Below are 72,089 nucleotides of genomic sequence, written 5' to 3' on the forward strand. Positions count from 1 at the left end.
AAAAAAGAGTCTGGAGGGTGAAAAAACTTATGAACACCATATGTGATGATGAGATGAGGAAAATATGAATGAGAGAGGCTTGTTGGCGAAAACCTTTAAGGCTTCACTAGGCGAATAAGGTCTGTAAGTGCAATTGGACTATGGAAGCAACTCAATTTTTAGGGTCACTAACTTAACAACAATTGGTGAGAGTCTATATGGAAAGATCAGGAAGTTCAATCCAAATTTATGTCATAATTATTACATTTTACTATTGTTTTTAGATAAATTTTTATTCATTTCTCTATTTTTAAAAATGGCATACCTTATCTTTTCTTTTTTCTCTATTTTTCTATTTTGTGCTTTGAGTCTGTTATTCAAATAGAAAATCATTGTCATTTTTCTCGTGTCTTTAGTCAAGTCCATATCAAAACAAGTGAGAAAAGATTTTAAAACTTGCTAACAACTTTTTCAATTGCACAAATCAAGACAAAAGGTCATCACATGAAAGAAACGTGATTATAAGCTGGCACAAGGCATGCAAAAAGTTTTGTCAATAAACAAGTTTTGGAATTTATGAAAATATCAAGGTTCAAGGGGTTTATATAAGAAACACGAAAAAATAGAGATATTGTGTTTATTTCAGAGTCACTCTTAATAATATGAGTTTGGATCAATAGAGAAACAAGACAGTGATATGCCATTAGTTGGAAGCAAAATTAAATGTGACAAGTGCAAGAGCAATCACCTCAAAAGCTAAAGCTAAAAGCCAACCACTATGTTTTTAAACTCACAAGTTTTCTTTGATGATACATGAACACATGCTACTTTCCCAGCAAGGATTTCAAAGCCTAAATATCAAAGGCCACAATTTTTCACTTCTGCAAATGCAAGAGGCAATCTTGCTACACAGGTTTGATAATTATGATCATGGTAAGACTCATCATCATAGAACCCTTGGGAGACACACTTCCTTGTCTGGGTAATTCAAGTTTAGCTTGTTAGGTGGTGTAATTCCTAAATTAAGCCTTGACTCCTAGAAGATGCACTTTCTAGTTGAATCATTTCACTTAACCCTTAGGAGATACACTACCTTGTCTAGGTAATTCAAGTTTTGCTTATTAGGTGGTGCACTTCTTAACTTAAGACTTGACTCCTAGAAGATGCACTTTCTAGTCGAATCATTCTATTTGACCCTTAGGAGACACACTTCCTTGTCTGGGTAATTCAAGTTTTGCTTGTTAGGTGGTTCACTTCCTAACTTAAGCCTTGATCCTAGAAGATGCACTTTCTAGTTGAGTCATTCCACTTGACCCCTTAGGAAACACACTTCCTTGTTTGGGTAATTCAAGTTTCGCTTGTTAGGTGGTTCACTTCCTAACTTAAGCCTTGACTTCTAAAAGATGATCTTTATAGTCAAGTCATTTCACTTGACCCTTAGGAGACACACTTCCTTGTCTAGGTAATTCAAGTTTTGCTTGTTAGGTGGTTTACTTCATAACTTAATCCTTCACTCCTAAAAGATACAATTTCTAGTCGAGTCATTCCACTTGACTCTTAGGAGACACACTTCCTTGTCTGGGTAATTCAAGTTTTGCTTGTTAGGTGGTTCACTTTCTAACTTAAGGCTTGAATCCTAAAAGATGCACTTTCTAGTTGAGTCACTCCATTTGATCCTTAGGAGACACAGTTCCTTGTATGGATAATTCAAGTTTTTCTTATTAGGTGGTTCACTTTCTAACTTAAGCCTTGACTCCTAGAAGATGCACTTTCTAGTCGAGTCATTCCACTTAACCCTTAAAAGATGTACTTTTTTGTTAGGTTATTTCAAGTTTTATTTTTTAGGTGACACACTTTCCAACTTAAACCATTATCTTTAGAAGATTTACTTTCGAGCTAGAATTCCTAGTTTTTGCTCTTAAAAGATGCACTTGTTGGTCTTGGTCATATAATTTTATTCTCAAGTTATGTATTTATTGATCAAAGTTTTGATTCACCTTTGTATTACGCATTTTGCAAGTAGTTGTGATTGGGTTTGAAACCCACAAAAGTTTTTTGATGATAAACAGAGGCAAAATTTAATTCATGTTACTTGGAACTTTACATTAGAACCCTCCTAGAAAATGAGACTTTATTGTTCTGGAAAATGAAATATTTCTATATCATAATCTTTGTTTAATATATTTTTTGTTCTAATTTTGATGTTGATTTCAGAAGCCCACCCAGAGAACAGGGTGAGGAAATTACAGGTCGGGATCCCGCCCGGAGAACAGGGTACAGAAATTGTAAGTCAGGAGCCTTCTTGAAGAATAGGGTAAAAAAAATTAAAAGTCAACAAGGTAAAGAAATTATAAGTCGGGAGACCACTTGAAGAATAAGGAGAATAAGTCGAAAGCCAATAAGGTGAACAAATTATAAGTCAGGAACCAACCTGGAGAATAGGATAAAGAAATTGAAAGTTAGGAGCCCACCTGGAGAGTAGGGTGATGAAATTGAATGTCAGGAGCCCTCCTGTAGAATTGGGTGATGAAATTGAAAGTCAAGAGCTCACCTGGAGAACAGGGTAAGGAAATTGAAAGTCATGAGCTCGCCTGGAGAATAGGGTGATGAAATTGAAAGTCAAAAGCCCTCCCAAAGAACAGGATAATGAAATTGAAAGTCAACAAATTAAGGAAATAGCAATTCAGGAGCCTGCCAAGAGAATAGGATAAAGAAATTAAAAGTCAAGCAATAAGGTGAAAAAATTGAAAGTCAACAGATTGAAGAAATAGCAAGTCAGAAGCCCACCTAGAGAATAGGGTGAAAATTTTCAAATTGAAGTTCAAAGTTCAGAAGTCCCACATGAAGAACATGGTCAATGTTCAAGTTCATCCCCAACATAAAATTTTGATGCAAAAAGTATCTGTTCTCAAAGTTCAACCCAAAGAAGATCATACCATTTATCACTTTTGAAAACATTAAAGACTCAAGTCAAGAGTCAAGAGAAACTGGATAGATTGGAATATTGTAATCTTAGTTATCTTTTTAACGTGTAATTTATATTTTTGATGTAACGACAGATCCATGGATCGGAATCTCGATGGAACCTCACACAAATCTCCAACTCGGTACGGTCTCTTTCTTTTTCAACCCTAAAAATACATATGAATTGATTCCCATCTAACCTGGGATAGGTAGGATACCCAAAATCAAGACTCGATTGCGCCCCGTCCTTCTGTTTCTTTCTTTTGAACAATGCTTGGGTCAAAATTTTGTTTCATTGTCTTCTTCTTTATTTGCAAACACTTTGTATTCATAAACAAAGAAAGGCATGATGTAGACACGTAATTTTGCCACTCTAAAAGTCAATTTTATCCATTTTCACCTAATCTTACTATACATCCCACTCTAGGTTATAATTTTTTGACAAAAAGAAAAAAATTAACCAATTAATAACAAAAATACCTACCCTAATATTCTTGAAAGTACCTCACCTTATAAAAACTTGACACATCACCCTACCCTAACCACCCCTATCCCACGTGTCCCTATAACCCCCTTAATTACATTTTTCTTCCCTATTTCTCCCTATAATAAAAATGGCACAACTCAAATACACAGATACCATACAGTACATACACCCTATAAAAGATTTCACTCATAGACCATTGCACACAAAGAATACTCACACACATTCACTAGATTGCTTCATTTTTCCATAAATAATAGATATACACTACCCACATAACTCACACCAGAACACACGGTAATTCACACACACACATCATACACTCACTGTTACACACATATAGAAACACAGAGAGGGAAAAATTAGAGAAATGAAAGAGAGGGCGTGAAGAAAGGCGAGAAAAATTGAGAAAATCGATAAGTGATAGTCTGTCCGGAAAAATACTTACTGGAGTCACTATTGGAAAGCACCTCCAATTACTACTTTGTTACACCGTCTCTGGAAAACTCTAAACCATCGATAGCTAAACCCCCAAACAACCAAATTCACCAAAACTGAACCGTTCTTATCGAAGAGCTACTGAAAAATGACGCTCATGCAAAATCCAATCTCCAACCAAGTATTGATATTTTTTTCTTTTAAAAATCACTTCGATAAACATAAACGACAAACCAGTTCCCAGAGAAGGAGAGGTTGAGGTCGGGATTTTTGGATCTAGATTCGAGTATTGGTCAGGGTCTCCTATCGGTGGCTTCGTTTGATATTAAAATTCAGGTTGAACAATTTAGTTTTATTAAAATCCAATTGAATCTTACATATTTTGTCTCGGGTGATTCGTTCAAATCATAAAATCTTTTAAGGTTCAATTCTTCTACTTTATTTCTTTCTATTTTTGTCTTAATATGATATGTTAGTGTTATGATCTATGTGGCTTGTATGTGGCAAGTGATGTGATTTTTTGATAATTGTGGTTGAATAACTCTAATCATCGTTGTTTGTTGGTTGATTCCATGTTGAAATCAATTAATTAATCAATAACTCTAATCATCGTTGTTTGTTGGTTGATTTCATGTTGAAATCAATTAATTAATCATTAAGTGAGAATGAAATTTGGGGTGAGATTGACATTGATAAAAGTGAATGTGAATTTGTTTTGATTCATTGTTAATGGTTTAATTTAGAATAAACATTGATGTTGTTGAATGCAATAGTACCATGATAGGTCAAAATTGATAGACAAATGGCAGGTTAGGTAGGCAAATTTAGGAATTGTGGATTGTTGAATATTTGTATGTTTGTCGAATGAATTTATTTTATCGTACAGAATTAAAATTGTATTCATTTGCCAGAAAATGCCCTGAGAAAAATTGTATTTATTCACCAAAAAATACCCCGACGTATTATTTCTTCAAAGGAGGATCGTGATCAAGGACCGAGGCATCGGGTAAAGCATAATTAGGATTGATGTAGGCTAGTTTAGGTTTTCATTTCAGCATTTTTATCTTTGGTCTGTATTAATTAGACTGGACACTATTTTTTGAGAATTTTAATGGTTTTGTTATTTGTTTTGTTGGTTTATACAATTCATAGTGTCATACTAGCCGATATACTCAATGAAGTGATCGTGGTCGAACCACAGGACCGAGGGATGCCTAATACCTTATTCTCCATCAACAAAATTTCTTAATCGGAATTCCTGTTTGTGGACTTATTTTAAAAGAGTCAACAATCATTTTGAAAATGGATTTTCAAAGGTGACTTGGCACACCAGATTTAGGCCAAGTGGTGACTCTAAATTTAATCACCAAAATCCTTTTTGAAACAAAATTTTCATTTTTAGTTACTTTAATAATAAAACCCTTTTTGACCTATAAATCATCTTTTTCGAGTGAAAAAGGGGTGTGACATCCAACATCTCCCTACCAGCTATATTTGTATAAGTGGGATATTAAGATTAAGCACAACACAAAAGCACAGAATCACAAGGAGAAGAAAGTTCACCGTCAGCTTACTTGAAGGAGATAACAGATTCCACTTGACAATATCCCTCAAGGAATCACAAGACGAATAACAAAATCCCATCCATTGGAGAACACAGCTGACAAAACAAATAAAAAATACCTAAGAGCATGAACAAAAAGCAATCAAAAGAGAATGGAAAGATCTTACTTCTGTAAGCTGAATGAAGTTCCATCTAGGTAAGCCATGGCACAGTGTATACCACCCATATCAAGAGAAGAGTGAACTAGAGATTGACAAAAGAAAACGTCTTTCATGTGGAGGCATAGGGAATAAGCTGAAAATGAGATTATCAATTTGGAAACCCTACTCAATTTTATATGTAATAGAGGGTCTTTGTTTTTGGGTTGGGTGGGTGATCTATTTAGAACTAGGCGTTTATTTTATTTTGTGTGTTTGCAGATGGATTGACCCATTGATGTTGGGCGTATTTATACGTCTAAGCACCATAACTTACCTATGTTTTAGCTAAGTTTTGAGAATAAAATACATAAGTCTTGCACTTTTAGTCTATTTTTAGTTAAGTGAGCTGACTTATGTGATTAGCATGCTTTTCAGGTACTAATGCGGAAGATTTCAGCACTTTGGGGACCTGTGGACAGCAAAGGAAAACTTCACATAAAAAGGAAAGCAGCTTTTGGACTGAATGTGCTGTATGGGAAATTTTTCCCCGGGGAAACTGAATATTTTTAAATAGTTAAGGATGCAGTAGCAATTTATTAGAAAAGGATGTTATTAAAAGCCTTATGGCTAAATTTTTAGGGATTATTCAAGAATTCAGATTCTGTATTAGTTTTGAAAACAAGAACGGACGACTTAGCTTGAGCACGAAGAGAGAGAAACATGTTTCTCTCTTAATTTCGCTAGTCATCTTCATCACCAAGATCATTCTAAGTTTTGGTATGATGAATATTTCTATGTTGATTTCTGTTTTATTCATGAGTAGCTAAGCTTGTTTGTTAGGGTTATGGAAACCTTGTAGTATACTCTCTATTGCTATGGGTTTTTGAATTTATGATATGTCACGCCACTTATATCATTACTCTCTTCATTTTGATTGAATTCTCGTGGTTGCAAACATAGGGAATGCGCCATTATAGCAATAACTTGTTCGATAGAAAAGTTACTATTTGGAAAAGAGAGTGTGATGAGAAATTAGGGTTTCCAACCTCTAATTTACACGTTAATGCCCTAGCAAGATTAACTTCTTGGAGAGTTCGTACAATTTGTTGTACACTTTAGATTCGAAAGAACTAAGGTGAATAAATCCTTGATGGTTGAAAGACACTTGGATTTAGAATTAGAATATGTCTCTCTATAAGTGCATGCATGCATAAAATCTGTATTACTCATAGTTAATAGAGCAGTAGAAGCTACAAGGTGGACATAACCCAAACTTATCATTCTCTGTGATCAAATATTATTACACATATCATCTCACTCGTTACACTAATAATATTATTGTGCACTTAAACTCAAACCCCCCTTATCTTGGAACCTTCGATCAACAGTCTAATAATAATCGCAATACTTAGTGACCATAGTATTCCCTATGGGATTCGACACCCAACCCAGTTGGGTTCTATATTTGACGGCGACCGCTTACACTTTCTAACGACAGTTGTAATTTGGGTGTATCACCCATTCATGTTCAGGCTATTTTGTTTTTTGAATTTTTGATTAATAAAACTCCCAAAATTAAACTAAAAAAATATATGGGACCATGGGTGATCCAAGAGGCACCAAGACCCAATAGTTTGTATTCGAAACTTATAAATATATTAAAATATTTGTATCGGAATCTAATAATTATCGTATATGACTTATCTTCACAAGAATAGATAAACTTTGTTATCGATTCTTCAGTCTTGAGGCAAAGCTGTGAGACACAGAGGCTTCTTCGGTGTCTGAATTCTCCTTAGATCACTTATCAAGCTCGTCTCAAGTTTCCTCCATCGTTTTGGTTCACTTCCAGCTTTATTTTTGTCTAAAACAGGTTACTCACATATTTTAGTTTAACTATACCACCATATCACGAAACATATAAAAAAAAAATTCAAAATTTAGCTAAAATATGGATAAAATGCAATATTTGGGTGTATAAATATGCCTAATATCAATCAACAATAATTGAGATTGAATATTTTTGTTGTCAATATCATGTAACCTCTCTTACTGCTATCTTAGTTTTAGAATTTACTAAAAATAAAAAAGATTTTGTTACACAATTCAAGTTGTAAATTCTTAGTACCTTATGGCATTTCTCAGATTCATCAACAATAATTGAGATTGAATATTTTCTTGGTACTCAATATCATGTAAACCTTTCTTACTGATATTTATCTTAATTTTAGGATTTAGTGAAAAGAAAAAGGAATTATTTACTCAATTCACATAAGTATGCCACAGAACTAAGTGTAGATGTTCTAGTCTTTTAAAATCAACAACACATTCTATACAAATGATCAACAAGAACAAATTTAATACCAAATGATTCAAGAATTGTTGTCTTCATGGACTTTATTTTCAACCTCATCGGGTATCAAAATACAAAACCATCTAAGGAAGAACATCATGTCTTCAGTTGCAAAATTAGAGAAAAAATCAATTAGTGGACAGAAAGTTAAGAAAATCTCATACGATGAACATCTCTCGTTGTTGTGGTCAGTCCCTATAGTATAACACCTAACTAAAAATGTATTGTGTTATTATTGTGAGTGTTGATATTAGTAGTAATTTAAATAATTGATGATAAATGATAAAATATCAGGATATTGCAGACAATAACAACAATTGTAAGCGGGATAAGCACACCATAACCTGCAGGGCATGCACTAAAATTTCAGTTATAAGTGTCTGTCAGTCTTGTTACACCAAAAGTTCGTAAGAATGTTTTAAGTATCAAAAATTCCATATTTAGCAAGGTAGGTCAAAAGTCATGTAACAACCACAAATCATTGCAAAGCGCATACAAACACATGCACTAAAAAGTCATTCTACAAAATAGCTAACATAAACGTATAACACAAACTGGATTAAACTACAATACCATCATATACCACGAATCAAGCTTGCACAACTTCTCTATGCTGGATATTTGCCCCTCCGTGTAATTTTCACTTGCTTGGGGTCTAGAACATGCACATAAATGTATAATTAAAGAAATGACATAACATTTTGAGACTTATAATACAAACCCAACTTCTAATGTCAAATTCATCGTCATTCTCTTTCCGTTCTAGGGCTTTTCCACTGTAATTCACCTAAGACTATAAGCTTCATGATTAAATTAGTGAACTAATGAAACACAAGGGTAATTAAAAGTTAATAATCAAAATCCATTAACTTATTCCTACCCCCCCCCCCCCTCCCCAGCACAAGCAATTAACAAAAATTTACCCTAAAACCCTCTTAAAATTTTGTAAAATAATAATTCTAAGATTTAATAATTAAATACGAGTTAACAGGGATGAATTTCACACCTTAAAGAAGCCAAACGAAGAATTTATGGTATATTTGGACCTAAATCTCCATTCATTTGGCCTAAAATAAGTTTTTGAAAGATAAATTATTTTGGAGAATTATATCATTAAAATTGTGTTTTAAGACTTGAATAGACTTAGTTATTATGGATATATTGGAATTCAATGTAATTCTGGGTATGACCTAGTTATCTTCTTATCACATTGTTTTAAACTATAATACTAAAAAACTGACTCTATCAATGTATGGGATAAAGGAATTAGAGTGGGAGGAGTGTATAAGGCCAAACCAGTGAAGGTTATATCATATGTTTGGGCTAAGAGGCTAGTGGGAAAGGGGTTTTCAGCATTTTTAGCTTATCTTCGTAATGTAGACACGGGGCCCCTTCTATAGAGTCAATCTTGATAGTCTTCAAATTTCATAATGTGTTTTCTTCAGACCTACTGAGTATGCCTACGGATAGCGATATCAATTTCTGCATTGACTTAGAGCTAAGTACTCGCCCTATTTCTATTCCACCTTATAGATTGGATCTAGTAGAGTTGAGAGAGCTCAAAACTCAACTGTGGGATCTACTTGACAAAGGTTTTATTCATCTAAGTTCTTCACCTTGGGGTTTTCCAGTCCATTTTTTAAGAAGAAGGATGGTAGTATAAAGATATTTATTAATTATAGAGAGTTGATTAAGGTTACCATCAAAAATAAATATCCTTTACCCCGAATAGATGACTTTTTTTTATCAATTATAAGGTGTGTCAATGTTTTCAAAAATTTATTTGAGATCGGGTTATCATTAGTTGAAAATTAGATCGGAGGACATACCAAAGGCAGCATTTAGAACTCGGTATGACCATTATGAGTTTATCGATGATATCCTTAGATTCATTTATTATTGTATTTATCGATGATATCCTTGTGTACTCCAAGAGTAAGGGAGAGCATACAGGTCATCTTCATATAGTCTTGGAGATTTTAAGGGAGAAGAGTTATTTACTATATTCTTAAAGTGTGAATTCTTGTTGTCTTCAGTTTTCTTTTTGGGGCATGTGGTTTCTGAAAAAGGGGTGATAGTGGATCCCCAAGAGATTGAGGCAGTAAAGAATTAAAATCGACCTAGTTCAGTGATTGAGGTAAGAAGTTTTAAGGACTTTGCTAGTTATTACCACAGATTTTTCAAGAATTCTTCCATCCATTGCAATGCACTTAACCAGGTTGGCTAAAAAAGAACTGCCATTTTTTTACTAGAACAATGTAAAGAGAGCTTTCAAAAGCTCAAGACTCTTTTGACTTCAACACCTATTATTTTATTATCGGTTGAAGGAAAGGAATTTATTGTCTTTTGTGATGCCTCACTACTAGTTTTGGGTTTTTTGTTGATCAAGGATAAGGATTTCATTACCTATGCTTCGAGATAGTTGAATCCTCATAAAAAAATAACCTAATCCAAGACTTAGAGTTGGCAACGGTGGTGTTTGCATTAATGCTTTGGAGATACTATCTTAATGGTGTCAACTATGAGATCTTCACAAATTATCATAGCCTGTAGCACGTATTTACTCAAAAGGATTTGAACCTAAAGAAGCGGAGATAAATGTAATTATTAAAGGATTATAATGTGAGTATTTAGTATCAATCGGGTAAGGCTAATATGGTGGTAGATGTATTTAGACAAAAAGCTGTAAGTATGAGTAGTTTATCATATTTTAGGGTATCCAAGTGACCATTAGCAAGAGAGTTTCAAACTCTAGCATCTCTAAGAATAAAGTTTGGGGTCTCGAACAGGGGTGGTGTGCTAGCTAGTGTAGAGGTAAATTCAATATTTGTGGCATAGATTAAGGTTGTAACGCCCCAAGACTACCCCCTGGATGTCACATGATGCTTATAACCACAAGTAATCCTAAGCTAACCCATGGTACTGACATAATTCGTGAGCAACTGAATAAGTACATAAACTGGAAATAATAAGCGGAAGAAGTGTCTTTAGATGAACTTGTTCAATATAATAATGTTCAAAAACTTACAACAATGGTTATACAAAGGAAACTAAAACTGAATACATCAACTCTGACTGACTATCTATGAAGCCTCTACTAATACTGACTATAGGTGGTCGGGACATGAAACCCAGCAATCCCTAATCAATATGACTTAATAAAATTATAATACTAGAACTACAGTTGACTCGAGTCCTCGAATCAAAAGAACTGATCACCTACTAGCTAGAAACTCTGAGCTGTTTGGCCCTGATATATGGGTTACAACTGTACCTACATTATGAAATAATGTAGCCACATAGACGTATATGTGGTTAGTACTTCTAGAATATACTGAGTATATTGGGGTAAATGCAATAAGTAAAACTAAAACTGAATATATTTTCAAATTATGATGCTAAGTGTAAAAGGACTCACCTTGACCGTGAATAAAACTAAAAGCTGAAATATCATAAAAACATGAATAATTAAGCATAATCTGATAAGCTTAGTGAGTTATTACACTTCATTTCTAAAATATTTACTTTTGTTTTCTTTGTGGTAGATTTTTATAACCAAAATAAACCATGTGAACTATCACGTAATCCAACATCTTACCCACGTTGAGGGGAGTTGTTCAACCCTTGCCATTGAAATAGTACCTTAACTTAAGTGATCACTAAACTTCATCCATATTGGAAAACTAAAGGGACACTCTCTTGAGAGGCCCTTAAATCTATGGGGGTATGTAGTTTCCGGAGAATAGGATGCGCTAACCCACATTCTCCTTTCGGTGATAAATACTACTTCCAAAAAATATACTTATATGCTCATACTTAGGAAATCCACTTTAAAATATCATAAGGTTTTTGATAAGTAGTTAATTTACCACTCAATTACACTAAACAGATACACACTACTATGATTTAAAGATATAAGTGAGACAAATTGGTTACTAAATGCACTAATTTCCATATTTTGCAGGCATACAAGTTAGGAGGATGAAAGATATGAATTGAGTTGAAATGGACTAAAAAGAGGAAAAAAAATACAGCTGGAGGACCTGGAGTAGGAACAAGTATCAGTTATCGTGATCGTGGTCTATGGGCTGCAATCGCGGTTAGTCAAGAAGGTAAAAAGATTGTGATCACAGTGTCCTTACCGCAATCACAGTAGCTGCGATTGCGGACAACCTTCTGCGATCACAGATAAATGAGAATCTTGCCCATGGGTAATTTTATCATTTTACCTAGCCGAACCCAATTTCTCTTGTAGGCATAAACACTTTCTGTTTTGGTTGTTGCACACTATTGAGACATTTTTTAATTTGAGGTATAAACCCTAAATTAGGCAAGTTTTGTAATTGGATTTGGATACTTTGATATTAGTATTTGTGAAGAATGGATGCTTTGAACAATCCTTATGGTATATGTTTCTTTATTTTCTTCATGAGTAGCTAAATATTTTAGTCTTGGGATTATATTGAACTAAGGTACAATTGTGTTTGGTTGATGATGTCTTTGTATTATGTTTATTTGTTGATTATAGATTCCACTATTGCTTGGTTTAAATAGTTGGAATTTGTAGGTGAAAACCCCAAATACCCAAAATGGGTTTGTTGGGTGAAAACCCCAAACTCTTGAAAGCTCTTACCATCCTTGAAAGAGGGATGCGGGTGAACTGTTGGGAACCCATAGTTTCCTTGAGGGCTATAGGGGGGCAAAGCAATAGTGGACAATTATGAGTATAGCCTACTTTCTTTTGCCATCTTACAAATAAAGGTAGATAGAGAGTAGGTTATGTCATGGGGATCTTCCTAGAAATAGGGATGCCCAATTGAGGTTTTGGGTGGCTTTTATTGATACACTTATTAGGTACCCGAAAGAGTCAAGGAGTGACATCCCTGATGCCTTGTTGACAAACTAGCCTCAAGGACTATTAACCAATCCTACCATGTCATCAACAATTAGAACTTATACCAAACCATCATGATCCCCTACACAACTTGCCCTTAGGTAGACTAATCCCAAGATCTCTCCAAAATTAAATCTTAAAATAAATAGTGTTATCATAGTGTGTTGCTTGACTTGATATTGATAAGATTCTATTCTAAACCAACCAACCAACCCCCCCACACACACACACTTTACATTATGTGTTTTACATTGTGTACACTTCGGGTATCTTTTAAGTAATTTTGACACCCATAGGACTTGAATCTAAATCTCGCTCCTCGTGGATTCGACCTTAATGAAAGTTGAGCTACTGACAATGACCGTCCTCTACCACATTAGATGGTATAAGTGAGTTTTATTAAAATGGCGTCGTTATCAAGGAGTGAAATCTAGATTTTATTTGTGCGGTATTGATTTTTACATAGGATATACCTGTAGTGGTTTTTATTTATATTGGTTGTTGTTTTTTATTATTGTATAGGTGATCATAGTGTACACGGAACAATGAGTGACAATGCTAGTCACGTTAGGCCTTTCGATGGACCTCTTGATAATAAGGGTCAACTCAATGATGTTGGTCGTTCAAGTGTCATTTATATCCCACCTACTAATAGGAACGGTGTCTTTTATGTCACAAGCGTCATGTTGCACATGTTACAAATGAAGGGACGTTGGGGGGCAAGCTTATGAGGACCCCAACCTTTATTTGAAGAATTTTGTAGAGGTGTGTGCACTATTTGATATTGCACACATAACCCAAGAGTCTATCCATCTACACCTTTTCCTATTCTCTTTAACGGTTGAGGTGGTATTATGGCTTCGTTCTCTTTCGGACGGTTCAATTACTTCATGGGACGAAATTACCGTGGCTTTCATTGAACGGCATTTCCCACCTTCAAAAATACTCCAATTGAGGGATGAGATAATTAATCTTAGGCAACTGAATGGAGAACCCTTGTATAAAGTATAGAAAATATTTAATGGAAAACTAACGCAATTTCCAAACCATGAGGTCCCATAGAAGATGCTTCTCTGAATCTTCTACTGGGCACTTGATCCACTCAATAAAACCATAGTGTACAATGCAGTGGGTGGCTTCCTTGTAAAGTTGCATTATTATATGGTGATGAATTTGCTTGAGGAGGTTACCAAGGAAAATAGGGGGTGTCATACCCGAGATGCCGAGGTGCCTAAGAGTCATCACACTACATCCTTGGATGACAAGGAATAAAAAAAATAAAATGAGGAAAGAGAGGAAAATATGGAGAAGATGATGACTCAATTAGAGCTTTTAAAAAAACGTGTGATGGGTGCCCTCTCAAAAGTGGAGAATATCGTGGCATCGAAAGCTTATGAGGATGAGGAGGAGGCTAAAAATCTCAATAAGGATATTCGATACTTTACAAACTATTTGGGGGGTTCCCACCTCACCTATTAAAGGCAAGGTGGGAATCAAGGTTAGACGGATCATGATTGCGATAGGGATTAGAGAGATAAAGAGTGTGACTATCAGTGCTATGTGCCCCCCATGATCAAGTAGTGAACAAAGATCCAAGCTCCATCGACCCTGACAAATTCAAAACTAAAGATGTCTTAGCGAGAATTTTGATGAGGGTAGAAGATATGGACAAGATGGTTCATAAGCTAAAAGGAGATTTTTCACAACTTAAACAAATTGTGGTGTCCCATTTTGCCTTCATTAAGTAATTGGAGACCCAAATCGAGCAAATTTCCACCCAAATAAATGCTAGGCCAAAGAGTGGTCTTCTTAGTGACACTATTGTAAACCCGAAAAATGATACTCAAGGTTTAGCAATAGTCACTAGGAATGGGAAGAACCATGGTGATCACTTGAAAGAAGATTTGGGTAAAAAGGTGTCTAAGGTTAAGTCAAAAAATGTGTCACCAAAATCTCAAGAAGAAGAAAAAGATAATGAAAAGGAACCGGTGGAAGTTGATAAAGAGGTGGTTGAAAATGAGAAACTACAAAATGATGTGGTGCCTATAATCTAACTCCCTCCCCTATTTCCTCAAAGGCTTCATAGAAAAGAGGAGGGTGACAAACTTAAGAAATTTATGGCCAAGCTTAACAACTTCTCAGTCAATATTCCATTGCTTGAAGCAATCCAAGAGATACTGGGATATGCTAAGCTTATTAAGAAGTTGATGTCAAAGAAAAAGCTCATCTAAGGTGACACAATCGAAGTCACCCATATTTGTAGTGCTATCATGAGTAGCAAAATTGCAAAAAAGAAGGAAGACCCCAAAGCTTTTATCATCCCTTGCACCATCGGAATGCATATGTTTTTGAAAGCTCTATGCGACCTCGGCGCGAGTATAAACCTCAACCCTTTTGTCATTTATAAAAATCTTGGATTGGACACCCCAACTCCAACATCTATGAGACTTTTAATGGTGTATCAGTCTATCAAGAGGTCGGTCGAGATTTTGTTTGATGTTCTAGTCGAAGTGGACAAATTTATACTTTCGGTGGACCTCATGGTTTTAGATTGTGAAATGGACCAAGAGATTCCCATTATTCTTGGTCGAACTTTCTTAGCCATCAAAAGAGCCATTGTTGACTTGGTGTTTGGTGATATGAGGTTTAGAGTTCACGATGATGAGGTCTCCTTTCAAGTATGAAAAACAAAGAAACAACTCATGGAACTTTAAGTGATATCGGTGATTGATGTTTAAATCAAATAAATGAATGAGGGGCCTTGAGGACCCAACTTAAGAAAGAAGAAAGACATCGTTCTACGATGTAAACTAAGGTGCTATGTGGGAGGCAATCCATAAATGCCACAAAAGTGGCTCATATCTTTTATTTTTCTTTTTGTAGTGTAGATTTTGGTTTTATCAATTGAATAACCCATTAATTTATGGCGCTATATAGTGTGGGATGAGATTGACAAGGGGAAAATGTGAAATTTTTCCATATTGAACTGAATAGAGGAAAATCTATCCAAATGTGAATTAAGCTGAACACAGTAAAACAAGGGTGTAGAAATGACCCCAGTTACCTTGGCCGCAATCGCAGTCACCCGCATGTCCACGATCGCGGCCCTCTGATCATTATCATGATCACACCATTTATATGACCATCTGAATCCTCATTTCCCCCACACTTTCCTCTCAATTTTTCTCTCTAATTGGGCCTATTTCTGACCAAATTTTGAGCATTCCAACATTATACTTTCATCCCTCTTACATCATTAATTCAGTAGGTGCCTTGAATCCATGCTTTGGTTATTGAGAATGGGTCATAGAATACATGTTATAAACAAGGCCTAAAATTATGATTTTCATGCTTAAATACTTAGTCAATTGTACTTGTTTGGTGTTTAGCTGCTAGAATATGGTGTGCACATAAGTGGGGAAGTCTTGAGTACCCAAATTGTACGTGAAATTGAGAAAAATAAAAAGTTCACACCAAGTGCTTGATAAATTTCCCAAATGAGTACTCGTAAATGGTTCTTACATTCAAGGGCATGATCGAGTACCTAGTAGTCTTTTCCAATGGTTTTAGTGTAGATTCCTGTTATAGAACATGCTTTGCGCTTAAAATTTGAATTTTTGGACATTGAAAAATTGGTTTGAAATAGGCCTCAGATACCACAATCGTGGTAATGCTATCGCGACTCTATGGCTTGCGATCGCACTAACAAGGCTGATTTTTTATCTGGGCCAAAAATTCTGCACTTCAAATTTTTGTTCAAACACCACCAAGTACCCACCCATGAGTTTTATTGGACAACAGAGCATACTTTGTGCATTTAAAGATTGATTATTAATGTTGTTGTGTTGTATTTCATTTTTCAGGATCATATCATGGAGGACAATGACCGAATCCGATTTATGGCACCTGAGTGCCACACACTCTACTACGGAGATCTTCTAAGGATAAAGTTGCTCCAGGAGAGAGGAATTTTCTTGGATAAAGTTCCAAAAAAGTTTTCATCATTTTATGACAGGCGGCAATGTTTTGCCTCAGATCCTTGCAAGCCTAATGAGAAATAGGTCTGTGAGTTTTGCGCTAACCTTAGCATAGTATATTTTCTGGACTCATCTAACATGATTATTAGGATTCAAGGGAAGGAGGTATAATGGGTTGAAGAAAATCAATAATATCTATGGGCTCCCAAATGCAAATATGGGTGAGTTCGATGAAAAAGGGTGTGACCTGAGAAATTGGTTGGTAGAAAGACTTCGCCATAAAAAGGAAGTCGCTTGGGCAGAAACTAAGAGAAATATCTCTATGAATGACTTCACTATCAAAGCTTAAATTTGGTTGAACATGATATGTAGCCGAGTCTCCCCTTGCACCTACATAACAATAGTCCCAAATTTGTAGGCTTGGATGGTTTCTTGCATTCTAGATGGCATTCCTCTGAATGTTGGTAAGCTCATGGTTTCTAACATAAAATTCATCAATAACCAGGGTGGTATGCATCTTTTCTTTCCCTCTTTGATTTCTGAGCTTTGTAAGAGAGTTGGGGTTGAGGAGTACCCTAGAGATACTTAGGTATGCCCTGGCACCCCCATCTATCCTTTGAAAATTCAAGGTAAGAGTGCACCAGGTAAAAGTAAGAAGAGGAAGAACGACTTAGGAAAGTCAACATGTAAGGATCCTGAGTCTTGTAGGCCATCCACCACTAGGCCTCTTAAGGATATTGGGGTTGATATTGTTGCCATCAAGGATCTTATGTCAGGTTTGCCCCAGGGTTCAGGAGAGCCATCTACCACTCACCACTCATATGTGTCCTGATCTGACTATGAGAAGTATAGAGAGGACTAGAAAAAGCGGGGAGCTACCATTGCTAGGCTTGAGAGAGCCTACTCATCCTTGGCATCATCACATCGTGATCTACAGGCCTCGTATGTGAAGATAGTAAAAAGGATAAGAAGAAAAATATGTTCTTTAGAAAGATGTTGGAGGGGGTGAAGGGACTGTGGAAGGTCTTAAAACCCTGTGATAGACTACCTTCCTCCTGAGTGAAAAGTGATGATGAGACCCCAGTTAAATTATTCAACCTTGGGATGCTGATAATGATGAGAGACTGGGAGTGATAGCTGCTCCTGATGCGGTTTTAGGGAGAACCCTTATCTCTCTTATTTCTTGATTATTTATGCAGTGAGGACACTGCTACCTTTCTAGTTGGGGATGCCTGTCTCTATATTCATTTGAATTGGGCTTGTATTATTGATATTTCTAGATGCCTTTTTGTTCTTTTAGATGATTGTTATTTTTATTTGGGTTGTAATATTTGGGCACTCTGACGGTGCCTAAAATTTGCATGGATTAGTTATTTTGTTCTTAGATTTCTAATTTATCTTTATTTTACTTATGGCAATATCGAACGAGATTTTCCCTATGATAGATTGAGTGACAACATTCTTAAGTGAAAAGCATTGGGATTAGGTTTTGAGCCATAGATGCAGGGAAATTCTGAGTACCTGTGGCATCAAGGTCATAAATGCAAGGAAAGTCCGAGTACCTATGGCATTTTAAATTTGGGATCATACTTATGCCTATAACGAAGTCTGAGTAGCCATATGGTTTACCTGTATGAAAGACAAAATATGAGATGAACGATTGGGTTAATGTCATATTTAGAAAATTGTGTGTGGTGCAAATGCAAAGCAAACACCCTCTCCATCCAAAATTTTTTGAAAATCAAGGGCATGGACATGAGCGACCTTGTAAGAATTCTCTTTCTCTTTTTGTGACTCCAAATATTTTGGCTTGTGAAAAGTGGTAGATACTCCATTTTATCTCTAGCGGGGGGGAGGGGGGTAATTGAGCCTCCTTGGCGAATTTGCATGCCATGTGTGGTGAACTTATTTGTCCAAATCTCATGTCTGCTTGTACCATCTAGAACTTTCCCCATTAGTATCTCAAGGCTAATTTTAATTATATTTTGTTGGTGAGATGATCCTAGGCCATCTTTATGACATCGAAAATCCACTTTAGCCTAAAAAATCTACCCTTGCATAGATGTTATCCCTGGTTACCTACTTTAGTCCTTTGGACCTTTCTTTGGCAAACACATTGTAAACTGTGAGCCTTTAAATTCTTATCCCTCTTTTGAAACCTATCCTCCTTGAACTAAAAAAATACAAATTGAGGCTAAAAGCCTAAGTTAGGGTGGTAAAGATTGGAAGAGGTAACTTTGGGCCACGAAGTTGTAAGTGAATGCCTAAGAGCTTAAGCATTAAAAGCAATTGAGTAAGGAAAATAAAGGACCCAACATAGAAAAGAAATACATGAAATATGCAAGAGAAAGAAATGAAAAGAAAATGGGTGAACCAAGGAAATAAAAGTAGGCACATTTGTAAAGGAAAGAAGTGGCCCATGGTCAAATGTTGGATGGAATTATATGATGTAGATGTTCAAGGAGGGCGGAGCCATCTTGTTCCTAAATAATATCCTACCATACCCCAAACCTACGTAACAATCTCAAAAAGCCCTTTGTGATTTCCAACCAAGTATATTCATTATAGTGGTAATTGAAAATAGGGGTAAGCCTATGGCATGGTACTTGTTAGCATCGAGCATTCTTGAGAGAGAAAGAGTGTTCCGCACTTAAATTCCTTGTTGCATATTTTATTACTTGGTGTGTGGAACTTTTTATCTTGTGAGGAGCCATGTAAAAAAGTTGAGGTAGGAGATTTTGTCATCTCCTAAAAGATGAGGCAAAAGGATTATAATATAGTTGAGGTAAAAAGTGAGTCATTTCTAGAGTATTAGTGATTCTTGCATGGTTATTCTTTAGAATCTTTTTCATCTTTGAAAATTGCATTTTATGTCGAGGGGTGTCGTTAAAATAGTTTTGCCTGTGTATGAAGAGATATTTGTAGTAGTAATCAAGTTAAAGTCGGTGTGATCACTAGGTAATAAAATTTTGGCATACATGTGCATTGTCTCATGGTAAGAAGTAGTGTTGCTTGAGGACAAGAAAAGTTTTAAGATGGGGTGTTATTGAGTGGTCAATTTACTACTCAATTGCACTAAACAATCATGCACACTACTATGATTTGAAGATAAAAGTAAGACAAATTGGTGATTAAATGCACTAATTTTCACATTTTGCAGGCATACAGGTTAGGCGAATGAAAGATGTGGATTTGAGATGAAATGGACCAAAAAGGGTAAAGAAGTGCAGCTGGAGGACCTGGAGTAGGAACAAGCCTCAGTTACCACGATTACAGTTTGTGGTCCACGATCGCGGTCAGTCAAGTAGGTTAAGAGATTGTTATCGTGGTGTCCTTACCACGATCGCGGTAGTCGCAATTGCGGACAACAATCTACGATCGCAGCTAAGTAGGAATCTTGCCCATGGGTAATTTTTTCATTTCACCCAGCCGAACCCCATTTTTCTTATAGGCTTAAACCCTTTATCTTTTAGGTATTGCACACTATTGAGATATTTTTGAATTTGAAGGATAAACCCTAAATTGGGCAAATTTCATAATCGAATTTGGAGACTTTGATTTTAGTATTTGTGCAAAATGGATGCCTCGAACAATCCTTATGGTATATGTTTCTTTATTTTCTTCATGAGTAACTAAATCTTTTAGTCGTGAGATTATGTTGAACTTGGGTGATGATGTGTTTGTATTATACTTAGTTATTGATTATGGATTTCACTATTGCTTGGTTTAAATAGTTGGTATTTGTGGGTGAAAACCTCAAATACCGAAAATGGGTCTGTTGGGTGAAAACCAAACTCTTGAAAGCTCTCATCATCCTTGAAAGAGGGATGTGGGTGAACTGTTGGGAATCCATAGCTTCCTTGAAAGAGGGCTATAGGGGGCCAAAGCAATAGTGGACAATTGTGAATATAGCTTACTTTCTTTTGTCATCTTAGAAATAAGGGTAGATGGAGAGTAGGTTATATCATAGGCTTCTTCCAAGAAATAGGGATGCCTAATTGAGGTTTTGGGTGGATTTTATTGATACACTCGTGAGGTACTCGAAAGATTCAAGGAGTGACATCCTTGATGCCTTGTGGACAAACTAGCCTCAAGAACTCATAACCTAGACTACCAGGCCATCAACAATTAGAACTTATACCAAACCATCATGATCCCATGCACAACTTGACCTTAGGTAGAAATAATCCCAAGATCCCTCCAAAATTGAATCCTAAAACAAAAAGTATTATCATAGTGTAATGCTTGACTTGATATTGATAAGATTCTATTCCAAACCATCTCTCACCCACCCACCCACTTTACATTATATGTTTTATGTTGTGCAAACTTTGGGTATCTTTTTAGTAATTCTGGCACCCATAGGACTCGAAATCTAAATCTCGCTCCTTGTGGATTCGACCTCAACGAAAGTTTAGCTATTGACAATGACCATCCTCTGCCACTTTAGATGGTATAGGTGATCGTTATTAGGTTTATAAATTGAAAACAATTATGTTTCTCTTTACTTAAATCATATTCATGAGGAAACTTATGGATTTCATGTCTTATCTTAGATTAAATGATCAAGCTGGACTTTAATCATCCAGTAATACTTGTAACTTGAGCTTATAAGCTTAAACTTCTTGTAAACTCAGTATCTTATTCTTGAACTTGAAATCATTCTTTATCTCATGGAGACTTCATATCAAACTATCAAGCTCAATGCTTAAAATTCAAATCTTTTATCAATTCATCAAATTTCTTATCAAAATAATGAAATTCATCTTATAATAGTAATCGTGTGAGTAATATCATGAATAAAGGTTAATTGTTGTGTAAACTGAACTTTAAATCAGATGATAAAGCAATAATCTAAAAAATATGAAAATTTGGGTATGAACCCTAATTGAAACCACATAAATCAACTTCAGAATCAAAGCTTTTGGGAAGCATGATGAAAGATTATCCTTTCTCAAACACCACATACTTGATTACTTTCGATTCCTTAATTGAAGTTTTGAGGATTTGAACTTGGAGATAAAGAACCCTGATTTCTTTCTTTGGAAGAAAAGAAAAATCACATGTTTTGGGAATATTTTTGGATTTTTGTTGAGAATGAGAAATTTGGGGTTGTTTTGGCTTTTTATTCAGCCTTAAAATAGCCTAAATGACGTAGTTTTGGGGTTAAAAGAGTGGGGAAAGACCAAAGAAATCCTAAAAACCGTCTGGAAGTCGTATGGAAGTAGTCCCACCGACTTAGGTCGCGACTCGTACGGTCTAGCTATGAGTCCTGATTTGAGTCGTAGTCAAAAACCCATTTTCAGCTTTTACTTCCCAGATTACAACTCCCAACAACCCGTAATGAGACATTACGAGTCGTAGTCTGGGCAGCCTTGACAGTGCTTTAGTATTTTGGCCCTAACTTTTTACCCCAACATTGGATTAAGGCAAAATCAGTGTCATTGGAAAGATAATTCAATTATATATATGTTGGTATTCTTGATCTCATAAATTCTTCGTTTACCAAAAGTAATGCTCATTTGAAGATGACTATAATTATATACATCACAAGAATTTAATCGCTAAGGGATGTCGTGACTTGTCCATAAGTTAGGAGCTATTTGGGGCCTTAATATATGTCCAAATAACTTATAAACTATCAAAACATGATTTTTGATTATTCATTAACTTAAATCATGGTTCAAATATTGTCGTTATTAAAATGGATTTTTTTAAAAAAAATGAAATCGCGATCATCAAGGTTTAGCACCTTGATGTAGAGGGCCTGGCTTGGTCCTTGTCTTGCCCATTCATTCGATGCAAAAAACAGATGGAAGAGGGGGGCGAAGACCTGACCTCTAGCTAGTACTAAATATCGTCAACTGCAATCTGCAAAAGATATGGAACGGAACCTATATACCTTCCATACATGCTATATATACAAGAGATCAACTAACAACAAAGTTATTCTTGTCATATCTTCTTATGCTAGGAAGCTGGCATTTGTCTAGTTGAAATTACCCCTTCAATTGTCTCGGTAGTTGATGATAAGAGGAGCAAAAGGTACTATTTCCACGAGTTAATAATTATTTAGCAGAAAAAAATCAGCAACACCATTAACTTCCCAGAAGCAGTGATAAAATGGTGATGTCCTCGTCTTCCATGGCTTGGATAGTATCTTCGACGACTCTTTTGAGCTTGAGATTAGTGGTCTTTGTTTTTAAACATTTCCACAATTATAAAAGAGTCTAATTCCAACTGAATCTTATACCCCACTTCCTACAAAATGATAATTGGCATTACTTGGAGAATCGATTGATGTACAATGTTATTAGCCTTCACATCCCACCAATTGTTGAGAGCTCCTCTGATGTTCCAGTGATTGTGAGAGATACCAAGTGGAGATCCAAAAATTTCCATAGATGTTCAGTAACCTCACCTTCAGTAAAGGCTTGGCCGATGGAGTCATGTACAGTAATTTGACAACAAAAAACATCTGGATGTAGATTGTCTACACCAAATCTGGAAATTGCTTCATTAAAAGGTACTTTTCCAAGGGTTCTAAAATCATGATTAACTATTGAAATTATCACGTAAAAAATGTAAATGAAGGGCAAAATTATAAAAAAAAAAAAAAATCAACAACTCACTTAAACATTGAACATTAGCTAATTTTGAACATTTAAAGAAAACCAAAAATTCATGGACTGGAAGGAGTATTAATACAGCTAGTGGACAGTAATGAACAGAAAAAAAAATATTAATACAGCTAGTGGACAGTAATGAACGAAAAAAAAAAACAATGTGCTCGTAGTTGTTCCTTAAATTCTGCTAGTTATATTCCATTTTTGACTAGGAAAGTTGACATCTTAACAACATAAGACTAGTACTAACAAATCCCCAAAATTAACATTTCCATTAAGATCCATATATGTTTATCATTAGCAATATTTGTATGATACTCGTATCTTCTGCTAATTCTTGTTTCCAGAGGCAGTATGGCCTAAGGAGCCATAGATAGGAGACTGGGGGAGACTATGAGGCGACACCATAGTCAGCCTGCAAAACATACATAATCATAATGAGCTGTGCTACATTTCAAATCAATAGAGTAACATTCTCAAGGTGCACAACATCTAGTTCCCTTATCAGTTATCAATATTATTGTTATTACTCTTCTCCTATCTTGTTCTTCAATTTTAATATTATTTGTTGCTTCCTTTGCTTCATTATTATATTATTTGTTGTTGCTAATGTTCTCTTTTTCGGATTTTTCGTTCCTATATTTGTTTTACATACTTAAACTTTATAAATTAATTATTATGTTCTACTAGAGTCGAAGTTATTTGAAAACAACATCTCTATCTTCATAAGGTAGGGATAAAATTATGTACGCCCTCCCCAAAACCCACTTGTAAAATTACATTTGATATATTGTGTTATTAGATTTTCATGTGTAGATTAATATCCTCAAACCCAACTAAACATGGTACAAATTACCATTGTGGCTACAGAAAAAAAAGCATGTTTTGACTACTCAAATAGTCTGGTGAAATAAGTTAGGTAGGCATATGCACAAGAATGAAACCGACGCCTGGTTTAATATGAGATTCCGCCAAATCATGTGAGCACCGAGGTGTTTTCCTCATGATGAAATATAGCACCAAATCAAATGTGGTTCTCATATTACAACAACATACCTACTGTAGTTTCACATAATGGGATTTGAGGAGCATAGAGTTTAAGTAAACCTAGATTCTAACTCAGAGGTGGAACGATTGTTTTTGATAGACTCCCGAGTTCTTCTCATAATTACCTAATTCAGATTTTCTATGTGGAACCAGAGGTGATCAGAGCAATTCCCAAAACCCAACAGTTTTTATCCAAAAATTAATAAATATGTTAAAATACTTTCATGTGAATCTAATTATTATTGTATATGACTTGATATCACGATACGAATCCATTAAGTTTAAATTCTGGTGTGCTAGCTATACTTTGTGGGACATGAATATTTAGCTAAGTGAAAAAGTTCCATTTACTCCATATTTGAGAGTCCTAACACCTAACAAAGATGGCTATATTTCAAAGAAATTTATACCAATTAAAGTCGTAGAAATTCAACCTTACGAGAATGAATACGTTCATATGACTCTTTAGGGATCATTTGATTGGTGGAATAAGATAGATAATGATAGTTTATGGGTTGGAATAATATTCCATGAGATTATTTATCCAATCTCTATATGGATAACTTATCATATTATTTTACTAAAATAGTGAAATTTAAATAATCCTAGAATTAAATACTCATTTCAAAAGAAGAATATACTAATCCCGTGAAATATTCTGAAATTAGTATTTTTATTCCACCAACTAAACGACACCTTATTTTCTCTTTAATTTATATATTTTTTATATGGACAAACCGGGTGTGTGGCTGTGCAAAAAAAAAATGTTGTGCAGATATAAAATCCCTAGGTTTATGATGAGAGTGTCAATTGCTAAGTTAATAATGTGCATATCAGCAAATCAAAAATGTAATTTACACTACTGAAAATTACTCCTATGGCAACGAACTTTTTGGCGAGGTTACCAAAGCATTGCAATAGGTGGTCTATTGCGACGGTTGCAAGTGTTGCCATAAATAATTGTTCTATTAGCTATAATTTTACACTATAACCGTTGCATTTGACAATAAGCGTTGCCATAGATAAATAAAATAAGTTATAGCAACGCTTATTTTTTTCCTCTATTTTCACTAAAAATTTGATAAGTCCGCCAAAAAAGAAAACCTAAGACTACTTCTGTCTCTTCCCTCTTAGCTTTTACTTCCCGTTCTCTCTTAGTTTCACTATTAGCTCTCAGCTTACTGAACCTTTAAAAAAATATTTTACTATGATTAGGGAACCAATCGATTAGGGAATCAATCGATTGCTACGACAATCAATCGATTTGGGAATCAGCTTCTCTTCGCTACAATCGCTACAACAACAATCAATCGATTAGGGAATTGGCTTCTCTTCGCTACAATTGCTACAACGTCAATCAATCGATTAGGAGAATCGGCTTCTCGTCACTGCAATCGCTACAACGATAATCAATCGATATGGGGATTCGGGTTCTCTTCGCTACAATCGCTACAATGACTACTATTTGGTAGTGAGCTTTGTGGGATTTACTGGTGCCGCTTCGAAAATCGATTTACTGGTGCAAGAAATATTCAGACCGAATTTGCACTTCAATTTCTCTCAAATTTGCACTTCAATTGCTTCAATTTGGGGATTTTAAGGTTAGTGTATTTTTCTTCATCTTTGACCTAATTTTTGGGGATTTTGAGTTTTTCTTCTCCTTTGAGAACATTTCAATGCTGGGTTCATTTGATTGCGTGAACATTGGTAAAAACTGTAATAAGAATGCGTCCATGACTTGGTAAATTTTGATTGCTAATGATTTTTATGTTACCATTAGTTAGTTTAAACTAAGACAACTCATATTAAGTGAAATTTTGGCTATTGATGTAACAAAGTTTCAGGCTTTCTGCTACTGTAGTAATAATGTGTCCATGAGTGTCAAAATTGAATGCTTGGTAATGAAAGGAAGAAGAAATTGGAAAGAAGGTTGGTTACATGGTAAAGAAGTTTGGATGGGGTGAAACTTATGCAATGAGAGAAGTATGAAGAAATGATTCATATTTCGTTGTAAAAGATTAGTTTTTAAGTAATTCATGTTAATATGGTTATGGCATACACGAACTAGTTCTTTTTGTCATACTCAATGTTCTTTGATAATCATAAAAGCAAATGTACTCCAAACCAATTTTGATAATATTAGTTTGACGCCAATATTTATGGTCTAAGAGGAAAGGAAAGGAAAACCTGGTGCACAAAGCATCCCACGCTAGTAAGGTCTAGGGAAGGGCCGCATGGCAAGGGGTGTGATGTTCAAATGAAAATAATGGAAAAAAAGGTTTACTGTCTAACGAAATTTATGATCTCAGATGTCATTAGAATGTTGTTATTGACTGCAGACTACATCTCTATTGCATATCGATGCTTGTTGCTATCAACTACAGACTACTATGCTGCTGAAGCTGTTGCTTAGCTTACAGTTGTTGGAGTGAACTTTTAAAAGAATTAATATCTCCATGTTCCTTGGATGGACTAGTCATGTTAACCTCTTTAATTTTGTTTCTACTAGAGTCTAGTTGTTGCTACTCCATATCATTTATAGGTTACTAGAGTCTACAATAGCTTCTTTACTAATCTCTATTTCTGCTTCAGGGATATTGCTAGATGAGTTATAATTTTTTCTATTTTCCTTAATTATGGATTGTTGATGTTGCATATCATCCTTAGGGACAATTTGTTCCTTATCTTCATTGTGAATCATTGTTGTATTTTCTATCAACCTATTACTTTTTGCATCTTTTACCTCAATGTCACTATGCTCCTTAACAAGTTCTTTTCATTACTCTCTCTGTCTCGTTCAGCAAGATCTTTTGATTTGTTGTTTTAGGTGATCTATAAACGTCATCTTCTTTCTCCATAGGATTATAGTTTGAGCTCCACCACTATTTTAAGAATTGTCATTATTTGCTAAGTCCTCATGGAGAGTCAAGTCTATAAATGATTGAAAGCAAGTCCTTTTGCTTCAATCATTAACTCTTTTGAAGTTATCCCTGCTATAGAGGTTGCCCAAGGTACATTTTTACATGGGAAAAGCTTAGATACCAACCAGCTACCTGGAGCACAATCCTTTGTTGTATACTATGACTAATCAGAATTCGAAAGCTATAAAATATTTTTATTTCCTCAGCTTTGAAATGTACAGTCTTGCATCTTATTTTTATCATCGGGTGGATAATATTATAGCCTTGAGTTTAGCGTAAGACTCTCTATCCCACCGCTCATTACCATGACATGGTACAGGTGCAAAGCATAGCTACCCCATAGTCTCTAGTCTCTGATAAAAAGTAGAAAGGTTCTTAAGAACCCGCTAGAGTAAGATCCACCCTAGGAGTAACTTATTCCTAACCAAGTTTGCATAATATGTCGTTTGACACTCAAAAGAGAGAAACCTATCCAGATTATAATATCTTTTGACCTCTACGTAATTAATAAGGTGGTGTGCTATTTTTGGCATTTTATGATCCTAAAAAAAATCACACAAGCATGAGTGCACAATATTATTATGTAAAACATGGCAATGTGGGTAATTGAATCCAAAGAAATGAGCCAAGAGTCAATTTGGGACTTAAAATCAAGCGTCAACTTTTTTAACAACCTGTAGAATCTGACTTGAGATATGGCTTATGCAGTCCAAGTTTCTTTTGTGACTGGGGGACTCTTTTGCAATTTTTGCTTAAGCGCTCATATATCGTGAATCAACACTTGCTTAAGCAAAGAAAGGGGCACTAAAGCAGACCTTCATCCCCAACAACCTAAAATCCAAATTTCCAATCTTCTTTTGCACATATACCGTAACACCCTTGGGAAATGGCAAAATTTGTACAAGTTCCAAGAGGAATTAGGTGATCTGATGGTACTTTAGGATCTGTTTATTTTACAGTATTGGTTTTGGATGAGTTGTATCTGAATAGAGCAGAATTAATACAAAAGATTTATATAATCAACCTGAGCTAATACTTAAATTATTGCAGGTTGCTAGCTTTGGTGGTTCAAACATTGATCTGTCTGCCTGGGAGAACAAGAAGAACCCTAGTGAATCTCGCTTTCCTGCTCAGGTGAGACAGTTTCTAAGCTAATGCTTAAACTGCTGCAGGTTGCTGCAGCTCTTAGCATCTTCTAAGGTTTGCAATTTACTCATACCGCGCACTCTCCTTCTTGTTGAGACCATGTGTATTCTCTTTCTATTGGATAAAGGTTATAGTTTTATTTGCGAGACCAACCTGTTAATCTATACGGCCACCGTCTAAAGACTAATCTATACGTAAAACTTAACGGTCATCGGTAAGTAAACAGCCTTATATTAGTAAACAATCTTATAACCTTAACGGCCACCGTTTAACCTTATAACCTTAACGGCCGCCGTTTTTGTGTGGATACGCTATCTTCAGTGTTGGTTAAGTTTCTTATAACAAATTGTATTACTAACCACGCGGCATGTTCCTACAATAAATGGAGGCATACCTTCAGTCGCTAAAGTAACGTCTAAGCACCAAAAGTTGTTAGATAGGTATCTCTTAATCCCTCCGACTTAGGTTTCCAACTAGACAACTTTTTGGTTTGTGACTAAGTTAATCATATATTCTTTTATGGTATCTCTGTCCACTTTATATACATGTTAGTTTCAAGTGCCAATGTTAGAAAGTCCCGATTTTCTCAATATGAGTCAAGAGATTTGAATGGGTAGTTGATACGTTTGCAATTGTTGAGCCTATTCCAAAGATGATGGTGACAAGGCACAATAGGTAATTGAGCTCCAACGATAAAGGATATCTACTATAGCTAATTGAGCTCTAACGATAAAGGATATCTACTCCACAAATTAAACTTTGTTTCATTTTTAATCTGATGAATGCTCTTTTTTTTTTAAATATTCCTGTTGATAAGTCAAAAGTTTTCATTACTAAACATCAAGTTGCTGTTAAAAGTTTGAACAAATTGTCTGCTGGTATCTAAAGTCTAAACAAGTTTTCAGTTGTCAATACAACATGTTATTCAATCCTTACACCAAGCTAACAGGTTAGACATGAAGGATCTTTTAATGCCTTTGATGTCATTGCAGCATACTGGAACATTCTTTCTTTCTTGCATTATGTAAGCACCAAAAGTGATGTATCGGTGATTTTCAGGCTGTCTATCTCCCATGTTTTATCCTTTGTGATCCCTAGTCTAGCTTGTGGTTACATCGTCCACTTTCATTGTGTACCCTTGATCTATTATATAAGCTAGAATGCAAGTGCTCACAATTGTGTTGTCAACCTGCAATGCAACAAGAAATTAATATATTCTCCAAATTCTCTGCGCGTGTAACACTAACTTACTAATATCCTCTTTCTCAAGTTGTCAGTTTATGACTACTTTGATTTACACAAACATTTTCTTTTTACATATGCCCAAAATTTTGTCACTAAATTCTATGAGCTCTTTTATCTATCAAACATACTTCTTCTGTAAAAGGACCTTGTGCAGAAGGCACTCTGACAAGGCCTATTGAGTGACTTCTGCGAGGATGTTCTTTCACTTTGAAAGTTGTTAGAAGTATTAGCAAAATTATAATCAGTAGAAATAAATCACATACAAAGGAACTGTGAAAAAGTTTGTCAATTATTCTTTAAATTATTTGGTATGCTGAAACATTCCTTGTCCTTTGTATTGCCATAGACAAGGTAGTTCAATTTATTTATCTGAAAGTTGCACATAATGGGAGTTCATAATCTTGGCCACCACAGTTATTAATGTCCAGGTACTTCCTCGCTCCTCATGAGATATTGGTGTATAATTTCCCTTCGTTAATGTCTAGGTACTTCCTCACTCCTCATGAGATATTGGTGTATAATTTTCCTTCGTATTGCTCCAGGTTGTCCAACTGTTCTAAGAGTTGTTTGCTCAAACCAAGTATAAAGAGGCAGTTGAGCTTGCTGCAAAATCCCCACAAGGCATACTCCATACACCGGATACTATTGCTAAATTCAGGTATTGGCTATGTTATCTAATCATGATAAAAAAACTACGTTATCAGATTCGTGTTATTTCATATCAGATTATTTGTTGCCCTTCAAGGTCATAGAGGGTTGTAAAATCAATTGAATATGTTTCTTAATGTCTCATTTTGTGGAAGGTAATGTATGTTGTATTATGTGCAGAGTGTTCCTCTGATTTTGATTTGATAGAAGAAAGGTTTGTGTAAGGTTTTTTTTGTTAAACATGTTAAATAAGTAAACATGCTAGTACGTATGGGTTATGACAAATAAATCTCAAAAATAGTATTATGTGATTTTGAAAGTGTTGTTGCTTCAGCATTATAGGACATCTAATTGTTAGACTAGAGAATAATTAAGTTTTTTCATCTTGGAATGTGTGTTCTTTTTGAACTGTGGAACTGCGTGCTAATTGGATCACATATATTAGACCTATATAAATGTGAAGCTGCAGTTTTCTCTTTTAACAATTTCAATTGTTCTTTAAGTTTTATAATCTCACATTTGGATGTTTGTATTTCTTTCTAATCATGATTGGTTGATTAGTCTCTTCACTAGCTAACTTATAGGTGGTTTACGTTGTCATTTAAGTGCTAATTTATATTATTTGTTCTCTTTTTATAGGTGTCCAAAATGAAGAAAGAGATGAAGACATTGACCTAACTTGAGAAGATTTTTGGGTTGTGGATAAATGCTCTAATATCAATAATTTTGTGGTGAATTTTTTGAAACTTATCGTGACTTGAACTTGCTAGTATGTAAAAACTTAACCAATCATTTGGACTTTGTGATATGTATATATTGTGTTATAATTTATTATGTATGTAAATAAAAATTTATATTAATAAACCATTGCAATAGGCAGCCAAAAAGCGTTGCAACAGAATAACAAAAGCGTCGCAATAGATGCTATTTCAACGGTTCGTAACCGTTGCAATAGATGAAAATAGGTGTTCCAATACGTAATGAAATAGTTGTAATAGGTTGGCAAAAGCGTTGCAACAGAACAACAAAAGCGTCACAATAGCTGCTATTGTAATGGTTACTAACCGTTGCAATAGATGCGACGATTCGTAACCGTTATAATAGATAAAAATAGGCGTCTCAATAAGTTAAAAAATAACTGTCGCAATAGGTCTATCTATGGTGACGATTGTCAGAAACCGTCACCATAGCTCTACCTATGGCGACGGTTTAGACAACCGTTGCAGAAACCGTTGCAATAGACCTATCGCAACGCCCACCTATGGGACGCTTGCAGAACCATTGCGATAGGTCTATGGCAATGATTTTTTTGTCTATTGCAACGATTTTACAACCGTCACCATAGATCTAATTTTTGGTAGTGTTTAATAATGTACTCCACTCCTTTAAAAAACAATATTAGCTTCTTTTAATTTTGTTAGGTAGGGGCTACTCTTTATAACTTCTAAAATTACCCTTTGAGATTAGATTACACTTTTGATAATTAATTGAAGTTGAGAGAGCTTTAGCAAAGAAAATTATCTTTTGTAGGTTCTAAAATAAAACTTATGGTGCGCTGAATGTGAAAGGCCAAAAGGGTAAGTAGGTGTTTGAATACAAAAAATGTGATTTAAAAAAAAGAGTTGAAAAGAGGAATTTAAAATTTTGAAAATGTGCTTGATCATGCATTTAACGTGACAAAAATATGAAAAATAAAATAAAATTTACCTCTCTTTTCGCCTCTCCAAGAATCTAAGCAAGGAATTTCTTCTCGCCAATGGTAAATCTACATGTCATAAACCAACCCTGTATTATAATAATGTGAAGATGAACAAAACGTTGATCAAATTTAATTTTCAATGGACAATTAGTAAAAGAAAAATGTTTAACCTCCACTTAGTGTTTCCACAGTCAATTGTTTTTTTGACGAAAAGGCATCCATAATTTTCGACCTTTCGGCAAACTTTAGAATATCCTCAGCCTACGATATGCAACAAATCCAAAAATCACAATTACGTATTACTAATTCAAAAGTGAAGGAAAACAGATTGAAAACCTTATCTTTGGAGACATAAAAAATCGCAACCGTTCCATTGTAGAAAATAGTTAAAGGCGCAATTTTCGCGTCACTTTCCAAGCCACAACAAAACCTAATTAATAAAATCAACACAAAGATCAATCAAAGTGTGTTTATTTTCAATTATCTAAAGCATTAATTGAGTCAATGCAGACATTATGTTTTCTAAAAAACCTCTGTTAAAATTAAATTACCTTGACGAAGGACTAAAAACGGGCAACGGAGAGTAATCCACCCTAGGCATCAAAGGATTTCGAGGGCTCGCACTTTTTTCTGCTGGTACGACATTTCCTGATCCGGTAGAATCGATTTTCCAAATTACACTGTCAACATCTGCGAGAAAATTTTAGGAGGAAAAACACCATCGAATTCAATGGAAACGGAGAACAATTAACAAGTTATACTTACCTATATTACATGGCTTTTCCCTTTGTATAATAGGGTAAACTTACACAGATATTGATGATGAACATATACGCAATGACGAATTTATGTAACAAAAAAGAGAGCAAAATACAGTGATTCCACTTTCGAGTTTAAGAGAAGGATAAAGCTTACCATCTGTTGTTGACTCTTTCCCCATGTTGAAGAAATCAAGTTCCACGACTGATCTCTCCATTCTTTTGATTATTCAGAATATTGGTTGAGATTTTTTAGGATATGATCAGAATTCAGATAGTAGTATATAAATAAGGGGAGTGTGAGGGTTAGTTGTGTGTTTTGGGGGATATATATGCAATGTAGACCCGAGTTAAAATTGAATGAGTACTTCAATTGAAAAAGTAACGTCCCTTCGGGGACATCCGTTATAAAAAGAAAAAAAAGAAAAAAACGTAGTTTCAAATTTTTTTAATTTGATTTCTCATTTTACTTTTCTTTTTTCATTAATTAAGAAGAGACGAAAAAAAATTTCATGTTTTACCCTTTGCTTTAATTATTTTTTCTTTAAATTAAAATGTAAACATCGTTTAATAGGGGTATTATGGTAAACTAGTCATATTTCTCAATTTAGGACGGAAGGAGTATTGAATAATAAGTAAGGAATTTAAAGAGTTACGATCCTAATGTGAGTCCCGTGGGGTCAATTCTTTTTTTAAATCGTTATTTAATCAAATTTTGAAATTTTATCTATAAATATTTATGAGTGTTTGGAAATTAGTTCAGGTTAATTTTTGGATTTTTGGAACTATTAGTTACAAAATTTTAAATTCCTTAAAGTAAAGTGCAAATACAACTTTAAAACTCACAAATTTCAAGTTTTAATTCAAAATGTGTGGTCAAATGGAACTTAAATTATTTTCTCCCTTTACGTTTACTTATCCACTTAAAATTTCGCATGTCTATTAACAAACGACAATTAATATAAATATTTTATCACAGTATTCATCAACAACAATAACAAAATCAGTGTATTCCCACAAAGTGGGGTCTGGGGAGACTAACATGTACGCAGTTCATACCGCTACCTCCGAAGAAGTAGAGAGGTCGTTTCCGATAGACCCTCGGCTGAAGACACAGCATAGTAAACAAAGTCATAATGAAACATGAAACAGGATGGATGGAATAACAGAAATAAGACACCCACATAATAATACCATACACTCACAAATCAAAGACACCAATCACACCCAAACTCTCCTAACTGGCAGCTCCTACCTATGGACACAGTCGTAAGATTACTAGCCCGGCTACACCAAAGCTCTCCTAACTACTTGCCACGACTCACCTACATACACTAGCCTTCTAACCTAATCTGCGACCTCCATACCTTCCTATCTAGAGTCATATCCTTAGTAAGCTGTAACTGCTCCATGTCACGTCTAATCACCTCCCGCCAATATTTCTTCAACCTACCTCTATCTCTCCTGAAACCATCCAAAGCTAGTCTCTCACAGGCCTGCCTCTATTCCTTCTGAAACCATCCAAAGTTAGCCTCTTACAGCTATGAACTGGGGCATCCGTGTCGCTCCTCATCACATGCCCAAACCATCTCAGTCTCACTTTCCGCACCTTGTCCTCCACCGAAGTCACTCTCACCTTCTCCCGGATAATCTCATTCCCTCTAGTAAGTCCACACATCCAATGCAACATTCTCATTTCCGCCACAGTATTCATATTAATTGATATTTAATATTTGCTTTTTGAAAAATAGTTTATGCATGAAGTAAATAATTTATATTGAGGATAAAATATTAAAAAAAGGATATTCCTCTCTTAATAGTGATAAGTAAGAGTTAAAATATAATTTTTAATATAATAAATAAATACTAAAATAAATACAAAAAGTATCTGGCAGAGATCCGACTTCCTAAGATGCAGGGAAAAGTTGTGTTCGGACGCGGAACATCAGCTAATTTGCGCTCTTCTTTTATTTTTACGTATTCCGTATCAAAATCTCACATTTTTTAACAACAACAATTTTTGCCTAATCCATATGGATTCTCCAGAACAGCATTATTTTACTAATTTATTTTTCAAATTTCCTGAGTGAAAACCATGGATTCATTGACTGATTCACAAGAATGATCTTGAAAACAGAGATGTTGACTTTACACCATGCTTACCCATGAACAAATCTTTATACTGTATTTAACAAGTTTTGTCATTTGCCCTCGAAGATTTGCCCATATAATAAACGACAGATAAAGTTTAACACCATCTGTTTTTTTATTTTATTTTTTTAAACAAATTTGTGGCTTTATTGCAAATGAAAATTAGGTAGTAGTTAACACCATCTGTTTTTCAAGGTTATTACGTATAATTTCCGGCTACCAAAGGGTAGAATGAGCCATGAGAAAGTGACAGTAGGAGTAGGGAGAACTACTACAAAAGGATACCACATTACTACTGCCAAAGCTGAAAAACTGTAGTAGTAGCTACTCTCATTTTCAGAATTACTTTTCGCTTATTTTTAATTAATTAGATTTTCACTTTTAGTTGTCATTTTCGACATACTTCCTCCGTTTTAAAATAGTTGTCCTTTTTTACTTGACACTCCCTTTTAAAAAAGTATTTATTAGGGTTTATTTTAGGAAAAATTACAGCAACTAGCATCCTTAACACTATAATTACAATAAATAGCAATACTTTTCCAAAATTACAAGTAACAATATTTTTTCACTTTTTAGAAAAATATGAAAATGTAAATCCTATTCTAAACTAATCCTAAACTAAGCTCCAATGCCTCACCCGATGCCTCGGGCCTTCCTCGCGAACGTCCTCCAAGTACAAGATACTTCGGGACATTCCCCGAATAAATCAATACAAATCCCTCGATGTATCCCCCGGCCAAATGAATACATTTTTAGTGCGGGAAAATAAAACTATTCAACAAAATTTCAAACATTCCACAGAATTTTCAACATTCAACCGAAGCCACAAATTCTAAACTTTGCCTACCCAAACTATGTTTGCCTAAACCAATCGACGTATCAAGTTACTACCAAGTTCTATTAACGTTCATTTCAAGTCAAACCATCAATGAATCAAACTAACCAAAATTCAGCAATTAAGTCAAGTTTTCAATTCTCACCCCACCCCCCAATTAATTCACGATTCAAAATAACTAAAGATTCACCACCAACACAGATCAAATAAGACATAACACGCAATTTGATACATCCGAATATAATGAATAATGAACTAACAGAAAGATGGAATAGGATTGGACCTCAATTCGAAGATTACGAAATTCAATAATACTTCAATGAAAGGATAGAATCCGCATCCGAAAACCTCAAACCGAACCTCAACAGTGACGAACTCCAACTCTCAAGGTTTCTTTTATTCAATCAACTTGAACCGGTTTGAACCAGTTTCAACAGCGGAGGGAGCCTCGGGAACCAATTAACCTCGACTTCGAACTCAACAATCAAACAAAACCAAAACCAAACTAATTTCCAAGCAAAACTGAACAACCCATTTTATATTTTGGTTGGTCCTCATCGGGATCGGTGGACAATGGATTGGGTGTTTTGATTGGACGCCGACTTCACTGTTTTCGGCGAGATTCGAACTCTCCGGAGCTCCTATGACCTTGGTGGTGATGAGCTCTAGGCACAGATCTGTGGAAGCACTATTTTCGACGAGAGCCCGTCGGCAAAAGAGTGTTACTCGCCGGTTTTGGTCGTTTTTAAATGCTAATTCGATCTCCGGTGAAATCTGGTCGCCAGATTGACCTTCACTGTTTCTCTCCCTCACTTACCTCTCTCGATTCTACTATTTTTCTCTTCACTCTCCCCCAATCTCCGATCAGCTCTCCCTCATCTCTATCCCTCTCTCAAATCTCTCTAATCAAAACCTCTAATTTTTTATTTCACACTTCTCTCACTGTTCTCTCCCTCAAGCTCTCTTCTATCCCATTTTTTCCTCCGATCTGGTGTATGTGTGTTTGATGCGTGCATAGTACGTTTTTCGATGACCTTCTTCTTTTTCAGTGAAGTTTTTGTGCGTATATCTATATTCTCTAGTTATTGTGTGTGATATGTGAATATGGTGATGGAGAGTGAGGTTTCTGGTGAGAATGAGAATTATATGGTAGTGGAAAAGGGTAGGTGGGGTAGTGAGGTGGGGGTAGGGATAGGGTATGATGTGGTTTTCTTTAATTGGGTAGGTTGTTAGGATGTTAAAAAGAATAAAAGTTTGTTAGGGATTTTGTTATTTTTGTCATTTTATGGAGGGTATAATCACGTGGGTAAAGGTGTATGATAAAGTGAGGTAAAAAAATAAATAAAATTGGACTTGGGAGGGACAAAATTAGGTGTCTACAGCCACATACATGCATAATGCGGTACATCATTGTACACACCACCAACAACTTTTATGATGCTTGCATTACGATTAGAAACTACACACATATGTTAAATTTCACTGTATGCTTCCTCCAGATTCTCAAAGAACCAAGTCCATGATGCATCATTTTCAGAATCAAGTACACCACATGCCAAAGGAAATATATATCCTGCATATTGAAAAAATACATATAAGAATACATGATTTTTACACATAAAATATTGCATATGTATATTTTAAATACATACAGCTGAAAACATATGAAACTGTCAGTGAACACATAAACGTACTACATATGTATATTATAAATACATACAACTGGAAACATATGAAACTGTCAATGAACACATAAACGTACTGCATATGTATATTATAAATACATATAGCTGGAAACATATGTAATCTTCATAATGTTGTTCATATGTCCATCTACTGGAGTGTTTAACGAGAACAAGTATGCTTTCCATTGTCAATGTCCAGAACACTACAAAACAGTAAATATAAATTCAATTATCAAATATACTACGTACAATGAATCATTTGTATATACACAAAAGTAAAACAAATTTTAACGAAATAAATCCTTTAGTCGAATAATAATTATCATCGACTAAAATTCAAAATTAACGTATAAGAATTGTTATCTAGTTTTATAAATACATAATGACAAGGACAACTATGAATTTGAAAAAAAAATCATTGAGAAAATTTTTTAAAATATGATCTCAAAATTTGAACTTCATAACTGTTACGTAAACTTGTTATTAATTTTTCAAAAATTTTCGCAATTATATTTTATGAAATTCACAAACAGAACCAAGTTTGTTTATCAATACCTGTAATTGTAGCGTTGTATTTTTAATTTTTCTTCACAAATTTCAGACGTTGATCAATAATATTGGAAGTACTCTGTTTTTTTTTTAAAAAAAAAATTGTTTTGAGTTGCTGTTTATGAAAAATATTTTTTAAATTAGAATTATGTTGATGTAAATTAATGGTTGAGGTAAAAATAAAAAAGTCATATAAGGTAAAGGAATTTGTTTAATTAAATGTGGCATAAATTAAGGAACAGTTTCATCCCTTATTTAACTCTAACTGATTAGAGTTAAATAAGGAATGAATACCTATTTGTATATGTATTTATATAACAACCTTTTACTAAAATATAAAATACATATTGCTATTTTTCGTAAATTTAAAATTGTTGCTATATAAGTTATAATTAAGACTCTACAGTTGTTATTTCTAAAATTTTTCCATTATTTTATTAAATTGGTCTTATTAATTATGTTTTGAAAATATAAATTTGAGTAAATATACTTTATTTAGTCATTTAATGTTGAGGGTAGTATTGAAAGAATATAATAAAATATTGTTAATGTCATCAAAAGGAACAACTAAATTTAAATAAATATTTTTAGAAAGAGGATCAACTAAAACAAACGGAGGAAGTATTAAGTAAGTATAATTTTTTATCTCTACTTTATCTTTAACATTAACTATTTATTCTCCAAACTAATTTTAAAAAACAATGTAACTATCAATTAATAGAGTACTATAGTAAAATAGTCATATTAACAATTGTTTTAACCATTAGGTATGTCGAGTAAAAAGTGACAAATCAAAGTGAACCGATAAAAGTAATTACCAAGGCATCACTCATTTCTTCACTTAGTTACACCGTTCAAATGTGATCCTAATAAATGCATGTACTCCTACTAGCATTAAATAAATACTCCTATAATAAAGATATGGTAAGACTTTGGTCACATGGAAATTAAATGCAAGACAAGGAATCATTCTACCCGTTCTGGTGTCAACGTACAGGGAAGGAGGAGCCCGAGTGTCGACTACCGTTTGATCTAATTCAGTAATTTTATTTTTTTTACTTTGTAATTGTATTTAAAATTCATTAAACATGAACAAATTACTTTCTCTATCCCAAATTATCCATTCCAAATTTGCTAATTTGATTTCTCATTTTACTTGTTACACATGAACAAATTACTTTCTCTATCCCAAATTATCCATTCCAAATTTGCTAATTTGATTTCTCATTTTACTTGTCTTTATTCATTAATCAAGAAGAGACAAAAAAAAAATTATGTTTTATTCTTTGTATTAATTATTTTTTCTTCAAATTAAAATATAAATATCATTTAATAGGGGTACTGTGGTAAACTAAGCATGTTATTAATTATTTTCTTAATCAATGTACCATCTCAATTTGGGATGGAGAGAGTATTAATTTAGGTCTCAATAATTTAAAAGAATTAGAGTTAAGAACAACAAATTTCAAATTTTTGGCTCTCGCAGCTCTCCACCAAAATCCTAATTCTCTTGGATCGATACTAAAATATACAATTGGACTTAAGCCTGTTAACTGGGCCAGGTCGGGTCAATCCGGAATTGGTCCATCATTTTTAACCGGATTGTGGGCTGGTCTGGATCTGGGTCAGGTTTAACGGGCCGATTCAATTTCGGGTTAAACAGTAATATTCTTAGAAACAATTCGGGACCGGCCCAATAAACCTAATCCGGTCAACTTTTATAAACCCGGTAAAAATTGATCAAAAATTTAAAAAAAAATATTTTTTCTCCAATATACACTATATATACGCAATTATATACATTTTAAATGCATTAAACAATATACACACAATATATATACACTATATATATAGTATATATTACATTAGAATTTAAAAAACATATACACATAACCACATATACACAATTACACATGTAATCATGTATACGACTATACATTAGTTAAATTTATATGATATAAGTAAAACATATACTACAATATATATACTATTTTATAAATACACATGTATACCTTAAATATATACTACTTTAAAATTAATAGAAGATATGTACACATATATACGTACCATTCAATATATATACTACTTTAAATAAAATATATACTACAAGATATATACTAATTTATAAAACATATACACATGTATACGTTAAATATATACTACTTTAGAGTCTATATTTTATATATACACATATATACATACCATTCAATATATCTACTACTTTAAATAAAGCATATACTACTAGATATATATTAAATTATATATACTACAATATATACACACACTATATATATATTTATATACTAATTTATAAAACATATACACATGTATACGTTGAATATATACTCTTTTAGAGTCTATTAAAAATATATACACATATATACTTACCATTCAATATATGTACTACTTTAAATAAAACATATACTACAAGATATATAATAATTTATATATAATACAATATATACACACACTATATATAGTTATACACTAATTTACAAAGCATATACACTTGTATACCATAAATATATACTACTTTAGAGTCAATATTCTATATATACACATATATACGTACCATTCAATAAATGTACTACTTTAAATAAAACATATACTACTAGATATATGCTAATTTATATATACTACAATATATACACACACTATATATAAAAATATATACTAATTTATAAAATATATACACATGTATATGTTAAATATATACTCTTTTTAGAGTCTATAGAAAATACATACAAATATATACATACCATTCAATATGTGCACTACTTTAAATAAAACATATACTACAAGATATATATTAATTTATACATGCTACAATATATACACACACTATATATATAGTTATATACTAATTTATAAAATATATACACATGTATGTCTTAAATATATACAACTTTAGAGTCTACAGAAAATATATACACATATATACGTACCATTCAATAGATGTACTACTTTAAATAAAACATATATATATACTAATTTATATATACTACAATATACACACACACTATATATATAGTTATATACTAATTTATAAAACATATACACATGTATACCTTAAATATATACTACTTTCGAGCCTATAGAAAATATATACACATATATACGTACCATTCAATATATGTATTACTTTAAATAAAACATATACTACTAGATATATACTAATTTATATATACTACAATATATACACACTATCTATATATATATAGTTATATACTAATTTATAAAACTTATACGCATGAATACCTTAAATATATACTACTTTAGAGTCTATAGAAAATATATGTTACTTTAAATAAAACATATACTACTAGATATATACTAATTTATATATACTACAATATACACACACACTATATATATAGTTATATACTAATTTATAAAACATATACACATGTATAACTTAAATATATACTACTTTAGAGTCTACAGAAAATATATACACATATATACGTACCATTCAATATATGTACTACTTTAAATAAAATAAATACAGCTAGATATATACTAATTTATATATACTACAATATATACGCACACTATATATACTAATTTATAAAACATATACACATGTATACCTTAAATATATACTACTTTAGAGTCTACAGAAAATATATACACATATATACGTGTCATTCAGTATATGTACTACTTTAAATAAAACACATACTACAAGATATATACTAATTTATATATACTACAATATATACACACACTATATATAGTTATATACTAATTTATAAAATATATATACATGTATACGTTAAATATATACTCTTTTAGAGTCTATAGAAAATATATACACATATATACGTATCATTCAATATATGTACTACTTTAAATAAAAAATATACTACAAGATATATACTAATTTATATATACTACAATACACACACACACTATATATATAGTTATATACTAATTAATAAAACATACACACATGTATACCTTAAATATATACTACTTTAGAGTCTTTACATAATACATACACATGTATACGTGTCATTCCTTATATGTACTATTTTAAATAAAACATATACTACAAGATATATACTAATTTATATATACTACAATATATACACACGCTATATATATATTGTTATATACTAATTTATAAAACATATACACATTAATACCTTAAAAATTTACTACTTTAGAGTCTATATTCTATATATACACATATATACGTACCATTCAATATATATACTACTTTAAATAAATGTCACGACCCAAATGGCGATGAGTGGCACCCACACTAATCTTCCTGTAGGAGAACATGATACAAGATCGACAAGGAAGACACTAACACACACCAAAACAGTCTATGATTTGAAGAATCGAAGGCCCCTTTTGGTGACCCCTCTCGGATTCACTACACAATAACAATACAAACACGATAACAACAAGATTCTAAGGTGTTCAACACCTATAATCAGCGAGCCACAAACTAAGATTACAACATAATAACAAGAACAAAATTGACACAATAAGGTCTCGGGTTTGGACATCCATAACCGAGAATGAACACAACAACAGTAATAAGATAGAATGATAGATATCTTGACACACAATGCACAAACACTATGAACCAAAGTGTATATTGAACACTAAGACCCAAGAATTCATACAAATAACATCAAGTTCTTACGGTGCCCTCAAGGGAACGGAATCCCCAAGCAACTAACGTTTTAAAACAAACAACCAACACAAGTGATTCCACACTTGTCACAAGTAATATCCACACTTGTATGAACACTCTCAAAGAGCTCTCAAAATATAATCTAAGTTATGAGAAAATGACCTAATATGTTCTATTTATAGCCTAGGTTACAAATTATTACAAAATGACTAAAATGCTCTTAATGAGCCAACACTACAAAGCTTGTTCCATTAGTTGGCCAGTCACCTTAGCACGAGTTCTTTACGTATTAATCCACAATCACGATCGTACTCGTATCATCCTCCCCTCTTGAAAAAGGATTCGACCTCGAATCCGAACCTTCAAAACAATAGAGGAGACAAAAGAACACATATTTCTCATGACATGAGGGTTAAAGTTAGCATAATCAACAAAAAAATATCAAACCACGAGTGTACATTCTACATATGCCGTGGGAACTTAGGGAATAAGATACCCTTCTAAGCACCAAAAGAAATACTTGTCTATCCACCTAAGTGTGACAAGAAACAAGACAAAAAAAAAGTGTACTTCCTTAGAGCAAGGACCATAGTGTACTCTCGGGTTCTTCATCATCAAGAGGTCAAAGTGGAATCAAGACCTCACCTTATTCGGGCCAAGCATCATCATGAGGTGTTCTTCTCATCAATCTGCAAGGCACATTAACTTCTCCTTCTTCCACCACCCTCTCGAGTTCAACATCATCTCCATCCTCCTCTTGAGGGGTTCCTTCACTAACATTTTTTTTGGTCACTTTATCCCCAATAAAATAAGGATCACCCTCCACTAGTACAATGTTCCTTCGGTTTGGGCACTCGCTAGCTTTGTGACCCCAATCTTGACATTTAAAACAAATGATACCTTTAGGATTAGGAGTGGAAGAATTAGTACCTTCAAGCCGTGGATACCTTTGGATTGTTTTATCCAATGGCTTCTTCTCTAAGGGCTTGTAGGACTTGTCCCACTCGAAGGTCTTCTTAGAATGATTGTTCCTTTCAACTTCAATAGCCACTTCTACAAGGTCCTCAATTCGTTCAAACTTGTGGACAACTAATTAAGAAACAACTTTATAGCATAAGCCACCCTTGAACCGAGCTAGGCAATGATTTGGAGGTTCGACTATGTCAAGACGTAGGATCAAGTTTTGAAACTCATCATAATACTCCTCCACACTTCTATCTCCTTGCCTCAAGTTGTAGAGCTTTGTTAGTTGCTCTTGTTTGTACCTTTCCGTGACATATCTCTCCATCATAAGAGCTTTCATTTCATCCCAATCTGGAAGGTCAAGATTGTCATTCCTTGTCCGTTGCAACCGCTTTGTCTCCCACCAAGTAGATGCATAACCTTCAAATTGAGCAATGGCATGTGCGACTTTCTTTTGGGAATTTAACTCGTTGAGTTAGAAAATTCGATTATGTTGTAACTCCCAATCAAGATAGAGGAATGGATCACTAGTCCCTTTGAAAGAAGAAAGAGTGATCTTAATGGAATTTAGGCCAGTGTCTCTACCCACATTACCTCCTTAGTCCACTAGACCTTCTTAAACATGAGGCCGGTGTCCCAAGTTGCCCCTACTATGAGGAACCAGTCCAACTCTTCCCCTCGGCCTCTATGTCCCCTGCCATAAGTTCTTCTTCTATTGTCCATAAATTCTGTAAAGAGTGTTTCTTCATCTAACCCCTCACCTCCATAAAGACTCTCACCTTCCATATCATCAATTTAGATTGGTTAGTTTTGGTTTAGTGGTGCTCTCGGCATATCAAGGGGGTATCAGATTTGGGAAGCTTCTTGATAGACTTGACTTCAATTTTTTGGATAAGTAAGGACTTGGTGGATGGGTTCATGGTTTGGTATAGGTGGATTGAGCAATTGGGGAAATATATCCAGGGTGGTAGCATGTCCATTAGTCGAGGCGTGGTAGTGTTTCGGACTTGAATGGTTGGAATCTAAACAAACTTTCAATGTATCCATTCACCTTGAAAAAGGACCCTCCATCCCGTCCATCCTTCCCTCCATCCTCTCCATTCGACCACTAAGCTCATGTTTCACGCTCATTATGGCTGCCAACAAAGCATCCATGGTTACCTCTCTTGAGACTCTTGGACTACCTTCACCCGAAGCCATTGTACCTAATAAGAAATACTAAACAAAACACAAACAATAATAAGTTAAGGTTAGCAAAAATCACCCTCACTAACTCTCAAGCTCACACTTTTTCAAGTATCACTCAATTAGTCTCACAAGTGTTGGTACACCATTTTTACTCTAATGAAGTTACTTAGTCCCACTTGCGGCTTAAGGTCGGAATGAATTTTTGGTTGCAACGACTCAAAATAAATTTGTATGTACTTGAATCAAAAGGCTACAACGAGTTTTTGAAAAGATAAAAGTACACAAAGAAACGTAGACATGAATAAACGGACCAAAACTAATTTACAACCTAGTAGACAATTACTAGTTTGTTAATTAGCAATAGAATCAACAAAATGCAACTAAGAAACAAAGATTAGAAACTAAGAAATCAAAAAATTCGAGCTTACTTATGTTGTGTGAACAGTAAAACGTCATGATGTGGCAGTCACGTAATTGGTCGCGATCCCACACAATTTTTTTTAATCACCAATTTGAAGTTTTTGTCTTGATACAATTTGGAATGGATGAGTTTGCCTTTTGGTGGAAAAATTCAAGTCTTAGAAACTTTTTCAAATTCCAACTAAAAAAGTGAGACTTGACTTTACTATTCCCACAAAACAAGGTCCTTGAAATATGGAAAAGTGGTTGACAAGTCTTTGAAGTGATGTGTTCAAGTCTCTTCACCAACAACTTTTCAACTTTATCTTACACCTTTTTTGGATCTATGTTATACTTTATATTCATTAAGAGATGTCAAGATGTGAATAACAACAAGATCTCAACAACAATTTCTCAAGAACACCACCAACATTCACCTCCAAGTCGACAACAATTGCAACTCACGGCCAAGATCAACAATATCAACACACGACCAACTTTCAATTTACATCAACAAGGTCAACAACATAAGCTCAAACATTTAGATCTAGACACTTTAGTGTTGGTGAGAAAGAAACCAACACTAGAAACAATCTAAACAAACAAAAGACTACAAGATCTAGCCACAAAGAAACATGTCTCGGCCAAGAACAAGAACAACTTCTACACTTTCTTTTTGTATTTGTAAGCTAGCTAGCCCAAGATTGATCTTGTGAAAACAAAATCAAGCCATGCTTTGATACCAAATGATACAAGATCGACAAAGAAGAAACTAACACACACCAAAACAGTCCATGATTTGAAGAACCGAGGACCCCTTTTGGTGACCCCTCTCGGATTCACTACACAATAACAATACAAGCACGATAACAACAAGATTCTAAGGTGTTCAACACCTATAATCAGCAAACCACAAACTAAGATTACAACATAATAACAAGAACAAAAATGACACAACAAGGTCACGAGTTTGGACACCCAAAATCGAGAATGAACACAACAACAACAACAATAAGATAGAATGATAGATAACTTGACACACAATATACAAACACTATGAACTAAAGTGTATATTGAATACTAAGACCCAAGAATTCATACAAATAACATCAAGTTCTTACGGTGACCTCAAGGAAACGGAATCCCCAAGCAACCAACGTTTCAAAACAAGCAACCTACACAAGTGATTCCACACTTGTATGAACACTCTTAAAGTGCTCTCAAAATATCATCTAAGTTATGAGAAAATGACCTAATATGTTCTATTTATAGCCTAGGTTAGAACTTATTACAAAATGACTAAAATGCCCTTAATGAGCCAACACCTCAAAGCTTGTTCCATTAGTTGGCCAGACACCCGAGCACGAGTTCTTTATGTATTTATCCACAATCATGATCGTACTCGTATCAAACCATCTAAGCCAAACCATTACACAAGCACTTAGTCAATATTAGATGATATTATTATAAAATTCAACATAATAACAAATATCTAGGACTAATTATTATTAATGCAGAAATTCAAACAAATTACTTACTAAAATTCACAAAACCCGAAAGTCATCGTACAAGAACTACTAACAAAGATCATGTCTAAAGTGATATCCAAAAATAAAGTAAATAAAGTATGTTTCATTGCCCGAAAGATGGACAAGAATAAATAAGATGACCCATGGTAGCCTGGAGACGAAGTGCTCACCTTTGGATCAAGATCTGCTATCAAACTCTAGAGGTGAGGTCATGTTCGAGCCTAGAACAATTTTTGTACTCAACAAAAAAGAGTATAGGGCAGTATCCGTACAAATCACTATGTACTGGTAGGTATCATAGGCCAACTCAATTTAATAGCATATACACAACATAAATCAAATAACAAGTAGACAGGCATCGTCACACAACAAATATTCAATGAATCAACAACACAGCAACAACAGGTCGAATAGTGCACACAAACAATCCACATAATCATAAAGAGTATCAACCATACTGTAAACATCCACAGAAATAACACAAATATGCACACACATGCTATGGAACTTATTTTTGCCCAAATAGTCATGACCTGCAAGGAACAATCTATGTTTATATACCGTACCGGCGTGGTACCCGATCCAACATAAATATAAACGTACTGGCATGGTATCCGATCCAACATAAATATAAACATACTGGCATAGTACTCGATCCAACATAAATATAAATGTATCGATGTGGTACCCGATCCAACATGAATATAAACGTACCAGCGTGGTACCCGATCCAACATGAATATAAATGTACCAGCGTGATACCCGATCCAACATGAATATAAACATACCGACGTGGTACCCGATCCAACGTGAATATAAACGTACCGGCGTGGTAGCCGATCCAACATAAATATAAATGTACCGATGTGGTACCCGATCCAACATAAATATAAACGTACCGGCGTGGTACCCAATCCAACATGAATATAAATGTACCAGCGTGGTACCCGATCCAACATGAATATAAACGTACCGACGTGGTACCTGATCCAACGTGAATATAAATGTACCGGCGTGGTACCCGATCCAACGTGAATATACCCAATCCAACGTGAATATAAACGTACTGGCGTGGTACTCGGATCCAACGTGAATATAAACGTACCGGCGTGGTACCCGATCCAACGTGAATATAAACGTACAGGCGTGGTACCCGATCCAACGTGAATATAAACGTACCGGCGTGGTACCCAATCCAACGTGAATATAAACGTACCGGTGTGGTACCCGATCCAACGTGAATATAAACGTACCGATGTGGTACTCGATCCAACATAAATATAAACATACCAACGTGGTACCCGGTCTAACATAAACATAACCAAGTATTATCAATATCAATTTACACACCTCACAGCATGTCACACAATGTACTAAGTTTACAAGTACACTTAAAGTCATAAGACAATTCCATTAAGTTAATTTTCAATAAACATTTATATATGAATCAACAATCCAAACATCAACAATTTCAAGCATGTCCGAATACTAATCCACAAGTATCCAATTTAGCAGCATACACACAATTAAGTTGAGTCTAAACTCTAATTAAATCGTAACCTACCTCAATCGGAGAATTCAAATGTCACTAGTCCACAAGTGCCTTGCCCTTCCTCACAAATTCGGAACGTTTGAAATTTGTAACTAAAGACACCAATCTTCTGTACGTGAAAGGATTATAACAAATCAGTACACCACATGATTTTCTCATGGTTACTGCCAAGAATTTCCCATAATCCTACATTTTTGTCATTATTAAGAATGACTAATTAACTATTACAATCTAAATAATATACCACTAATGCACAAACCCACGAATTGGCACTAAAGTGAACTGTAATGGAGGCCTACGGGAAATTACTTTAGTTAATACTAAATTATTGAAAAGAAAACATTAGTTATACTACTTTAACACTAATGTGCACACACTAACATAATGATCAACGTCATTGACTAGTTACTACCCAATGTAGTAACTAACATCCTTGACATCATTAATCCACAAATTGTCCATGCTAATCAGAAAGATTTTATTACCGTGAAGTACATCACATGCTAGCAACAACCCATTTTCTATTACAATACACATCTCTCTCTCTATATATATATATATACACACACACACACACACACACACATATATATATATATAAATGAATTCAATGAATTCAAACCTGGATTTAGGCTTCGGTGCCTCCTCTTTCAAGATGCAAATTAAGAAAAAGGAACTGTTAACCGTATTATGATAACCCTACACACTATATTTATCCTTATATTGGCCACATAAGTAAGTAAATTATTAATTTTGGCCCATTAATTCACTAATTAAGTTAATTATTTAAAATACTCAAAACTTTTAATATATCCTCAAAATTTATTTGGAACCCCAAAGAAATAAATTATATATGTAAATTCACTAGAAAGTACATTTCGGGCCCATTGAAAATACTACGCACTAATCCGAGACCATCTCGATCAAAGATTGACTATTATTGGGTTTAACTTTTTCAAACTCAATTACCTCGTTAATGACTTAAATTACTTTCGAATACCCAAGAATATAGATACTACTCACCACCGTAAGTCATAAATCATGTATACAAACTTATAAGAGCGCTAAAATAAGGAAGATGAGAAAATTTTACAAACGACCGGGAGGGTCGTTACAATAATACATATCCTACCAGATATGTACTACAATATATACACACACTATATATATAGTTATATACTAATTAATAAAATATATACACATGTATACGTTAAATATATACTCTTTTAGAGTCTATAGAAAACATATACACATATTTATGTACCATTCAATATATGTACTACTTTAAAACATATACTACAAGATATATACTAATTTATATATATTACAATATATACACACACTATATATATAGCTATATACTAATTTATAAAACATATACACATGTATACCTTCAATATATACTACTTTAGAGTCTATATTCCATATATGCACATATATACGTAACATTAAATATATGTACTACTTTAAATAAGACATATACTACAATATATATACTAATTTATAAAACATATACACATGTATACCTTAAATACATACTACTTTAGAGTCTATACTCTATATATACACATATATATGTACCATTAACTATATGTACTACTTTAAATAAAACATATACTTCAAAATATATACTACAATATATATATACTAATTTATAAAATATATACACATGTATACCTTAAATATATACTACTTTAGATTCTATACTCTATATATACACATATATACGTACCATTCAATATATGTACTACTTTAAATAAAACATATACTACAAGATATATACTAATTTTTATATACTACAATATATACACACACTATATATATAGTTATATACTAATTTATAAAACATATACACATGTGTACATTAAATATATACCTTTTTAGAGTTTATATTCTATATACACACATATATACGTATCATTCAATATATGTACTACTTTAAATAAAACATATACTACAAGATATATACTAATTTATATATACTACAATATATACACACACACACTAAATAGTTATATACTAATTTATAAAACATATACACATGCATACCTTAAATATATACTACTTTAGAGTCTATATTGTATATATATACATATATACGTACCATTCAATATATGTACTACTTTAAATAAAATATATACTACTAGATATATGCTAATTTATATATACTACAATATGTACACAAATTATATAACTAGTTATATACTAATTTATAAAACATATACACATGTATACGTTAAATATATACTCTTTTAGAGTCTATAGAAAATATATATACACTTATATGCGTACCATTCAATATATGTACTACTTTAAATAAAACATAGACTACAGGATCTATACTAATTTATATATACTACAATATATACACACACTATATATATAGTTATATACTAATTTATAAAACATATACACATGTATACCTTAAATATATACTACTTTAGAGTCTATATTCTATATATACACATATATACGTACCATTCAATATATGTACTATTTTAAATAAAACATATACTTCAAGATATATACTACAATATATATATTAATTGATAAAATATATACGCATGTACACCTTAAATATATACTACTTTAGAGTCTATACTCTATATATACACATATATACGTATCATTCAATATATGTACTACTTTAAATAAAACATATACTTCAAAATATATACTACAATATATATACTAATTTATAAAATATATACACATGTATACCTTAAATATATACTACTATACTCTATATATACACATATATACGTACCATACAATATATGTACTACTTTAAATAAAATATATACTACAAGATATATACTAATTTATATATACTACAATATATACACACATTATGTATATAGTTATATACTAATTTATAAAATATATAAACATGTATACGTTAAATATATACTCTTGCAGAGTCTATATTCTATATATACACATACATACGTACCATTCAATATATGTTCTACATTAAATTAAATATATACTCCTAGATATATACTAATTTATATATACTACAAGATATACACACACTATATATATAGTTATATACTAATTTATAAAACATATACACATGTATACGTTAAATATATACTCTTTTAGAGTCTATAGAAAATATATACACATATATATGTACCATTCAATAGATGTACTACTTTAAATAAAATATATACTACAAGATATATTCCAAAATCCATTTTTTTTAAAAAAAAAAAAAAGTACCCGGGCGGGTCTGGACCGATTTTGTTTCAGGCCGGGTTAATCGGGCCCAATTTTAAAATTGGCCCAGTTCAGGACCCGACACCCTACAACCCATGGGATGACCGGGCTGGGTCAAACCGAACTTGGTTGTTTAAGTGGGTCGGTTCGAGCTGGATCAAACCGGCCTGATTGACACCTTTAATTGGACTTATCCCTACCATGAGTAGGTACTAGTAGTGGCCTACCAAAGTTTTAAAGTTCAGACTATGATGACTGGGGCATCCTTACTTATGCGATCAAATTGATTGTATGGAGTAACCAATGCCCTAAAGTTATTCTCTTTGTTATCGCTCTCTCTCATTGTTTAAAATATGTCACAAGGGCACTCGACTAGGAGGAATAAATGTTAGGAACGAGGGCAAACTCTGACTATGCACTAGCACTAGCATCTTTGACTTGTAATTTGATCCAACTCGAGACCCAAGTACCGAGACCAGAGGTGGGACCTGACACCCAACTTTGACCCAAAACCTGAGACCTAACCTTGACTCAAAATCCGAGACCCAACCTCGATCAAAGATTTGTGACCCAACTTTTAGCCAAAACTCAAGATCCAACATTGACCTCAAAATCAGCATTCAGCCCCGACCTGAGACCAAAGCCTCGACATAGCCCTGGTACCTGAACTTGACTTAGGACTAAAGTCCTAGGAATCGAACCCTAATTCATCTCAAACTGTAAATCCAGATTATAGTTAGGACCCATTTGACAATAAGAATTTTTCACCTCTTTTTTTGAAAAATTATTTCACTTTATGAAAACTTGAGTGCTTGGCAAAGAGAATTCCAAATCCAATTCCAAACTATTTTTGAAAAAGTGAAAATAAGTTTTACTTGTTTTCACTTTTTTCCAACTTCAATTTTAGAAATTTTTTTTTCTGTTGTTACAAATGACCTCATTTTTTTTATTTTTACAAAAACACCCTATAAATTTAGCTAACAATCGGAGTTAAATATCTAGCTACCACATTATCCATTTCTTTTCTACTTTCATCGATAAAAGACCTCAAAGTTGGAGGCGACTTCAATTTGTTTCTTCTTCCTCAAAATCTCCTCTTAATACAACGGGACCTTAATCTGTCCATGCTAGCAACTTTTTATGCAACATCAACAACAAAGGCCACATTACTTTCTTCTCTCATATTTGGTTTAATCTTGTTGGTAAACTAGTTAAGATGGGTGATTTTGATAATTTTAAAAATTAGGGGTGTAAAATTATATTTAAAAAAGTTTTTTCAAAAGTTAAAAAAAAAAATCAAAAAGACCAAAAAAATTCAAAATGACATGGTCAAACACAACTCCAACACCAACTTCAACTCCAATTTCAACTCTAAAATATTTAATTTTCATAGCCAAACACCTACTAAATCTTAAAAATTTGTTTGAAATTATATTACTGTTGGGCTACATTAAAGATCACTTTTCAAATGGGCTATATGTTGGGTTAGAGGGGTGGCAAAATGGATAAATAATACTAAAAATTACATAAACCCACATATTATGTTTCATTTATTACAAAATATCCCATATCCCCCAAACATATGACATTTATACCACTTTTTTAATTTCTCTCTCATAAATTACATATACATACAAACCCCTTTTTTACTTTCACCAAATCCTCCCCCAAAGTACGGCTAAACCCCCTTTTTACGTTCACTGATTCTTCTCCAAAAAGTACGGCTACAATCAAGAGACAGTTTCAAGTTTGAAATCAATCGTATATCTGTCCAACTCCTAGTCAAGGGTATTCAATTTTAACTTAATCTTCTTCAGTTTCAACTGAATCTTCTTTTAACATTCTAAATGTTTAATTTTTGATTATTGTTAAGAAAAAATTTCATTACATAGTTGAAATTTTCGAGAATTTTCAAAGAAGATTTTGTTGCATGTATTGATTTACTAATCTTATGGGTTTCTACTTTACCAAATTATAGTTTAATCATCTGCATTTTTCTTCCTTTTCAAAAAAAATAGGTGAAATTTTTGAGATTTTTCAAACAAGATTTTGTTGCATGTTTTGACTTACTAATTTTATGGGTTTCTACTTTACCAAATTATAGTTTAATCATTTGCATTTTTCTTCTCTTTAAAAAAAATCTTCTATTTGAAGTAATAAAGTAGCAACTTAGTACTTTGTTAATGGAGGATTCTCCTTCCTTTAGTTTAGGACTAACTCAGCTAGATAATAATGAGACAACAAATTCACTAGTTGATGTCTTTCCCTTGTTATTTTCTAATGAGGAACCTAACTTTTATGAAAACAGATCAAAAAATCTTAACGACCCCAAGCATCAAATTCAAGGTCGAAAAAAGAAATTGGAGAATTATCAAGAAAATTTAAAAAAAGGATAATGGTCGGCCTCGTTTACCAAAGGTATTTCATCTTTTATAATATTTTTTGTTATTGGTATATTGTATTTTTTGAAAATGGTATTTAATTGTTGTGATTGATTATTGGAGTTATGAAGTTAAGTGTGAAAATTGGATGTGCAAATACAAAGTTACTTTGTGTATATATTCTGCATATACATTTTTGTTGATGCTATTGGTTTGAACACCTTGATTTTTGTAGTTCATATACATATGTGGTTATTGCTTGTATCTATTAGTAAGTATGTATGTGTTATACACATACATTATGTATGAAGTTAAGTGTCAAAATTGGATGTGCAAATACAAAATTACTCTATATATTCTGCATATACATTTTTGTTGATGTTATTGGTTTGAACACCTTGATATTTATAGTTCATATACATATGTGGTTACTGCTTGTATTTATTAGTAAGTATGTATGTGTTGTACACATACATTATTCTTTTTATGTTGTTGAACATATAGATACATTCTATTATCTGTGTTTTGTGTACTGTATTTTGATGCATTGAATATTTACATTTGTATATGTAAATCATATTTCTGTATGAGTTATTTTTTGTTGTGTATACTATTTTTGAGGTAACAAATATTACATTTGTATGTGTAACTCATATAAAAAAGAGTTGTATTTTGTTTTATTTTCTTGTTTATTGTTGTGTTTATATACATCTAACATATGTATATCTAATAGATATACATATGTATTAAATATCTATTAATTATACATATGTTAGAAGATATAGGAGAAAATCATCTATTAAATATATGTTAGATGTATATGGTTATGAATAGTACCTATGTATATTTCTAACATATACATGTCATGTGTTGTTATATGTGTAATTAAATTCCTTGTTTATATTCATGATTTTTTATGTCATAGCCATATATTCGTTCATGTGTTAGATGTTGTTTAATGTGTAATGAAATGACTAGTTGTTATGTACAGTATATGTTTTAACCATATAGGCTTACATATTATGTGTTCTTCATTTTCAATAGGGTATAAAATACCGGATAAAAAATATTCCTGCGCATTCTTTGCATTTCGGTAGTTATTGCAACCACGTATTTGGTTCAGATATAAAGAATTGTGCTGGTGAAGAAGCTTACAATCTTTTTCATCAAACAATCTTTGGGTCCTTTCTGGACATGTCCCAATGTAATTTTCAAGGTCAGATTTTCAAATGTATACTTATGCTTGAGTTAGAGCAAGGAAATCCAGATGAAATTCACGTTTCCGTGCAGGGAACCATTCTGAAGTTTACTATTTCGGAGTTTTCTTTAATATCTGGACTTAAATGTACTGGGAACATTGAAGAACACCTGTATACTCATTCATCTAAGTCTGTACTGATGGCAAAGTACTTTCCAAGTTCAAAACACACTGTCAAAAAGTGTATTTTTGTACAGCGATTCAAGGCGACAAATTTCGACAACAACACCGATGCTTTGAGCATGTCCATCCTATACTTTATTCATACCCTTTTATTTTCTCAAGTACGTGATGCTACTATTAACCGATCGAACTTTGTGATAGTGGAGGATGGCAGGTATGAACAATTTCCATGGGGAAAAGCTGATTGCAACATGGAGACAAGATTTTTTTGTCCAAAAAACAGCTATACTCTATTGGGAGAATGCCTCATGTGTTGAATGTTTGGATGTATGAATGTTGTTCTGAGGTAGACAGAACTATAGCTGAGCATGTCGGTAATGTAATTCCAAGGATTTTTAAAGCTGGGATTAAGGTCAAGTATGAGAAGTTCATGGCCGGTATGTTCAGCAAGGTAAACACTTAGTACTACATTTTGAGTTTAAATTTGTATTTCACTCTGCTGACTTTCCAGTGAATCTTAATGTACCCATTTTTTAATGCTTAACAGTTTGTGTACACTAATTTATGGCCAACTCATGAAGAAGTACAAAGAATTGATTTGCCAATGATCGATGGGGTTGAATTAAATAATGATGAATCTGCCTTATCACATGATACTTATCCAGATCGTAGTGGTAAAAGACACGATGTCGACATACATACTCAATAGGACATGGACCATCAAGGTTTTGAAGATTTTAGTACTGTTTCACCACCTAAAATCCTAATGAAGGCAGTTCTGAGTACTCATGCATCCACATCGCAACCTACGAAGAAGAGGAGGATAGTTCGATTTGATACTACAACTGTTCCTATGCAAGATAGCAAGAAAACTCCACCGTCTATTTCAGGAAAAAGTATGCCAACAGATCAATCACGGACTTCTGATTCAGAGCGTCTTGATGCACCAACGCTAACTCCATCATCATCCGGCAAGTCAGGTCATCAGGACAGTTCTGACCAAAAGTGGAATGAGTTGAAGTTCTTCTTACAGTCTTATGTAAGTTTCTGCATATAGCAAACACTATGTACAATTGAATTGTACAAACATTATCAAATTTATTGTTTGTTTATTTGCAGGTTGACCAAAAATTCACCTTCCTTCACAAAGTAATGGTTAAACAACATAAAGAATCAAATGTCAAAAGAAATAAACAACACCCAGAACTTATGTGCATGCTGAAACACATCAAACACATCAATGAAAAGGTAAATTTAACTGATTTTACTTATCACAATTAATGATTTTTGTATTTAACTACTGAAGTACATTCGTGACATTATCATTTTTGATATACATCACAATTTTCTATAATATTGATATACATCATAAATTATTGATAGAATTTTTTATTTTAATTTCGTTGAAAATTGTTCACTTACATAGAATACTTCATTGTACATAAACAGGTTGTTGACTAATCAAACTTGTAATGTTAATACGATACGATTATGGATGTTACAAAATACACACACACACTTATGTATATATCTAAATATACATAAAATACAAACATACAGTCATTTATATATCCTAATATATTTCATCTCTGTCTTGTACATCTAAATTATGTATATTTTTCAATATACATAACTTGATATGTATATGTAGATTATATACATAACACTGTAATGTACTTTTAATAACATATATAAGTTTATGGTCTGTAGTACCCATCATACAAACTCATCTTATCAACATTTCTAACTCATTCACACATAATCAATTATATATGTCGGATGAATTCAATACTATATTTGTCACTCTATATTTTATATCTTTATCAAACACTTGGGCATAAAATACCTCATTCATTGCAATTTTTTTTTCACATTTTTTTCCACAACAGGTCAATAAGATCAATATGTGGAATATTTACAAAAGGAAGATGTTCCATCAAAAGAACAGGTTGTTCATACAAATTTCTTTTCAACTAATGCAGACAATGCAAAAATGATATGTTTTTATAACTATGCATTTTTTTCCTATGATGATATTGTTCTTACACATATGTAATCCTAATTTCATAAGGATGATGAACTTGGAGGGTTTACAACTGGGGGTGTTCCATCAATAGATAATTTCGAAGAGATGGATATCGTCACTAGTTCGAAAGATAAAAATATTTTTTTCAAAATGACTTTTTCTCAAGTGATATATTGATATTAAATTTGTACACACACAGTCATGTATATATTCAAATACATTTCATCTATGTTTGTACATTAAACAAGTTAAATAATAAAGTTATATATATATATATATATATATATATATATATTTAATTTACATAACTGTGTTATGTATATCAACTTATCATACATAACTATGTAGTTAGTATTTTATAAATAACATAAATATTTTGTGTATAATTGACAACATACAGTACTGCAATGATATGTATATGTAGATTATATACATAACACTGTTATGTATTTTTAATAACAAACATAAGTTTGTGGTCTATAGTACCCATCATACAAGCCCGTCTTATCAACATTTCTAACTCATTCACACATAATCATTTGTTACTCTACATTTTATATCTTTATCAAATATTTGGACAAAAGCACCTCATTCATTGCAATTTTTTTCCATATTTTTTTTATAAAACAACAATAGAATCAACAAGTTCAAGATGTGGAATGTTTACAAAAGGAAGATGTTTCATTAAAAGAACAGGTTGTTCATACAAATTTCTTTTCAACTAATGCGGACAATGCAAAAATGATAAGTTTTTATAACTATGCATTTTTTTCCTATGATAATGTTGTTCTTACACATATGTAATCCTAATGTCACAAGGATGATGAACTTGGAGGGTTTACAACTGGAGAGTTCCATCAGTAGATAATTTCGAAGAGATGGATATCGTCACTAGTTCAAAAGATAAAGGAAAAAAGGTATTTTTTACAAAATGATTTTTTCTCAAAGGAGATATTGATATAAAATCTATACACACACAGTCATGTATATATTCAAATATATTTCATCTATGTTTTGTACATTAAACATGTTAAATACTAAAGTTATATATATTTTTTAATATACATAACTGTGTTATGTATATCAATTTTTCATACGTAACTATGTAGTTAGTATTTTATAAATAACAAAAATATTTTGTGTATAATTGACAACATACAGTACCGTGTAGTATATTTTTATAACTTATTTAATAATAATGATTTATTTATTGTATTTTTCCAAACAACACCTACAACATCAACAAGACCATGATGTGGAATGTATACAACAGGAACATGTTCCGCCAAATAAGCAGGCTGATAAAGAATTCTTTCCAACAGAGGAACAAAAACGAAAAAAGGTATTTTTTTACAAAAAAGGCAGTTTCACATTGTTTAAAATTTTGTATTAACGAAAAAATTAAAATAAAACTTAGATTTGTTTCTTGTGTACGTTAACTGATGTTCTCTATAGTTATATTTGTTATAAGTTTGTATATGTCATTTTTTATACGTATATGTTTATAATATACATAGTTAATGCCTCATAAAAAGGAAACATCATCATAACCATTTCATACACATTTAAAATATTTTTGGTTCTCAGCCATAGTAATAACTCATTGTACCCAGAAATTGCTTGTGATAAAATGTACAAAAATCTCTTGAGGTTAGATATATCTCATAGTATAAAAGTTATTATTTCATAAAAATACACTTATTTAGTTTTGTATATGTTTTTTAATATATAACAAGATTTTGAAGGATTTAGTTCGGATGTTGGAACTTCCACATTAAATGCGCATGTCGAAGAAATGGTGAGTCAGGAAATGGGGGATATTGGAACTACCACATTGAATGCTCTTGTTGATGCAGTTGTAAATCAGAATCTGGATTACTCTAAAGTACAAAACCCTGAGAATATCCATGAAGATCATTCGGTAAATACATAAAGTGAATTTTTTTCATAATTGTACTGTCAGCATTTATAGTCAATTTTTTTTCTTTACAAACTTGTTTAAAGAAAACTTACATTATATACATTTAATTATCTATATAGGATGAACACTTGAGTACCCTTTCAGAATCTGCTCAATTGGAGATAGATGCTATAATGCAAGGTTTGGCAGCACCGGTAGATGATATTCCTCTTGAAGTTGTTAAACCGGTGGATGAAACAGTTAACTTGTATTCCCTATCTGATAGCCAAATTCCATCAAATTATTTTGATTCAGTTGTTGCGGCTCATCTAGCTGCAAAAACCCCAGCTAAATGAACCAGGACTAGGTCAAGAATTTTCAAGTCACCATACACGACTGACTTTGCATCTGGCTCAAAGGCCCTTGAGGATGAAAGCATAGAATTCAAATAGACATTTGCATTCGAAGGTTATGAAATATCTGACGATATTCCAAGTTCTATCATTGAAGAGTGCAAAAAATAGGTTCTTGAGGGTCTGTTGAAGTTTCATTCAAAAAAGTGAGTTCTAATAACACAAATATTATTTTGTTTCGTGAATATGCATGTATAATTTACACATTTTTCTTAATACAATTATTCAACTTTTTATAGGAAAATGAACGATGAACACTACAAAGCAAAAGCATCTTCCCTTGGAGTTTAGCAATATGATTTTGTTGTTGCTCATGCTCATTCTAAAAATTAGTTTTACTTGATGTCGCAGAAAAATTCATGTTGGAATGATGAGGTATTTTTAATTTGAATATTACCTTTTAAAACTTTTCATACATACATACATATATTGGCATCTTATTCATATTACACTTACAAAGAATGTCTTATACTTTGAAAACATTGATCTTTGTAGTTCATATACACATGTTCTACATGTGAAGAACATATCTATAAATATTATATTTGTTTGTTATGTTGTGTATTGTTATGTACATATACATATAACATTTTTATAGTAAATATATATACATATATTACCATCTGTTTAAGGTTATGAACATTACCTATGTATATTTCAAACAAATACATAGCTCATTCATATCGCTAACTGTTAAATGAAATGTCTTACTTATATTCATCATATCTTATGTTTGTACGTATTAGTATGTATATGTTCTACACATACTTTGTTCTTTTGTTTTAAATATTTATTTTTCAAGTAAGGAATATTACTTATTTATGTGAAGAACATATACATAAATTTAATATTTGTTTGTTATCCTTTGTATTATTACGTACATATTGTAACACCCCAATTTTCTGAATTGGAATACTACACGGTGATCATGACCCCGAAGGACCATAAGCTAACCCATGACTGATATCTGTACCTGTATACTTCATAATATATCATAAAATGTGAAAACATGAACATGAAAGGCCATAAGGTTCGAACTGAATAAACGTCTGATAACAACATGTCTGAAAAAAGGTATAACAATACCAAAACAAGTCATAAATACTGAAAATAATGAGATCTGAACATCTAATCTAACATCTAGTATAAAAGCCTCTAACTGAACTGAATAAGGAGTTGAAGGAACATGCCTCCAACTAACTCCATCTAGCAACTGAATAGTAAATGTAGCAATAATTATTTCGTCCTCGAATGAGAAGGACTCACTGCAAACTCTGAACACTGAAATACTACTGCTGATTTGGATCTCGTGCCTCTAAACCTATGGTGTAACATAAGAGAAAGAACCATAGCGCAAATGCGTCAGTACGTCTGAATATACTAAGTATACGAGTGAGGTAGGCTAAATCCAAAAGGGTTGAACAATACTGACTGATATGAACGTGAGAAAACATACATGCATAAGCAACTATAACTGAACTCGTGGAGATACTGACTACTGAGTCTGAACTTTGAATATTGACAATGTGAGTGTACTAATACTGAGATACTAAATAGATGAACAACTATTTTTGACAATTTGAATTATGAAGAACTGATTTGGTTGACTGTGTCTAAGAGTCCAGAAGTTGAATACTGATATCACGAATTCTAATAACTGATATGACTGATACATGAGTTCAGAAAATTGATATAACTGATATAACTGTGATGATCGGCCTAACTGATGTAACTGATACTGAGCGACTGTATCTGACAGTCTAAGTTCTGATGGAACTATCTGAGTTCTGTTTTGTGTGGAGTAACTAAATTTGAAATTAGTCCTATCTAGTGGGTGATCTTTAAATCTGATGATTCTGATACTGTTTAACTATAGTTGAGATTAGTCCTATCTAACGGGTGATCTCGAAGTCTATTTATAATGATAAGGATTGATTGACTCTAATAGTACTGAATATGTACTACTGAACTGAGTTGACTCTATCTGACAGTCCTGAATCTGTAACTGAAATTGTGGGATGTATTCATCTAACCGGCATGCCCTAAGCTAAGCTAAATGGGGTCCAATCTCTACCCTGACTAGAAGGGTGTCAAATCTGCGCCACTGGTAAGGACAACATCTGAGCAACCCTTATATAATAGGTAACTCTAGTGAGAATGGTGGGAACCGTCATATAACAGGTTAAGCCACCTCACCTACCCTCATATACCAGGCTGTGATGTCTCAACCTATGCTCGCTACATAGTTCTGGAACTTAGGGATTGCTTCTAAGGATCTCAGTCCTAATCTAGCGGGTAAGTCCCCATCCCTAGGATCGCTCAGTGCTGAATCCTACTCTCATCTGAAAGACACTGAACTAAATAACTGGGATGAACTGAATAACTGAATAGAAGTGATTAGCTAAACTAATACTAATTGACTAGAGTGATACTAGTAGTACTGTTTAGTGGAGCTAAACTAAGTTTTACTGGATTTCGATGACTGACGAAATGTACTGATTTCTGAGGACTGGTTGAGAGTACTGAAGTTACTGAGATTGAATTTGAATACTGAGGTTACAGATATTACTGAGTACTGAGATCACTGAGATTACTGAGGTTACTGAGCACTGAGATTACTGAGAATACTGAACTACTGAGATTACTGAGTTTTCCTGAGTCACATGACTGACTGAATTCTACTGAATCATGGCTTGATTTTGTATATCGTGAAACATGACATGGCTCTAGGCACACAACTATATTTTTGGGTACGAATTACCCCAGGACTCGATGGAAGGAAACAGACACAACATGACTGACTTGATTATAAGATTGTAGTCCACAATTCACATTGTCATAAGTAGGGGGTATTATACTTCATGTATTTATTCAACATCTCAAACATGGTAGGGGAAAGTATGGATATATTTCATATACATAATTCATCTCTCCATTATCATACATGCTTCATACTACAACAATAACAACATATAAATAGCATGGAAATCTATATTGAAGTGTATAGCTAACATGGACTTGTCATATAGATATCATGGAATCATGTAAATATGAATTTATAGCATCCTAGGCATTTTATCAAACACCTTGCATGCATTCTTTAAGGAATAGGTGGATTTCATACTTGCATCATATCAAACCACCCAAAGTTTGTGTTTTTCAACTAACAACCACATATATTCCATGAAAACACCTTTAGATATTATCTTGAAACTTAAACAACAATCATCAACAAGTACATGCTCATATCACCACAAAATTTTACAAAATAACATTTAAAAGCATGATTCTTAAGCTTTATGAACGAATTGAATCCATAGATGAACACTGCGCATACCTTAAAGCTTGATCTTGAAAGAGATCTAATGTTTTTGAAGGTTCCTGAAGAAATCCTTAGGCTTGACCATGATTTTTCTTGACTAGGGTTTAACCCTTTTGGGAAAGAATGTTCTTGTACCTGAGGAGATGATCTTGAGAGGAAACCCTAATCTTGTGGTTGAAAGTGTATGAGAGAGCTTTTTAAGATGTTTTTAGCTAAAGAGAATGGAAGATAATACGTTCTTTGAGGGTTATAAGTCATGGGAAGTGAAGGGAAAAGATCAAAACACCCTTATGAAATAAATTCCCAGTTGCTGAAAATAATAGCTGACGACATTTGTGACAAGGCATCAAAAATGTGGTAAGCCATCAAAAATGTCATCACACAGAAGCTAGAATCTGCCTAAGGCTGATGACATTTGTGACATGGCATCAAAAATGTGGTAAGCCATCAAAAATATCATCACACAGAAGCTGGATACTGCCTAGGGCTGACGACCTTCGTGATAGGGCATCACAAATGTGGTAGGCTACCATGAATTTCGTCACTTAGGAGCTGGTTTCTTCCTAAGGCTGACAAACTTCGTGGTAGGGCATCACAAGTGTGGTAAGCTACCACAAATGTTGTCACTTAGGAGCTGGTTTCTACCTAAGGCTGACGACCTTCGTGGTAGGGCATCACAAATATGGTAAGCTACCACGAATGTCATCACTTAGGAGCTAGTTTCTGCCTAAGTCTGATGACCTTCGTGGTAGGGCATCACAAGTGTGGTAAGCTACCACAAATATTGTCACTTAGGAGCTGGTTTCTACCTAAGGCTGACGACCTTCGTGGTAGGGCGTCACAAATATAGTAAGCTACCACGAATGTCGTCACTTAGGAGCTAGTTTCTGGCTAAGGCTGACGACCTTTGTGGTAGGGCATCACAAGTGTGGTAAGCTACCGCGAATGACGTCACACTCTTTCCAGCCTGACATGCTGGAGTAAAATAGGAATAACTCTTTACTCCGATATCGGATTTAGGCAAATTTGGTATCATTGGAAAGCTAATTCAATTATATATCTGTTGATAGGTCATGAGCTCAAAATTTCCAAGTATAATGAGAGATATGGTCATTTGAATCTGAATATGGCAATATCTTTCTCAAGAATTCGATCGGTGAGGAATGTTTTGATTCGTCTGATGGCTGGGAGTTATTTGAAGCCTTAATATACATCTAACTTACTCATAAAACTATAAAATAACCATGATGTACTATGCATGATCTTGGTACATGGCTCTAATATTGGTTTGGATTTTTTGGGGTATTACAATATCTCCCCCTTGGAAACATTCGTCCTCGAATGATGACTGCTTGAGAGGGGAGAAAAGATAAAATGATGCATATATAGCATGAATGACTGATCATGATTTCATGGCTGACATGACTGAAAACTAAGCATATCATACTGTACATGCATATCTGATGCATGGGTAGCTTATTTATTAATGTAGGACTGAGTGTTCTGATAAACTGAGTTTCTCAAACTGAGAATGCATATCTGATGCATAACTGATAAGCTGAATCCATGCATATCTGATGCATGATTATATGACTGACATGATACGTGAATATATGACTGAAAGCACTGGTAAGCTGATCACGCATATCTGATGCAGGAATACATAACTGAACTGACTCATGAACATGTAATAGTAAAGATACCAAGTTTGAAATGAAAACTGAGCATGAAACTAAATACCAAATTTGGTACTAAAATCTGAACGTGAGAATGAGTAAGCTCAAAGAAGACTGCTACCATAAACTAAAAATACTGATGAGTCTGAGATTCATTACTCAATATGCATGAAAGGAAACATAAGAACATAACTGAGTCTGGAACATGATACATAAACTGAACTGAGTCTATAATGCGTGACATGGATAGAGTATCGTATCATGGCTACACTGAGACATTGAGTACATGGCTTACTGCTGAGTTTTGAATCTAGAGGGTCGGCTCATAAGTAACACTTCCTCCAAGATAGATTTATAAAAAAATAACATGTTTAAATCACGGAAGTTTGGGGGCTATAGTGTATCTCCCCCTTGGGACACTATGTCCCTTGAAGAATGTTGGACTAACCTTCCTGAGATACTGAGGAAGTTGAGGCGATGCACAAGGCACCTAGGTATAAAATCATGATTAATTATCTGAGATCTAAAACTGAAGCATGATGTACAAATGCATAGACATACTGACTTATCTAATTAACTAAGTAACTGGTAGCTGAACGCTGGGTATGCAAGACTGAATTGCACTTAATCTGAGTAGCTGGGCTAAGGCCATAAAGTATTATGCATATGATAAGGGACTGACTGGGTAACATGAGGTAACTGATCATGGATTTCATGAAAGCTATATTGTCTAAAAATACAGGACCAAACGTATTACATGATTTGAAAACATTCCATAGACTGAGGTATTAAAATTCCTATAATTGAATAGCTGATAACTGTACACTATGGTTAAGCAAGTCTAAAACTGAACTGAATTTCTGAGCTGAATACTGATCTAAAGCTGACACTATAACTTAAGACTGTAATGGGGATCCATACTGGATCTAAATGTTGGGTCTTGATAACTGAATATTGAAAGTAAGGTTTAAACTGATACTGAAGTGCTTAATTCTAAGATTGAAAACTAATTACTAAGTACTGAACTGTAACTAAGTTGTGATAGTTGCACAATGAAGGCTGACATAAGTCAAGGATCTGAATATACATTCACACTCTTAATTTTCACAATTTCTAAGTACTACCTCTTGCTAGCTCCTTGCTTGCATACTAACAAGATATTCAAGCCTATCTTCGTATCTACACCCTCGTATAAAACATGCATGCAATAATCTGCTCTTAACATGAAATATTAACTCTCTCCCATCTAAGAAATTTCTCAACACTACACTATTCTCATAAAGAGAGCTCGCTGAAGGGTTAAATCAAGAGAACTTGAAATATGAATAAACACATAACTGAACTTGGCACTTGACTAAAGTCTGAGGGATAGAATATAAATACCATGTGTGTACCAAAAGGTCTGAACTGAGGGTATGCATGACATAGTCTGAATTTAACTGATCAGTGGAGGCATAGATGAGTCATGGAAACTGAGTATACTGGGGAGCATGATATATGTACATAAGTCATGAGTTGTATGACCTGATTCTGGAATGTCTGAGTTCGTGAAACATGATTTGTAACACTGAGTGATCTAGGACTAAATTCCCTATACTGGGAACTAAAAGTGCACACAATTCTATGGAATGCGTGTGAATATAAGCAGTATTTATGGAATCTGAGACATAAAGCATGCATAGGCATTATGCTAACTAAAGTATGAAGCTTTACGCTGAGATAAGGATGGGTCGGGAATTATTTTCCCTAACTACTTTTCTATACATACTGGCACTACTACTGGAATCTGAGAACCTAACTTGGGTACTTTATCTACCATCCCCACTTGGATTTAAGCCATCATCATAATTTTGTGAGCACTAAACTAAACTCTGAACTAAACTGCAATCATCATCACATATTTACACTCTAATTAACACATGTTTCCCTTACTAAACAGATCATCTTCCCCTGTTTCCCTCACATACTACTAGTATCACATTTACACCTTCATACTTAATTTTGAATCAATAAACTTAAATTTCTAACTCACACTGTTCAAGACTACTGATTCATTATGGCACAACTATCCCCAAGAATACATAGTCTGTTCAATTTGGATATCCTTATCCCAACCCTACTACTACTAAACTCATGGGTTCATACTTCTAACTCTAGTCATATGCTATCATAGGATTTTAAGAAGTGATCTGCTGGTATATCTAAGTCTGGGTTCGAGAATGAGTTCTCATGATCATGAATGAGATCCGTATAACTTTGGGACATAACTAAACTGATGGGATACTATTGAGCATGAGGGAAATCTCATAGCTATCTGTAGGGACTATTTGATAAAGCCCTATCTGTAGGACTTGAGCTTCACTACTTCTGTTACCTTGAAAGTAAGGTAAAGTTGACATGAATAAAGCATGATGAGAATCTGCATGAGTTTTCTTAGAGAACCTTTCTATAGCATGATCTGAGACATGAAAAAAGGGAAATTATTCCTAAAACATCTCGTAGCCTCCTGCACATAAGTGTGGTGCACAACACACGCATGTACAATACTTTACTAGATGCGGCTTTCAGACTTCCTAGGACTCTATTGAACCTTAGGCTCTAATACCAAGTTTGTAACACCTCAATTTTTTGAATCGGAATGCTACACGGTGCTCATGACCCCAAAGGACCACAAGCTAACCCATGACTGATATCTGTACCTGTATACTGCATAATATATCATAAAATACGAAAACATGAACATGAAAGGCCATAGGGTTCAAACTGTATAAACGTCTGATAACAACATGTCTGAAAAAGGTATAACAATACCAAAACAAGTCATAAATACTGAAAATAATGAGATCTAAATATCTAATCTGACAACTAGTCTGAAAGCCTCTAACTGAACTGAATAAAAAGTTGAAGGAACATGTCTCCAACAAACTCCATCTAGCAACTGAATAGTAAATGTAGCAATAATCATATCGTCCTCGAATGAGAAGGACTCACTGAAAACTCTGAACACTGAAATGCTACTGCTGATTTAGAGCTCATGCCTCTGAACCTATGGTGTAATATAAGAAAAATCACCATAGCACAAATACGTCAGTACTTCTGAATGTACTGAGTATACGAGTGAGGTAGGCTAAATACAAAGGGTTATATGGATGAGCAATACTGACTGATATGAATGTGAGAATACATACATGCATAAGCAACTATAACTGAACTCGTGGAGATACTAACTACTAAGTCTGAATATTGACAATGTGAGTGTACTGATACTGAGATACTAAATAGATGAACGACTATTTCTGACAATTCAAATTATGAAAAACTGGTCTGGTTGACTATGTCTAACAGTCTTGAAGCTGAATACTGATATCATGAATTTTGATAACTGATATGACTGATACATGAGTTCAGAAAACTGATATAACTGTAATGATCGGCCTAACTGATATAACTGATATTGAGCGATTGTATCTGACAGTCTAAGTTCTGATGGAACTGTCCGAGTTCTATTTTGTATGGAGTAACTAAATTTGAGATGAGTCCTATCTAGCGGGTGATCTTTAAATCTAATGATTCTGATACTATTTAACTATAGTTGAGATCAGTCTTGTCCAATGCATGATCTTGAAGTCTATTTATAATGATAAGGATTGATTGTCTCTAACAGTACTAAATCTGTACTACTGAACTGAGTTGATTGTATCTGACAGTCCTGAATCTGTAACTGAAATTGTGGGATGTATTCATCTAACCGACATACCCCAAGCTAAGCTGACTAGGGTCCAATCTCTGCCCTGACTGGAAGGGTATCAATACTGCGCCACTGGTAAGGACAACATATGAGCAACCCTCATATAACAGGTAACTCTAGTGAGAATAGTGGGAACCCTCATATAACAGGTTAAGCCACCTCATCTACCCTCATATAACAGGCTGCGATGTCTCAACCTATGCTGGCTACATAGTTCTGGAACTTAGGGATTTCTTCTAAGGATCTCAGTCCTAATCTAGCGGGTGAGTCCCCATCCCTAGGATCGCTCGGTGCTGAATCCTACTCCCATCTGAAAAACACTGAACTAAATAACTGGGATGAACTGAATAACTGAACTGAACTAATTAGATGAACTAATACTGATTAACTAGATTGATACTAGTGGTATTGTTTAGCGTAGCTAAACTAAGTTTACTGGATTTCGATGACTGACAGAATATACTGAGTTTTGAGGACTGGTTGAGAGTACTGAAGTTACTGAGATTGACTTTGAATACTGAGGTTATAGATATTACTGAGTACTGAGATCACTGAGATTACTGAACTACTGAGATTACTGAGGTTACTGAGCATTGAGATTACTGAGAATACTGAACTACTGAGATTACTGAGTTTTCCTGAGTCACATGACTGACTGAATTCTACTGAATCATGGCTTGATTTTTTATATCGTGAAACATGACATGGCTCTAGGAACACAACTATATTTTTGGGTACGAATACCCCCAGGACCCGATGGAAGGAAAAAGACACAACATGACTGACTTGACCATAAGATTGGAGTCCACTATTCACATTGTCATAAGTAGGGGGTATTATACTTCATGTATTTATTCAACATCTCAAACATGGTAGGAAAAAGCATAGATATATTTCATGTACATAATTCATATCTCTATTATCATACATGCTTCATACCACTACAATAACAATACATAAATAGCGTGGAAATCCATATTGAAGTGTATAGCTAACATGGACTTGTCATATAGATATCATGGAATCATGTAAATATGAATTTCTAGCATCCTAGGCATTTTATCAAACACCTTGCTTGCATTCTTTAAGGCATAGGTGGATTTCATACTTGTATCATATCAAATCACCCAAATTTTGTATTTTTCAACTAACAACCACATATATTCCATGAAAACACCTTTAGATATCATCTTGAAACTTAAACAACAATCATCAACAAGTACATGCACATATCACCACAAAAATTTACAAAATAACATTTAAAAGCATGATTCTTGAGCTTTATGAACGAATTGAATCCATAGATGAACACTACGCATACCTTAAAGCTTGATCTTGAAAGAGATCTAATGTTTTTGAAGGTTCCTGAAGAAATCCTTAGGCTTTCCCTTGATTTTTCTTGACTAGGTTTTAACCCCTTTGGGAAAGAATGTTCTTGTTCCTGAGGAAATGATCTTGAGAGGAAACCCTAATCTTGTGGTTGAAAGTGTATGAGAGATCTTTTTGAGATGTTTTTAACTAAAGAGAATGGAAGATAATACGTTCCTTGAGGATTATAAGTCGTGGGAAATGAAGGAAAAAGACCAAAATACACTCTTGAAATAAATTCCCAGTTGCTAAAAATAATAGCTGACGACATTTGTGACAAGGCGTCAAAAATATGATAAGCCGTCAAAAATGTCGTCACACAAAAGCTGGACTCTGCCTAAGGCTTACGACATTTGTGACATGGCATCAAAAATGTGGTAAGCTGTCAAAAATATTGTCACACAGAATTTGGATACTGCCTAAGGCTGACGACCTTCGTGATAGGGCATCACAAATGTGGTAAGCTACCACGAATGTCGTCGTTTCTGCCTAAGGCTGACGTCTTCGTGGTAGGGCATCATAAGTGTGGTAAGATACCATGAATTTCATCACTTAGGAGCTGGTTTCTGCCTAAGGCTGACGACCTTCGTGGTAGGGAATCACAAATGTGGTAAGCTACCACGAATGTCGTCACTTAGGAGCTGGTTTCTGCCTAAGGCTAACGACCTTCGTGGTAGGGTGTCAGAAATGTGGTAAGCTACCACGAATGTCGTCACTTAGGAGCTGGTTTCTACCTAAGGCTGACGACCTTCGTGGTAGGGCTTCACAAATGTGGTAATCTACCACGAATGTCGTCACACTGTTTCCTGCCTGACATGCTGGAGTAAAATAGGAATAACTCTTTGCTCCGATATTGGATTTAGGAAAAATTGGTTCTTTGGGAAGCTAATTCAATTATCTATCTGTTGATAGGTCATGAGCTCAAAACTTCCAAGTATAATGAGAGATATGCTCGCTTGAATATAACTATGGCAATATCTTTCTCAAGAATTCGATCAGTGAGGAATGTTTTGATTCGTCTGATAGCTGGGAGTTATTTGAAGCCTTAATATACATCTAACTTACTCATAAAACTATAAAAGAACCATGATGTACTATGCACGAGCTTGGTACATGTCTCTAATATTGGTTTAGATTTTTCAGGGTATTACACATATACATATATAATTTGTATATTAAATATATATACATATAGTACCATCTGGTTAAGGTAATGACATTACCTCAGTATATTTCTAATAAATACATGACTGATATATATCGTTAACTGTGTAATAAAATTTCTTGCTTATATTCATTATATTTTATGTATTGTTCATATTCACGTCTATGTACTAGATGTGTAATGCAATTACTAGTTGTAACGTACATAAAATATTTTAAGCATATTGGCTCACATATTATGTGTTTATCATGTTCAATAGGGTATGGAATACCGGATAAAGAAATATTCCTCCGAATTCTTTGCATATGTAGCATTCATTCTATGTATGTGCAAAATTGCAATGAATAACTATACGTATGTGCAGATTCATTATATACCTGTGCAGATTAAAATGTTTTATCGTAACTGCCTGCAAGTTATATATATAAAATCCACAATTATGTTTACTTCTTTTACCTATTATTACTGTTTGTATACATATATAAATATGTTCACATTGTACATCAACCTAATGTCTCTTTTTTGTATTTTAATTTTGTAGCATATTGATGTGATATTTTATCACTTGCACAAGAAATCAAAATTACGGACTGATCAAGAATACCGATTTACCACAATAAACTATTTTTTCAAGAATTATATTGAGAAGACATACCGTAGATATTATCCTAATGATTCGGACACGGTACTTTCTACTCAACAGGATTATGCTGATCTGTAGTTGTCACCGACAACGAAAATGCAGTAAACAACATAATCAAGGGATTTTCAATACCAGCTGGGTTGCCCTGGCACCTTTTTGATGAGGTGTATGTTCTAATGAACTACACTCGGAATTTTCACTGGGTGTTAGCTGTTATAGCTCTAAAGGATAGACGTATATGCGTCTATGATTCGCTGTCCAACATAAGAAATATGGACTCATCCGCTGAGATTCAGAAGTTGGCGGTGATGCTCCCAACCTTCTTGTCTGATAGTGGATTTTTTTGAACAAACATCCCGTACAGATTGGCCAAACCTTGATGCATACGGGGATAAACTGAGTGATACGACGCAGTTACTGAATACCAATCCATTGGAGGTTAAGTATGTGCAAAACATT

The 72,089-nt window shown here is 33.7% G+C and overlaps 1 protein-coding gene and 1 long non-coding RNA gene across 7 annotated transcripts; one reads left to right on the forward strand and one right to left on the reverse strand.

The window, feature by feature from the left end:
- Positions 1 to 23,439: 23,439 nt before the first annotated feature.
- Positions 23,440 to 33,254, reverse strand: LOC107876275 (protein TIFY 9). 6 transcript variants are annotated; one of them, XM_016723234.2, is made up of 6 exons: positions 33,041 to 33,254; positions 32,677 to 32,815; positions 32,462 to 32,555; positions 32,296 to 32,386; positions 32,134 to 32,191; positions 23,440 to 23,834 (listed from the first exon to the last, which is right to left on the reverse strand). In XM_016723234.2, the coding sequence occupies exons 1-6, from the start codon at positions 33,099 to 33,101 to the stop codon at positions 23,750 to 23,752; spliced, it is 528 nt and encodes a 175-aa protein (XP_016578720.2). In that variant the 5' UTR covers positions 33,102 to 33,254; the 3' UTR covers positions 23,440 to 23,749. The 6 variants fall into 6 exon arrangements, 4 of the variants coding, with proteins under 4 accessions (XP_016578720.2, XP_016578725.2, XP_016578732.2 ...); XR_001676045.2 differs by having other exon boundaries at positions 23,745 to 23,834; positions 32,134 to 32,211; positions 33,041 to 33,247; XR_001676044.2 differs by lacking the exon at positions 23,440 to 23,834 and adding an exon at positions 29,296 to 29,722 and having other exon boundaries at positions 32,134 to 32,211; positions 33,041 to 33,247.
- Positions 23,773 to 31,113, forward strand: LOC124890908. Its single transcript, XR_007049453.1, has 6 exons — positions 23,773 to 23,900; positions 25,682 to 26,067; positions 28,438 to 28,521; positions 30,125 to 30,206; positions 30,321 to 30,436; positions 31,066 to 31,113. It is a non-coding gene; the product is annotated as an uncharacterized LOC124890908 (long non-coding RNA).
- Positions 33,255 to 72,089: the final 38,835 nt, after the last annotated feature.

Source organism: Capsicum annuum, chromosome 1 (assembly GCF_002878395.1).
Source record: "Capsicum annuum cultivar UCD-10X-F1 chromosome 1, UCD10Xv1.1, whole genome shotgun sequence".
NCBI lineage: Eukaryota > Viridiplantae > Streptophyta > Magnoliopsida > Solanales > Solanaceae > Capsicum > Capsicum annuum.

Excerpts from the sequence above, each read along its gene's own strand:
- LOC107876275 (XM_016723234.2), bottom strand. The coding sequence starts at position 33,101 with ATGGAGAGATCAGTCGTGGAACTTGATTTCTTCAACATGGGGAAAGAG. Across the intron at positions 32,387-32,461 it reads TTTATGTCTCCAAAGATAAG|GCTGAGGATATTCTAAAGTT; the intron begins GTTTTCAATCTG and ends TGCATATCGTAG. Across the intron at positions 32,192-32,295 it reads TGTGGAAACACTAAGTGGAG|ATTTACCATTGGCGAGAAGA; the intron begins GTTAAACATTTT and ends TATGACATGTAG.